Below are 72,089 nucleotides of genomic sequence, written 5' to 3' on the forward strand. Positions count from 1 at the left end.
CTGAGAACAGAATGTCCCAGTTATTACTACAGCACTAAGTCAAAGGTCTTACCACCTTATCTGTACGACATATAGCCTTTTAGTCTTCAGTGGAAAACTAGTTCAAGTTTATGGAAGAAGATTAGGGCCACGTGTGAGTTCTGAGTTTAACAATTCTAAGAAAAAAGTCAGAATTCAGACTTTTTTTAAAGTCATAGTAATTTATAAAGTCTAAAAATGTTAAAGTTTTTAGAAAGTAGTCATAATTCTGAGAATAAAATCTGAATTCTGAGTTTTTTTTAAAAAACTTTAAAAGACAATGTAGACTTAAAAAAAAATCTGAATTCTGATTTTGAAGTCAGAACTCAAATAAATCTTTCCACATGCAGCCCTAATCCTCTTCCGTACAAGTTAAAGACAAGTGAAATATTGAAATGATTATCTCTTTATTTGTCACTCACAGTGACCTCCACAACTTTTCACACAACTACCACAACGATTCTTCTCTTGGATATTTCAAGGCTGTCTATGGAGGAACATGGTTGACATATTTCAACCAAATTGTAGGAAGCCAATGTGTTTATTAATAGAGAATAAGATGAATCTCAAACTACTGGGAGCTGTTAGCTGAGCTCAGGAGCCCAATAAATGCTTGACTACACTGTAAAATATGCTACTTTATCAATTTTAATTTCTTAATTCCTTCTTAATACATGATGTAAATCTGGACATTTCCTAGAATATCATTTTGGTGAAAGAAAACCTAATCCTTCACTTTTAATTTCGTTTTTTTTCTTTCGTTCTTAATAATTTGTGTTCATTTGAAGAACATCCTCAGATCTTTAAAGGCAAAGACATTTTTGGGAAATATCTTATTGGCTTTCTTGCCGAGAGTTAGTAGAGAAGATTGATACCGCTGTCACGTCTGTGCGTTAAATATGAAGCTGCAGTCAACCTAGTCTTAGCTTAGCATAAAGACTGGAAACCGAGGGAAACGGGTAGCCTGGCTAGCCGTTTCCCCCTGCTTCCAGTCTTTATGCTAAGCTAAGCTAACTAGCTGCAGCTTCGTGTGTACCAAACCGACGTGATAGTGACAGTGCTGCAGGGGGAGCTTGGAACCCTCAGAGGAGCTGTGATGCCGGCCGGGTCTTCAAAACCATCACACACTTCTTGAGCCAGTCTGGTCTCAACACACACACACACACACAAAATTGAAGAAAAAAAAGAAATGAAAGGAGAAAAAACAATGGACCTTTTTTATTTTTCTATAATGGCAGCGTGTACTGTCAAAATCAAAAGAATGGCTTTCTGAGCCCAGTTGTTTTTAACTTGTGTTCCTTTTCGGTGGTGCTTTAGATGCTTTCATTGATTTATTTATTTTTTGCGATATTTGATTCTTTTCTTTGTCTGTGTTCACCTGACTTTGTACCGGACTCTTGATTGTCTTGATTTCCCTCCGCCGGGGGCTTTGTACCTACAGTAATACCAATGTGAAACCTGTATTCTCCTCATGATTTGACTCAGTGAAAGTGTGATGTTTACATGTACAGATTTTTGCGATTCTTTCTGGTTTGTTTTTTTTGTTTCCTCTCATCTCTCTATCCTTCTTTCCCCCCCCCATCATCCCTGTTTTCAGTTAATCTGACTCCTTCCTTACACACTGAAGGGAAATGGGACTGCGTCTAAACATAATTTTAACCACTTCACACATAAGCCTATGTCGCTCGAGGGGACACGTTGACGTCGATCACTTTTCTTCACCAGACTCCTGCTTACATTTTTCCTTTTTAGCTTTTAGAAATGCCTTGTTAGCAGTCAGTTAGCATCTGGGCTAAAGGTGTGCCTCTGTTTGGGCTGAGGAACACAAGGTCACTGTGTGCCAACGGTGCAGGATTTCATTTCGGTGCTCTGGTGAAGGAACGTCACGCGGCTGAAATTTTAAAGCGCTGCACCTCGGACGAAACCGATTGTTTGTCGTTGTTGTTTTTTTTTGAGGAAGGGGGGGGGAGTCGAGCTGTGCGTTTGTTTGGCTCAGCGGGGGCCGACCTCTCGGCTAACTCCACAGCACACAAAAATCCCAGTGGGGCCACGGTGACCCCCCCCACTGGTGTGTCCTCAGTGAATGATAAGCCATGACAGACCCCGTGTGTCGGGTCTATTAGTATATTTAGCAAAACTTTAAACTGCAGAAGACAAAACTCAACCTCAGGAAAAAAAAGGACATCACTTTTGTAAAAACACATCTACTGAAGGCCCATTTCCCTCTCTTTGATACCATATAAATTATATCAAAAATTCTTTTTATATTTATTGTGTTTATAATTATAACAGTGGATACTTTTTTTTTTTTTTTTTTTCAGTAACTGTGGCTAAATATTTTGATTCTTTAGAAAAAAAGTGTTGATAATATATGTGAAGCAAGTGATCGAGGAAAAAAAAACTAGAGAAGAAAAGAAAATTTTTCTTCTGTCTGTTGGTTTGTTTAGCCCAACAATGAGAACATATCATTCTGGTCCATGACAAAGAAACCAATGATCGATAAAAACGGAGCTTTCTTTTGTGTGATGTCACTGCTAAGGCTGAAATGTTTCTGGACTTAAAAAAAAAAACAAAAAAAAACAATTGTGACCATTTTAGTTTAGTTTTTTTTGTTTTCTCCCGAGCTGTACGTCACAAAGCTAAATCTACTAATAAAACGGTGTGCTATCTATCAAACAGAGCAGCGTTTCTTCTTTATATTACACTCCCACTGATGAGGGAAAGGTACAAGTTACTCCTTACTGTTACTTTCTAGTTCCACTTACATTACTCCACTACATTTATATGACAGCTGTAGTTGATTTTACACTTTTTATTCACATATAGGCTTAAAGGTATTTTTTGGGGGGCATTTCAGCCTTTAATGGAAAGGACAGCTAGATATGAGGGGGGGGGACATGCAGGAAAATCATCAGAGGTCAAACTCAAACCCTGGACCTTCTTTGTCGAGGCATACACCCCTACATATGTGCGCCCACTCTACCAACTGAGCTAACCCAGCCACGCTGTGTAGTGTTTTAAGTATTTGATTAGCTAAAATCAACGTCTTCATTCATAAATATGTCAGTCCACCCCTGTGTTAAATCCCCATAGAGGCAGGCAGATGTTTATTTTTAAAGGCCAGTTATTTCATGGATCCAGGATACTATGCATCCTGATAAAGTTCTCTTGGTACCCCCATCACCACCTACCCTTCACCATACCTAGAGATTGGCATGGTTTTATTTCAGTTAGCCTAATAGCTGGTTTGATTTGCATTGAGAGATGATCTTATGGAAAGTACCCTATTACCACATTACAAGTTCAAGTAGGCTTCCACATGGTTCTGTCATCGCTGAGAGCCGATGAAAAAAATTAAATAAAAAATAAAGCTCTAGCCTACCGGTCTAGCTAATCCACAACAGGCGTGTTTGTTCAGAGCCAGCGTCACGTGAATGAAAGCAGCTGAAACAGAGAAGGAGATCAGTGAGAGGCGCTGGTCACTGCCCTTTAGTTCATAATGGAAGATCAGACTTATACGCCGAGCCACAGGAGAAGGAATCCTCGTCACCAAAAAAAAGCTAAAACTGGAAGACATGTTGTCATAGCTGCTTGGTACATAACGGCTACCGTAGCTGCAACACACATTAGAAAAAGCGAGACGCTAGAGGGAACTATTGGTTTGAATGCAAAATACAATTTCACCGCTAGACGGGAGACATTCCTACACAGTGGACCTTTATGGTATGCAAATTACAATGTTATGTTAAAGATTAAACCAAAGGCTTTGTAACTTTTTAGGCTTGTGTCATTTTTATAGCTATTTTATATTTTGTTATTTCTCTTTATATTTTCCACATGTATTTATTCTTTTATTTATTGCTCTGTATATTTCCACAATTATTTTCATATTCAGTTTATTGAATTCTTTTTAATGGCACTCCTATCTCATCCCGTTTTACACTCAACTTCTCCCATGCTTTCATTAAAATAGCAAACATTATAATCAGATATCAGTCGTAGACAGAGACTTCATTTACTGCAGAACGACTACTTTTACTTTACTACTTTTATATTTTGTTGATAATACTTTTGTACTTTTACTTAAGAGGGATTTTGAATTGGACCTGAACTTGTAACTGAGTATTTTAACATTGCTGTACTGGTACTTGTACTTAAAGGTCCCATGGCATGAAAATGTCACTGTATGAGGTTTTTTAACATTAATATGCGTTCCCCCAGCCTGCCTATGGTCCCACAGTGGCTAGAAATGGTGATAGGTGTAAACCGAGCCCTGGGTATCCTGCTCTGCCTTTGAGAAAATGAAAGCTCAGATTGGCCAATCAGAAATCTTCCCTTTTTATGACGTCATAAGGGGAAAGGTTACTTCCCCTTTCTCTGCTTTTCCCGCCCAGAGAATTTGGCCCGCTCATGAGAGAGAGACATCATGGCTTTCAAACGAGCAAAGTGGCAGTTGGTCGAGGCCACACCCCCACCCTCCACCTTGCCCCCCCTCTCTCCTCCTCAATAGCTTCAGACACAGAAATGGCACATCCTAAGGAAAGCTCATTGTAGGACTGGCTCTAGTGGCTGTAATTCTGCACCAAGGCTGAATTTGGGGAAAGAGACTTCAGATACAGTATTAGGGGACCACTAAGGCCTATATAAAAGAGACTTCAGATACAGTATTAGGGGACCACTAAGGCCTATATAAAAGAGACTTCAGATACAGTATTAGGGGACCACTAAGGCCTATATAAAAGAGACTTCAGATACAGTATTAGGGGACCACTAAGGTCTATATAAAAGAGACTTCAGATACAGTATTAGGGGACCACTAAGGTCTATATAAAAGAGACTTCAAAAACAGTATTAGGGGACCACTAAGGTCTGTATAAAAGAGACTTCAGATACAGTATTAGGGGACCACTAAGGCCTATATAAAAGAGACTTCAGATACAGTATTAGGGGACCACTAAGGTCTATATAAAAGAGACTTCAGATACAGTATTAGGGGACCACTAAGGCCTATATAAAAGCATACAAAAAGCAGCATGACATAGGACCTTTAAGTAAACTGTCCTTCCTCCTCTTTCTTGTCATTTTTTTATTGCAGGATCATATTCATTTAGCTGAAAAATCCTGGTTCTTTGAGCTTTTAACTTTGTGAAGTGAACCAGAACAGTCTGTCAGTCTGTAATATGGAGACTGTTCCTCACTTCTCTGATGTAACTGTAGCTTATAAAGGCAACGTGCACGCTGAGAAACTGAGCCTTTCACCCAGTTAAAGACGCCGTTCCAACTGAAAGATTAAGATTAGAGCTCAAGCTGAAAATCTTTCATGTTGGATTTGAATCAGTTTTAGGATTTAAACTTTCCTGCTGCTTTAAGATGGTAAAGGCCAACTGTCTAGTAGGGTACTATTTTCATAGCAGGCTTACTATATGAAGGACGGGAGATGCCAAAATCTAAATCTTTCTTAGTGGTGGATTTGTGAGGACTATGGTTAACTGCTCCTCAGATCTCTGCAGGGTAAATCCAGACAGCTAGCTAGACTATCTGTCCAATCTGAGTTTTCTCTCGCATGACAAAAACTACTTTTGAACGTACACATGTTCCACCAAAACAAGTTCCTTCCTGAGACTACTTAGCAGAGGCACCGTGGCTCCGTCCGGAGCTTAGCACCGCCCAAGAAGATTGTGATTGGTTTAAAGAAATGCCGATCAACCAGAGCACGTTTTTCTCCCATCCAGGAATGCTGTGTGGACTAGTCAGACCCTCCTCCACAGTGCTGTGAAAGAAGGTCTAGCAATGGGAGACTAAGGGAAGGATAAACTCAAGGGCAACTAGACTTGGTTAAAGGTGCTGTGAAGGGGGTCAGCCCTATGTTCCCACAGTCCAATGGTCCCACATTTCTAGGACATTTTCAAAATTAGGTCTTGTGTTCCTACATTCCCTTACATTTAAGCCCTATCCTTCCACAACATTTTTTAGGGTTCAGTTTTAGGGTTAGGGTGATAAAATCTGATACAAATTCATGAAAAAGGAAATGTGGGAACAAAGGCAGATGTTTTGTCTCTCATCTGAGAGGTAGGGAAACCCAGCTATCTAACCTCTGTGGGCTCATAGTTTGTTCGTTAGTGCTCCTGGCTGTTGTCATTATTGTTGTTGGAGACACACGAGGCCAAGTCTGAATGACCATCCAGCATCTCAAAATGGTCATTCATGTGACAATGCCCACAGAGGTTAAATAGCTGGGTTTCTCTACTGTTCACTCAGAAGTGAAGAAGTCTCTCGGATGAGAGACCAAAAGTCTTCGGTGCTCCCTTAACCAAGTCCAGTTGCCCTTGGGTTTACATTTAATGGCATATTAATTTATCTAATCATTTATTTATTAACTTATTTATTTTATTTTTGATTTAGGCAGCTTCTGTCCTCCATATTCTTGTGAGGATAAGGCTGGATTTCTTCTGAAAAGACCAAAATCATGAATGTGTTAAGGCCTTTTTATAGTTGTGCATCGAATTGACGGCGCATGGTCCGGCGTAGACGCAGAGGTGTCTGACATCAGGCCACTTATATAGGCTACGGCGAGAGCCTCCGCACAACTGTAAAACACCTTTAGTCCGTCTCTCAATACTTTTTGACTTCCGTCTCACAAATATATAGTTTGACTTAAAAAAAAAAGAAAAAAAAAAAAAAACTAAACAGCTGCTCACTGTAGTTTTAGTCAAACAAACAGGAGGAAACTGTGCATTTGTTGGGGACTATTTTTAGCCGCAGATTAATCCACATTTGGGGCTCTAGTAAATATTAGGCTACTGGCAGCAGGACGGTGTGTGTGGGATTGAGTCAGAATAGCACAGTTGTGTGTGTGTGTGTGTGTGTGTGTGTGTGTGTGTGTGTGTGTGTGTGTGTGTGTGTGTGTGTGTGTGTGTGTGTGTTCATGGTGATGCAGGAGCATGTCAGCCATGCAACAGTGTGGCTCACTGATGTGTTTCTAACAACAATGGCTCTCATAGAACATTGCAAGACGATCTATCACACAGGACTTGTTACATTTCCTGTTGGTTTAGCTCTCTTCATGAGCTCCTCTTGGACTACTGCTTTGTTTGTGTTGTGTGCTCATTTCGGAGCAACACAGCTAAAAGAGATCTACATCCTCTACTCTATCTCTTCTCATAACATCATTTAGGAGTATCCAACCGAGCACAAAGAGCTTCTAATAATAAGAGGCAACTGTATCCTAGAGTATTGATGCAGAACTGATGCAGGATTAAAGGCATAAGGGAGAGAGGCTACACAGGCTGCAGTCATTAGACTCCACAGTCTATAAATAAAAAGCCAGAGGAAGATGAGATTCAAATATTGCGACAGAGTAAAGAAAGAGTCTTCAGCACCTTCAGACTCTGGTATTACACTCATTTCGTTTTATTGCTCCCAGGGCAGAGCGCTTGTATTTAAATTGCTTGTTTTGTACAACCAACATTCTATAACCCAAATAATAATAATTGTTTTGCTGGTTGCCATTTAATTAATCAATCATATTATCTCTATTAGAGGCACACCTTTAATTCATAAACATCCTTCATGAAGCCAACATTATTTTAAGTTATATTAAGTTCAAGATCAAAACTTTTAAAGTGAATACAAATGTATTCTACATGTACAAAGTATTATGTATTAGATAAAGTACTAATAGGTCAATATGAAGATTTACAAAACGGAAGTGTTTTCATGATGTAGCCTAATAAAGAGAAATAATAAAAACCGTTTGATTTAGTACTTGACATTCACGAGGTTGGTGTTTGGTGTTTAGCAAACACAGACTCCATCGTTTCCTCAACCACAGCAACCTTCAGGGAAAACTGGCCCGCAGCCTAAAAGGCATGCGGACGCGCGCGCGCACACACACACACACCCCTCCCCTGACGTACGCAGTACGCAGGTGTGTGAGCAGCAGGAGGTGTGTGCGGAGCGCCAAACTGAAACTTTTTACGCACCGTGCCGCCGCTTCACATTCACATCTTTCTCTCTTCCTCTCGTGCGCAACAAGTGCTGCGGCCGTTTTCCCGTTTGCACCAGATTACAATGGATTAATATTTCCTCGAGAGCCATGCTCACGGTCTTGGTTGGTCTTGGCTCGCGCCGCCGAGTCCTCGCAGGGAACCGATCCGACTTGGATGCCCTCCATTCCCGTTTCCTTTCCGCATTCCCGCAGCCGCCGTGCGCAATGCAGGCGTGGAGCTCAGATCCGTGATCTCAACAGAAAAAAACCGGTTCCTCCGGCTAATCTAGCCAACTATTGTTGGCGGTGCATTATGTTTCCAGCCAGAGGAAGAGAGGAAGCCCGGAGGACTGAACGGCTATTCGCTGTAGGCGCTAAAAGGCCGTTTTCAACGCACTGAAAGCCTGAAACCGCGTTTTATTGATCGGTGTTACGGTAAAACCTGGAACAACCCCCCCGCCGCCGCGCTCCTTCATGTCCCGGGATGGAGGGCTGCTGTCGCGCCTGTATGCCGTGTTTGAGCGGGCTCTGGAACTGCCTATGGCCGGACTCCCGCGACCCGGACGTCCCCAACAACAACCATGTCATTGCCAACCCAGCCGCGGAGACGGCGGAGATCCGCACCGTGTCCGGGGACATCCGCGTCCCGTCGCCCAAGAAGCGGCCGGTGCAGCTTTACGCGGCGCTCTTTGACTTCGAGGCCCGCAGCGACGACGAGCTGACGGTGAAGGAGGGGGACAAGCTGTCGGTGATCGAGAAGCGGGGGGAGTACGTGCTGGCCAAGAAGCTGACGGGGTCTCTGGAGTCCGGACTGATCCCGGCCAACTACGTGGCTCTGCTGCAGGACGAGTTCGCCAAACACAAGTGAGTGTTGGAAATCCATCATCTGCTCTTCTCTTTTTCTTTATTCGCCAAATGCCACCTGATTCCACGGTGCTGACGGGAGGAGAACTGGTGCTGGATTTGCTGTAAGTCCTCGGGTCAAATTGGACCCGTTTTCCAAGTTTCTGAATAACAAATCTGGGTTTCCTTTAACCAAGTAGTATCACGGATGGTTCCACACACGGAACAGGCTGTGGTTATCCATCAACATACGTTTCTCTGATCTTAACTAGTCCAAATAATTCATCATTTCTGGGGGTTTTAACTCCAAAATTAGGTATAATTTAAAATGAATGACATTTATAGACCATGAAGTCCAAAATAAGTGTACAACTAGTAGTAATAAGTTGGAATGAAGCTGGCTTAGAAGATGTAACACAAAATTGTAATGCCAATGATAATTTATACTTTATGCTTTATGAACAGGCAAAACAGACTGGGCCAATTTTTACCTGGGAGGAGAACACAAGGGTTACCCCCTCCCCAAAGTTAGACCGAGAGACATGTAGAGGGACAGACCTGAAGAAACAGATCCAGAGAGACATGTAGAGGGACAGGTCTGAAGACACAGATCCAGAGAGACATGTAGAGGGACAGGTCTGAAGACACAGATCCAGAGAGACATGTAGAGGGACAGACCTGAAGAAACAGATCCAGAGAGACATGTAGAGGGACAGGTCTGAAGACACAGATCCAGAGAGACATGTAGAGGGAAAGGTCTGAAGACACAGATCCAGAGAGACATGTAGAGGGACAGACCTGAAGAAACAGATCCAGAGAGACATGTAGAGGGAAAGGTCTGAAGACACAGATCCAGAGAGACATGTAGAGGGACAGGTCTGAAGACACAGATCCAGAGAGACATGTAGAGGGACAGGTCTGAAGACATAGATCCAGAGAGACATGTAGAGGGACAGGTCTGAAGACACAGATCCAGAGAGACATGTAGAGGGAAAAGTCTGAAGACACAGATCCAGAGAGACATGTAGAGGGACAGGTCTGAAGACACAGATCCAGAGAGACATGTAGAGGGACAGGTCTGAAGACACAGATCCAGAGAGACATGTAGAGGGACAGGTCTGAAGACACAGATCCAGAGAGACATGTAGAGGGACAGGTCTGAAGACATAGATCCAGAGAGACATGTAGAGGGAAAGGTCTGAAGACACAGATCCAGAGAGACATGTAGAGGGACAGGTCTGAAGACACAGATCCAGAGAGACATGTAGAGGGAAAAGTCTGAAGACACAGATCCAGAGAGACATGTAGAGGGACAGGTCTGAAGACACAGATCCAGAGAGACATGTAGAGGGAAAGGTCTGAAGACACAGATCCAGAGAGACATGTAGAGGGACAGAAGGTTAAACTGTTCACAGTATAGGAACATGATCTAAATAAAAGCTGACAACTGACCAGTGTTGATATCAAAATATCATTATGAAGTGGTTCAGTCACCACTGTAAATACTAAATGTATCACCGTGTCTACTCTTGATGATGTCATTTAGCCTTCCTAACAGATTTCTACAGTTATGTCAAATCGTATCTAGAGCTGAAACGATTAGTTGATTAGTTGGTTAGTCAATCAACCGAAAATGGTTTTGATAGTTGATTTTTACTGATTTACTTAGGCTATTGACAGTTTTTATGTTATTTGAAATGTAATATTTTGAGGTCGTTGCTAAAAATGATCGCTTAAAAATTAAGCTGCAAGTATTTTGATAATTGATGAATAATTTAAGTAATGTGTGAAAGCAAACAAGGCAAAACCCCACTGGTTCCACCAGCTCAAATGTGAATATTTTATTTGGTTTTCTTAGTCTTTAATGAAATCAAATTAAATATCTTCAAGTTTCAGACCATTGGTTGGACAACCCAATCAACCTGATGTTAAAATAGTTAGGTCTGCTGCTAACGAGTAGGCTATTTTCATTCAATTAATCGGTTAATTGTTTTCTTGATTGATGGTTTGATTCATTATAAGTCTGAAAATGGTCCCAAAAAAAATCCCAAAGCCCAAGTTGAGATTGAAACCAAGAGGGAGTCTGAAATCCAAAGATATGCAATTTACTGTCACAGGTGACTTAAAAAAAAAAAAATTTGGAAATAAAATGACCAAAATGATTAATCAATTATCTTAACATCGATCTAAAAAACTTAACATGGAGCCTACCGGCATCCTCCTGGCATCCGTAGCAAAAAACAACTTAAACCAACCTGTGCTGCTGCTGCTGCTGCTGAACCAGACTGGAGCTAAAAGTAGCCGCGAGGCTGCAGCTGCACATCCTCTATTATTCATTCAGCCTGCAGGGAATCATCATGTTTCAGCCCAGCTCTCCCTCTAAGGTTGACTTGTCTGTCTGTGTTCATGCCTCTGGTCCAACACTGACCCCCACATGTCCCACTGTCAGACCATGACAGGAACTATGTTAAGCCCAAAAAAATAAAGACAAAGTTGTGTTACGTTTTTATTAGTCTACAACCTCGACATACCACATGCGGGTTTGCTCCGTTGCCGCCAGAAAATCCGCTGGATGTCTTTCATTTAGGCCGGATGTCCGTCCCCTTCCTCTGTCTCTGTGTTGGCGGAGTACTGGCAATCAATATCAGTTTAAGTGTGTCCTATATGTAGAATATTTTCACCCCTTTACCTTGGTGTCAGACAGCTCTTTAGGACGGGGACCTGAAGCTGTTATCTCTGCTCTCTTCAAAGCCACCAGACTCCTTTGACAGAATTTTAACATTTTAAGTCTGACAGCAAGGTAAAGCAGAAAATATTGTAAATTTAATGTCCACTTAAACCGATATAGATGTTTTTAGGTGTCTAAAATGGGTTTAGCTGCGGCCCCCGTCCACAGCAGGACATTGCTTAGCTTCTGTGTCAGTACTCCTGCCTGCTTCTCCAAACTGGGGGAGTGCTGACCCCCATCTACTGGAGCTAACACACGGACTATGGAGAAGTAGTCCATACAACCACACTTCAAAATATCTCAACTACCCCTTTAATAAGGAAAGATTAAATATTCGTATTATAACAGATTACAGATCAACAGCAGCACAAGCTGCAGCCTCCAAAATACCCATACAGTTGAATCAACACCTCTGTAAACTACAACATTACAACCTGCATTTCCTGCAGGACTGTTGTATCAGACTGCATTAGTTTTAGGTGTACATAATAATAATAATAATAATAATAATAATAATAATAATAATAGGTGTACATACTTTACTATTACATTTAGGGGGGCAACGGATTAGGGATGTCACCATACCAAAAATCTAGTATTAGATACCAACAAAAGTACACAATACTCAATACCAAAGTCGATACCACGGTGTGTGTCATGTCACGCTTCTTTGAGTGTTTTCTTTTAGTTTCATCTTTCTGTTATGGTGTGGAGTGGCCCCTCCACACCAGAGCGTGATTTTCAAAAACGAAAACACCAGTCTTCTGGCCCCCACAGCCCGTTGCTCTGAAGCCTGGCATCACCACACAGCCACCGTACGGTACCGTCTTTCACACAGCCAGCGTATGGTACCGGAACTCCCAGACAGCAAGCATGTTTAGTTATGTCTGTTTCTCTCTGCCCCAAAGAACCAGGCTGGTTAAAGTTAACTGATGTTATAGTCATGGTCCATTAAAACAAGCGCTATCAGAGCACACGTTGGGTTGTGATAGACAACGGCAGAGAGAAATAGACTCACTCACAGTTTGGGAGTTCCAGGTGAAAGCTGCCGCCGTAGATGTACGGTAAAGCCAGAAGCTGAATGCGGTCAAGCCGTACAGGGAGATGAGGGGCTATTAGCTGGTTTTCCGTGCTGGTCTGTGTTCTTCTTCAGCATTTAGCAGCAGTCTAGAACATTTTTAACGTTAGGCGTATATACTGCCCCCGTCAGGTCCGGAAGGATTGCATCCCCCGGTACCTACGGTACTGTGGAAGAATGAGTACCGGCACGTGTTCAGAATTTTGGTACAGAGTACCGAAGTACCGGTTCTCATGACATCCCTACAAAGGATTACAAAACTCACAGTTCAGATAGGATCACAGTTTTGAGTCACAGATCGGATCAATTTTCGGATCAGTACAACAAATTTGGGAATTTAAATGATTATTAAAAATGTAATAACAATAATTACTTCTTTCACCAGTAAATTGAAGTAATTGAGTAAAGATGAGAAAAGGGTATTTTACAATAACTTTGAATGCACCACAAGGTTTACCAGTTTACCAGTAAACACAACATTTAGTCCTGTCTGTGTTTCTCTGTCAACAGTAGTGAGCATAGTGCTAGTTTGTGTCTTTTAGCTCGTAGCTTTAGCGGCAGACCTTTTTACCTGTGTACTGGTGTTTGAATCATCTACAGTAATCGATCCGATACCAAGTAAATACAGGGCCAGTATCACGATACAGTACAGATAGTTTTAATAAGTAAGGTAGATGCTAGCCTGGGAAAACCCTGACAAACTTACGGTAAAATTGAGATTTCAGTCAGTCTGGCCAAGAGCCCATTCAAGCCCATTTCCAATTTTTCCAAATCGAGGCACCAATCACAACTGTTTAGGCGGGCTTTACACGATTATGATAGCGCAGCGACGGCGAGCAGCTTTTTGTTTACATTCAACATGACGGCTACCGAAGCGCAGCAACCCGTTGATGCCGCTGTCGCTGCTACGACACCCAGATCGTTGGTCTGATTGGTTGAAGGACTGTCCAATTGCGCCCAGAGGCATTTGAGCAGCGTCCGTTGGTTTGGGCTTGGAAATGGGCTTTTTTGGATTATTAATAAGTTAAAACCCAGGAAAGAATTTTCATATGCTTGTTGTATTATTTGTTGTGTTAACACTGTATCTTATAGCGTTTTAACAAATTATACAGCTTGCCGTATAATGTAGCCACACAGCGCTCCTCTTCTAGTCCTGCTATCAGCAGACCAAGCTCAATCTTTTAAGATTGAACATTAGTCTGGGGAGTCTGCTCTGTATTTTCTACTGCACAAGAGATCAACGGGCATAGTTCAAATGACAAATGTACGCAATTGGATAGTCCTGTGATTGGTCCCTGCAAATTTGTTACGGAAGCAGGATAGAAAAACGTACAGGTTTCCAGCCTGAGCTGCAGGGAGAAATCAAATCTCTTGCAGATCGGGCTGGGTTTACCCAGTCTACTCCTCTTCCTCTCTGCCGTTGTTCTGCTCCGTCTCTGTCCTGCTTGCGGGTGTGTGTGGTGCTGGCCGTCGCCGGGCCTGGCTGCTTACTTGCTTGTTTGCCTGGCGCCGCTGAGTCACGTGACGGTACAACATCAAATCACAAGAGGGGGGAGGAGGAGCAAAGTGTGGCTGCTCCACGCTGTGACACCGACACAGACAGCCAGGTCGCCTCTTTGATGAAATGGAGAGAAACTCAAACTAAAGTATCCATCTCATTACACTGATATATTGATCAATATCAATACCAACGTTGATATCCATATTATCCATATTTGGATCAATCCACCCACCACTACTCTACAGTGAAATACAGTCACACTTTTACACCGTTTAGCTGTCAGAATTTTAACCGTGTTGAATCCAGTTGCTACTGTAGCTAATGGCAGGCTAACGTTACCTTCTGCCAAGTGTAACATTAGTGTAACGTTAGTCTAACGTTAGTGTTAACTAGCGTGACACAAAGTGATACTTTTGTTGCCTCTAACGTCTGTTTCGGAACATCAGAGGGCAGCGCAGGCATTTAAGTGGCACCGAAATGAGGCACTGAAATCTGTGTTGCTGTTCCGTCCGGTAGATACCGGGCACCGGTGCCGGATTTTAACATGCGCTGTTGACGTGAACAGCAAATTGCGTTGCCTGTGTCTTTTCACGGAATCCCTCCGTAGAGATTTATCAGCCTACTTTAAGTAACAGTGACAGTAAACCAGTAACACCACTAGTTCCATTTGTCAGATAACTTCTTATTTTCCAGTATATACCTATGGTCTTTTTAAGGGAAAGTGAAGGTAAAATAAACGCCTTGGGTTTTGTCTGATATGTACAGGAAGGAGCAGACCATGTGAATTACATCCAGGGTCATTTTTCTTAAGAGTGAAAAAGTGTGGGGGGGGAAACAACATTTATCTTAAAGGCACAATGAGAAAGACTTTCCTAGATAACAATGTATAGACTGCTACAAAAATAATCTCTATCAATTATGCCCCTACTACAAGTGTGTGGCAGTGTCTATCTGCAGAGAACCTGCCCTCTGCCTGTACTTTCTTATCTAGTCTAGGACGTTTCTGGGCGTCAACCTCTATAAAAGCGTGTCTAGGATATGTCAGGTAATGGTGCCATAGTGAGTGTCTTTTAACGTACTTTTTACAGTTGTATCCATGCTCTTGACTGTAGAAGTACATTGCTTTATTATTTATTCTCTTTCTGTTGGTTGACTATTAAAAGACTAATTGCTTCAGCTCTAGTATTATCACTACTACTTGTATCTGTTTAATATTCCCATAGAAACCTCTAGTGCTGGTACTTGTTTAGTTTATCATGACTTTATCTTCACAGGATTTTTCATTTCAATCACTAGAGTACAACATTTCTGGAGTCTTTTATTGTGAGTTCTGTGCTGTGTCTTGCTGTTACTGTGAGTGAAACCTGAGGTCATGCGTGCCGATCAGACACGCCCTCCCTGATAACGTCAGGTAAACACCGGTCGGTTTCTGTATGGGAGCAACAGGCAGCACTCAAACTGCCTGTGATAAATTCATTTATGGTTTTATTTCCAAAACGTAGGGGTGACACCTTCAAATGTCTTTACGGTAGCTTACCGTCATCTAAGACAAAGAAAAGCAGCAAATCTTCACATATCAGAAGCTGAAATCATAAAATGATTCAGTCGTTTTTGCACAAAACCCCAATTGTATGCTGTTGGATAGTTTAATATTTAACAAAGCATCATGTCCTCAGTGTTCTTTGTATTTTTTGTACATACAATCTTAATCTGTAAAGTAACTAAAGCTGTCAGATACATGTAGTGGAGTAGAAGTATAAAGTAGCATGAATTGGAAATACTTGAAGATACCTCGCGTGCGTGTGTTTTTATGTGTATTCTGGTGTACTGTATGGATGACATCATGCACACAGTGGGCTCCAGGTTGGGCTGAACATGCTGCTGCTGTTCTAACTGACCGGACCAGTTGGTTAAACTGTGTGTTTCTGTAATGCTTACCTTCTTCTCTCTCATTGTCAGCTTGCAATGTGCAAAATGTGATTTGTGCGTGTGTGTGTTTACCTACACACATTGTTTTGCTATTGTGTGAGCGGGCTTCTGCATATTTGCTTTCACACGTAACACAGTATCCTTCTCTTTTATTCTCACTGCTTTCTTTCTTTCATTCATTCATGCATTCATTGATTTACCCCCGTGCTGCTCTGTTTTCATTCATTGGGTTTTTTCTTTGTGTTACGTGTCCGATCATCCATTCATCCCACGATCTTTCCTCCTCCCTCTCGCCCCGTGTGTCTCCTCTGTCCTCTGTGCAGGTGGTACTATGGGAATATAAACCGTGTGAAAGCTGAGAAGCTGCTGCTAGCTTCCCAAAACAAAGATGGCTCCTTCCTAGTTCGCATCAGTGAGAGTCACAGTGACGAGTACACAATCTCTGGTAAGTGGTACCACCACCCATCCACAACAGCTCTCCCTGTCTTCTAATTTCTAACTTAGAACACTTCCTTCTTCAAACCAGGCCTCACACTCCAAATTATATAAAGGGTAATTTTGGTATTTTTGGTAACAAAAACAGCACTTTTAGTGGGCGGAAACTGATGGTGAGCATTTGCCCCATATGACTACGTTGCAGCCCGGTTTCCAGCTGCTGGTTACAGCCTGCTGACTCAATACTGGGCCATTTTCAAAGATTTTCTTTACATACAGTACAGGCCAAAAGTTTGGACACACCTTCTCATTCAATGTGTTTCTTTAGTTTCATGACTATTTACATTGCAGATTCTCACTGAAGGCATCAAAACTATGAATGAACACATACGGAATTATGTACTTAACAAAAAAGTGTGAAATAACTGAAAACATGTCTTATATTTTAGATTCTTCAAAGTAACCACCCTTTGCTTTTTTTGTTAACTCTGCAAACCCTTGGTGTTCTCTCAATGAGCTTCATGAGGTAGTCACCTGAAATGTTTTACCTTCACAGGTGTGCTTTGTCAGGGTTCATTAGTGGAATTATTTCCTTATTAATAAAAAAGCAAAGGTTGGCTACTTTGAAGAATGTTGAATAGAAATAATTTCCCTCTGTTTTTTATTTATTTTTATTTTGAGCGTTATTTTTTACCAGTTTTGTGATTGGACGATGTAACGGTACATTAAAGGGTAATTATGTTTTTGTTTTTTTTCTCAACCTGGACTCAATATTCTATGTTTTTGTGTCTAAGTGACTGATGGGAACAACAATCTTTGAGCTTGGTCCAGTATTAAGCATGAGCGCTGTAACCGGCAGCTGCAGACCAGGCTGCAATGTAACCCTAAGAGGCAAATGTTCAGTGTCAGTTTGGTCCACTAAAAGGTTCCCCCGTTAAAAGTTCTGTTTTTGCCGCTGACCGACTCAGATTAATATTCTAAGACTATGGCAACATTATGGAAATGATTCCTACAGATATAGACCTTTAAAACCTCTTTGAGACCTGTTTAACCAGAAACAGTTCTGAAGTCACTAGCACTAAACCCACCAGACTCCATGTAAATAGTCAATACTTTTAGCATGTATAGAGCCAACATATTTTCACATGTAAATCTGTAAACTATGTGTTTATTTCAACCTAAACTAGAGTTGTGATGGTTGGAAAAGTGGAAAGACTAACCAAAATGGCTTTTCGTAGTTTTATTTTGTGTCTGTTGACTTAGAATGAAGTGTATTTTACGATGCTAAAATCACTGTTTATTTACATGGAGTCTGGTGGGTTTAGTGAACGCAATTCCAAGGTTGATTTTATGTTTAAAAAAAGGCTCTTACTCTTTAACAGAAAGGTCGACCTCCTTAGAAATCCTGGAAAAAGTGGTAAAACAAGAACTTTTCTGAAGGTAAATACAAGCTGGACAATTATCCTATTAACTTACATTGTAGCTTGTTTCTCTGACTGCAGCGATTTGTAACAACAATTTTGTTTGGTTTTCTGAAATTAAATGTAAGCTTTTTTTAAGTTTGGTAGACAGGAGAGTTTAGTGTCTTGTCTTGAGTTGTAGTGACCTACATTTGGAAGCCCGTTGCCGTCATCAAACTACCATTATGAATGAGCCCACGGCCAATCCTGTAACAGACCTCCTGAGATTTGGGACTTTAAAGCCATTGTTATCTCTCTCTCTCTCTCTCTCTCTCTCTCTCTCTCTCTCTCTCTCTCTCTCTCTCTCCTCAGCACCACCTCCAGCTCCTTTCTCTCTCTGCTCTGACTTTGTCCCATTTTTTTCCTTTCGCCCTCTGGCTACACCATCTTCTGCGTCTGCATCTTTCCCTCTCCATCCCTCCGTCCACTTCCTTCGTCTATCGCCCCCCCCATTCAAGGTCATTTAGGTCCCGGGGGGAAAAAGCTGCAGTTAGATGCTCAATTTTCCCTGTGCTAGTCCTCCTGAAATATACATCATCAGTAGTACTCTGTGTGCATGCAGAACGTGCCTGAGAGTGAAGGCAGATCAAACCACACCTTCAATTTCTGAGTCTTATGGCACAATTACACACATTCCTCACCGCCATCTTCTTGTTCTCTGAGCCTATGAAAATATAGTTTGTTTTCCTGTGAGGACCAAACTCCTGGTATTCTGTCTGCATGTTGCAGTCATTATGATTGTAACTTCTGCATTTAGCCAGAGTTCTTCAGATATTCTAATGCCAGAATGTGTAGAATTTGTACATGGCTTTTGTTTGTAGACTAAGGCCTGTGAGCTGTGTGCAGTTCCCTTCAGAGCATTCATCTCAGTGTCATCAGGTCAGGTTCGTACGGTGGCCGACAGGGGCAAACGCACAGCGACAAAAAAAAAAAAAACGCACACATGCAAATAGACAAAAAACAAGCAAATTTAAGAAAACATCTTCATTAATTTGACAACAAATGCGCAGCATTTAGCAAGCGTGCAAAAAGAAAGCTTGATTTTTGACCCCACAGAGAGAGAGAGAGGGAGAGAGAGAGAGAGAAGATGAGAGGTTTGTTTTAGAAATGGGGAAAAAAGTAAAGAAGTGACCTACTGTAAATAGGTGCATATTCCTACAGTATTATAAGAGAGCAACAGGGTTACATAGCTACCGTGTTAGAGACTTCTACAAGAGCTTGCTAGCTAACACTACTTATCCCATATATGTTACTGAGTAGAACACTTATTAAAAATCGAATAAAAAAAATTAGGAAAACGAAATATCCACTCTCTCTGACACAAGCTTGCCTTCCGTTGTATAAAATGGATGCAGCGTTTTGCTGTTGCATTTGTTTTAGGGGATTGTGTACTTTTCATTTTGCATCGTTTGTGCATTTGCAGCGCGTTTGCTAAATGCTGCGCATGTGTTGTCAAATAGATGAAGATGTTTTCTTAATTTGCTTGTGTTTTGTCTATTTGCGAGTGTTTTCTGAAGTTTCAGGGCGTTTGCCCCTGTTGGCCACAGTCGAGTCCGGGTGGATGGGTGCGGTACCTGTTTTGCTGCGACTACTAAGAACACCAAAGCTAGAAATGTTCATATTCTACACATAGTGGCAAAGTGGTCTACAAAGAGTATAAAATACAGCAAGTAGAAAAAGGACAGTTTGTCCCTCATTCATCGTGCAAGGGGGGAAAAAGTTGTAAAATCCCAGTGACAATCTGCAAGAAGCAGGTTCCTTATAAATCACTAAAATAGTAGTGACAGCACCGTTTGGCTTAGTTATCAATGCCGTTAGCATCGTGGCTAACACTGTTGTTACTTAGTTTATGACTAATGGTTTTGGCTGTGCTTTCTAACATGATGTCATTGTGCTAACTTAGCACCGTTAGCCTTTACAACAGAGCCGCTTCACTACACTTGTTAGATAATGTTTCGTTCCAGAGCTCTCCGTTGATTTGGGTTTGTCGCCGTGTGCTCGTGGTGGAATATAATGTAAACAGAGAGCGGCGTGCCAGAAATGCCCCGTGACGTAGGTCCCCTTCAAGGCCAGGCTGATGTTGGAAGTCCCTCTAGGGGACAAAACATGTAACAACAACCACATGCTTATAGTGGCATTGACTATGCATAAGCCTCAGTAGTGTAGGCTAGTACATATTAATAACAGGCTGCAATTGAGCATTAAATATTCAAATATTATTCAAATATAAAAAAAAAAATAACAAATGAAATTCGAATGGTATTATAGAGGAAGATTGACAGCCCTAGTGTGGACAAAGCGAGACTATGTTTGCAAGAACCTTAGCTTGCTAACACACGTGACCCCGATATGTTGCTCTTTGTCCTCTCACAGCCCGAAATGAGGGGAATGTGTACCACTTCAGGATCCAGCGCTCCACCATCGGGGCCTACTTCGTCTCAGATAAGATCTCCTTCTCTACGCTGGGAGAGCTGATCTCCTACTACCAGAAATACCCTCGCAGCCTAGGGGTGCTGCTGGAAGAGCCCTGCACCCAGCAGGTAGGACACACAAAGCACAATGTTTAGTTCTGGGGACACTTCTACCACCCAAAAGGTCCCTGATCGGAGGGTAGTACTTTCTGAAAGTACAGGAACCTTTGGGGTAGGGTTTGCAGGGATCGCCGTCGGTCATTGGTCAAACACACAGCGCATGTACTATACAATATGTTGAAATAAGGCATTTAGTATGTCTTGATATATTACTTTTTTGACTTTTTTGACATTCTATAGCCTACTATGACTTTTTATGACTTTATGACGTACTATACTGTGGCTTTTTATGACTTTTTTCAACATACTAGACTGACTTTTTATTACTTTTTATCAAATTCTAATATATATACTTTTGACTACTTTATGACTTTCTTTCAACATACTAAACTACTGTATGACTTTTATATGACAAATTCATGATAAGTCAAGATGACACATTTTTTATGGCACAAAGTCATAAATAAGTCATTATAATATGTCGGAAAAAGTCACATCATAGCACGTCAAAAAAGTCATGGTATAGTATGTTGAAAAAAGTTTTTGAAATAAAATTACGTTTTGCAAAATGGGGAACCTGGTATTAATATTAATATTTTCTCTGCACCTCACCAATACATGTGAAATGGTGCTCAACTAAACTGAGCTTTTGTCGTATTTCTCAATAAAAGCAGCAGGCCGCAGCCAATAAGGACTCCCAATGTTCCAGTATCTCTTTTATTTCTCTCTCTCTCTCTCTCTCTCTCTCTCTCTCTCTCTCTCTCTCTCTCTCTCTCTCTCTCTCTCTCTCTCTCTCTTTTTTCATTTGAGCAGCTTTTGTCTCTGCAGTGGTAATCTGAAACAGAGTGCAACAAAGACCCTGAATTCATCTTTCTATTGTTGCTCTGCAGCAGTGATTTAATGAGCGCCGTCTTCTGCTTTATATGCATAGATTAATACCAAGAGGCAAACATATATTTGGAGTGTAATTAACCAGAGGATAAAATATTTGTTTCAGAATATAATCACGTGGCAGTACTGTAATTGAACACACTATCTCTGCACTGCAGCTTACATCACCCCCCAGCGCGCTGTATTCTTTATTCATGGCTCATCAGTTTGAGCCCAGCGGGAGTGAAACCAAACTCAGGTCTCTCAGTATCTGGAAACTGAGAAACCACCTACTTAAAACAGCCATCTTCACATTGTTGAGAGCCACATTATACATACAGAATGATGTTTTAGGATAAAGGAATATTATGTACCGTTAACAGATATTAAAGACGAGCATTAAGTTGCAGTGTTTCTGATTTTTAAACGGTGTTTAAACTGGGACTTGTCATCCACCTTTCCTCTTCTCAGCACCATTGATCTTGACTTGGCTTGTTTGAAACGCATCCGCATCCATTAGCTTTTCGAGACCCTTTAGAATCCTCCGGTAGCCTGGGACTGACTCTGTGGTGACTGGGAGGTCATCCATAAATGCTCTTATCAGTGGCGTTGAGCTGACTTCATCTTGGGCCCTCTGCACTCTGGTTCAGCAGACTTTGTGAGCGTCATCATGGCCAAGGAGAACGGGATTACGGAGATGGTACAGCCCGTGATTATTCTGATCTCGATCTTGTGCCAGCTTGATGTCACTGCTCCTGAAGAGGTTCTCTTCTCTACAGTAGATGGGGGTCAGCACTCCCCCAGTTTGGAGCAGCAGGCAGGAGTACCGACACGGAAGCTAAGCAATGTCCTGCTGTGGACGGGGGCCGCAGGTAAACCCATTTTAGACACCTAAAAACATCTGTATCAGTTTAAGTACACCCTATATTTAGAAACAAATATAGCACTGTAGTGATAGACCAGTAACTCCTGTGTTCTGTGAGGTAAAATGACTGTTTCTGTCAAAGGAGTCTGGTGGCTTTGAAGAGAGCAGAGATAACAGCTTCAGGTCCCCGTCCTAAAGAGCTGTCTGACACCAAGGTAAAGGGGTGAAAATATTCTACATATAGGACACACCTAAACTGATATAGATGTTTTTAGGTGTCTAAAATGAGTTTAGCTGCTGCCCCCCGTCCACAGCAGGACATTGCTTAGCTTCTGTGTCAGTACTCCTGCCTGCTTCTCCAAACTGGGGGAGTGCTGACCCCCATCTACTGTAGCTAACACACTGACTATGGAGAAGTAGCTCACACAACCACACTTCAAAATATCTCAACTACCCCTTTAACATGTATAAAGTAATGAAGAGTTGTACTTCTCATGGCTGCCAAAATGTTTGCGTTTTCAGTTTGAATACTGAATACTGAATATTCTTTTTATGAAGCGAAGACCTAATTGAAGTGTTTTCTCTTATCATTTATACACAGCTCCTCCAGCCGCCCCTCGCAGCTTCACTGGGCTTAAACACAGTCTGACAGTTAATCCTTCACTCCCTCAAACACAAGAAGAAATCTGCTTTTAGAAAATGAAACACATTTCAATTTATTGCTATGCCAGTAAAAAGAGATCACTTTTTATTGACTTGGCACAACATCTTGTTTTACTGTAATGATGTAGCCAAGAGACCTGGTCAATCAAAACTGATAAAGCATGCTTTTGGAGGACACTATCTGATTCTTCTGTTAGCTTTTAGTTTCTAAAAGCAGATTAATCCTGCTGTTTAAATGCCTAATAATCTGCCAGCCAACGGACTGTGTGAAAGCCCGAGTGGTTACATTTGTCAAACTTAAAATTATTAGTGAGATTATGTCACGCATGATTATAAATCGAGGCAGGCCGCATTTGAATTAAATGGGAATAACAAAACCATCGGCCTGACCTTTTGGTTGAAACAATTAGGGATGATGATGATGGGGAAACGTGCCAAAAACTGAAAATGGAAGTATAAAATTGTCATGGTGTTTTCAGTATGAAGTAGACTGAGATGCGACAGACTTAAACTGATATTTTTTCAATTTCAATGTCCTCTATTATTTCAGTTTTTTCCGGACCACATAGAGCTTTTTGTTTGTGTTTTTACACACCAGGCAACTGATGTTGTGTTCTGTGTCCAAGCTCCAGCTGCAAAGGGAAACTAATATCACTAAACTACTACTTATGTATATGAATGTGTCTAGATGAAAAAGATTGTGTACATGACAGCAAACATGCAGAGGCAATGCAACAAGTGGCTTTGTCCATCACCTGATTTACACTATTATCTTTACTATTACTTTGTGGTGTAGATTTGTAGTGTCTTATTTATATATGAACGATGGCTAATTGTTATTTAATTTATTCATCAGGTTTCTTTTTAAACCAATCATTTCATTGATCTGTTCATTGAATTTCATGTTTATCAAAGCACTTGATCATTAGAACAAAATGTTCCATAGCAGCTGATTGTTACTGACAATACATTTGTCATATCATCTTTGCATTCATGTCATTCATTCATTCATTCGTCTACACTGTGCTGCTGATCTGTCATCAAAAGGGAAATCTCTATTCTGTGCATCAAACCTGAACATAGAGAAAGATCAGAATTTGGGATAATACAAATAATATTTTAATTTGACAAGGTGAAGACAAAATATTACAGACAAACACAACCTTTAAAGTGGTGCCTTTGCATGGTTCTTTGTGTAGAAACTGTTTTACAGATCCGTCGATTAAATCAACCAATCAATTAGTCGATCAAATTGTACGAGTGTTAGTCAACTAAGACTTTGTTTGGTCAGGGACAGTCCTAGATGATTTAAAATGCACAATGCATCCCTCAGTGCTGGAAGATGTGTAAATACAACCAAGTTGCCCATTTGGTCGTCTGCCCATTAGTTTGAAACCGTTTTAACTTTCATATGAAAGTCTTGGGTGGTCCTCTCTCCAAGAAAGACTCCTGCAACAAATGACAGCACTTTCTTAAAATCAACTCAACTGTGCTTCTTGGACAATTTAGAAATCTAGTTTTAAACCTGCAAAGCTCTACATGTAACTGCTTTACATAATTGTATTTTCTTTTGCATCCCTATTATTTTCCTGTTCTGAATGTTTTATTGCCTTTCTATATTTCTTATGATTGTACTTCCTGTGTTGTCGTTCTGTATTTGTCTGTGTAATCTGACCCGATGACAAAGAAAAAGAGGGTTGTCTCTCGAGGATGAATAAAGGTTGAATGAATGAACTTTGAAGTTGTCTGGACTCACCCTGTCGTCTCTGTGCAGCGGGAGCTGTTCGACATGGAGCCGTGGGAGAGACCTCGAGAGGAGTTCAGACTCCACAACAAACTGGGAGAGGGACACTTTGGAGAGGTGTGGGAGGCCATGTGGACCACAGAGAACAGGAAAGTGGCCATAAAGACGCTGAAACGAGGTATGAATGCAGGGAGATGCTGTCTCGTGTTAGAGACATCTCTGAGGATTAAAGGAAATGTTTTTTTGCGGTCCAATATTTATTTTCCAAATGCTAATAAACGGGCAAAAAGTGCAAGATACTTGTGTAGACGACAATTTACATAAAAGTATACAACGCATACTTGGGAAAGCAAAGTGTCACAGATATAAATGTGTATCAAAAATGAAAAAAAGGACAAGAAATAAAACAAAGTGAGGACAGCTAGGTAGATTGTTATCGGTTACAAGCACTCAAACAACAAAAATGATCATCCCCAGCATGTATACAAGCACAAGCGCTTATTCACAGGTACACACACACACACACACACACACCGAGGGGAAACCGAGCTTCTGAGAGTTTACTTAATGCACAAAATTAAGAGAATAGTTTTTTTAGAAGACCACATTAGATAGCATATCTTTTAGAGAATTAGCTCTCAGTGGCCCTGTTAATCCGAGTGGTTGACAGTTCCAGATATATTACATCCAAAAAGGTGAGGACCCAGTGTCTGATGGCAAGTGATTGGGGAGGCTTCCATCGTACCACGATCATCTTCTCAGCAGCGGTCAGGCCTGCCAGGGCTATGCATCTTTTGAGCTTGTTGATGTTGAGCATCGAGAAATCATTTAACAACAGGACAGACACAGTCACGGGCATCGCTACTGCCAGAAAGTTAGACATGATCGATGCCACTTGAGTCCAGAATCCTACATCATGTGAAGGAAAGTGCCAGGGTCTGTCATAGTGTATAAACTACAGCAGTGATATCTTTTATGGCCTTCATGCAGTGGAGTGTGCGTGGAGTTAGGTACGTTCTATGAGCATAATTGAAGTGGATCTGTTGGTGGTCGGGATTATGGGAAGCCATACCTCTTTCCAATCAAACTCTGGGTCCAGATCTGGGCAGTCCTGTCTCCACACTACTACTAAGTTAAAAGGGGAACTTTTAAATGCCTTTCCTTCCTCATAAAACAACTGTAAAACAGATTGTTTTAAACATTTTGAAACCAGCATTACATGTTACATCCACGTTTGCTCGCCTGCAGGCTTCTCTTTGCAAATTGTTGGTGCATTGCTTCTTTTTATTTACATTTAAGCCCCCTGTAGATCAGTGGAAAACTGTCATCACCGTCACAAGATACACTCAAGTTTACACACTTACTGACCGCAACCACCTCCAACCAGACAAGTGATACTTAAAGAAATGGATGAATGGTTTCTGTCCATTCTTTCACTCCTTAATACCCGCCTTAATTCATTCTCGTTCAAAGTTAAATTACTTGGGTTTTCTGCTCCTCCAGAGGACACGAAGCAGGACGAGTTTGTGAAGGAGGTTCAGGCGTTGAAGAGCCTCCATCACCCGAAGCTGATCCAGCTGCTGGCCATGTGCTCCAGGGGAGAGCCGGTCTACATCGTGACCGAACTCATGAGCAAAGGAAGCCTCAAGTCTTACCTCGCCTGTGAGTGGAACACACACACACACACACACACACACACACACACACACACACACACACACACAATATGCACCTCTTTAATATGCAAAGAGGTTTAGAACAGGAAGTTAATGTTGCTTTTCATGGGGTTTGAGAATTTCAGCCCCTACCTCTGAGTTTTTTTGGAAATCCCTCTGAAATAGTATTTAGGCCAGGTGACGGTTAAATCTCTCGCCCTTAAATCTAGTCCAAATGGAAGTATAATCAGCATTCTTGCAGCGCCGCTCTGCAGAGAAATATTGTTCTGACATTTTACAAAAAGGCTTCAATCCCAGGGAGTCTTAGTGAGCACAGTGTGAAGGGTTTGACTCAGATATGTCGCATTCCAGTTGGTTTTTTCATACCTCATGTTGTGTGTGTGTGTGTGTCTGCATGTCTGCATGTCATGACTGTACTTATCTGCAAGAAAATCTTACACATGATTTGTCTTCTGAGTAATCCAGTGTTTAGTGTTGGTCCAGGCTGCTGCTGACTGATGATATACTGTATAAGCCTGCACGCCTTCACTTCAGTCTGTACAATAGGCAACAAAGTAGACAATGTAAAAAGTGTGTGGCTCCATCTGAGTCTGAAGGGGCCATAAAGTACATGACAGACAAGGAATGCAGCCCCCAGCGAGAGACCCTGAGGAGCTGAAACCCCCACACACACATTCATGTTCATACCCTTTGGGGAGTGAACAATCCCCTCTTGCAATGCGGTCCCTAATCTCTTGCCACCAGACACAACTTTGATATTTTTCACTGAAAGCCCTCATGCATTACAACAAAGCGAGAAGAGAGAATAGAAATTACCTCATCCAAAATCTGGTTGGGAAATTGGACAATATGGTTTCCATGCTGCATTAAAGTTGTTCCAGTAAAACCTCTGTTTCCACACAGGTTGCCAGTGATATTTTCTTCTTTTCTTGCAAAAGAGGATCTAGCATCATTTTGAGTATGTGTGTAAACAACAATGTAAATCACATCCAAATGTTAGCAAACTGTTGAGTACTTCAGCTGATTATTGCCAATGGAAGTGGAACAATAAAATATGTTCCTGAAATAGCATTGCTTTTCTAATGTAACATCTATCATAATAAACATTAAGCTTTAGGAGTCATTTAGAGTCACTCACTCTTGAAGCATAACCTGCTTAAGTGTGTACTTATGCAATAAGCTCTTTTACTTATCAAGACTGATGTGAAATGTAATCTAATATCAAAAAACAAAATAATGCAAATGAAATTGGCACTTGACTCTAGAATATTTTTGCTCACCGGGCTGGTTATCGTACCTTAATTCAAAATTCAAGATTAACTAAATAATGTGGATCAGTGTTTCCCAAAGCCCAAGATGACGTCCTGAAATGTCTCGTTTTGTCCACAACTCAAAGATATTCAGTTTCCTGTCACAGAGGGGAGAAGAAACTAGAACATATTCACATTTAACACGCTGGAATCAGAGAAATTTGACATTTTTTTTCATAATAAAATGACTCAAACCGAATCGATTATCAAAAATGTTAATAAATTCATTTTTAAATGTATTAAATGTGCTACAAGGGTCTCTGAACCTCCTACCAGAGGGCAGCTGCTGGTACTGGGAGTCTAGAACATGGGATGGCTCAGTAACTGTTTTATTGGCTTGTGAAGACTGTTCGTAAATACACTGCAAGAACCTATGCTGTTTGACCTCTATAATCTTCAATGCGGTCTGCATCAGTCGGACCAGTTTGGACTTTAGCTGCACTGAGAGGCTACCAAACCGAGCTGTGATGTGTTCCAGCCAATAACCGACAAGAAGGAGCTGGTTGAGTCATGAATATGCATTGTGGAAGTAGCCTACGTGTTAACGCTACTGGAGTGATGGCTCAACCAGCTCCTTTTTGTCTTTTTAAATAGTTTAGCCAGCGGGGTGTTTTTTTTTTTTTTTTGCTGCCTCCAGCCTCTTTAGAAACTAAATGTGTCTTCTGGCAAACAGCCACATGCTGAGAATCAACAACAACACACCTTCCACGTTCTGTGTGTGTGTCGCGTTAGGTCGCGGCAGTTTCCTGCGGCGTCGCTATGACGACCAGCCATGCTCACCTCACGCCTGAGGCGGTACTACCACTGCAATGGAAAAAGGAGGACGGGGCACCGTGGTCCGAGTCTAGTAGAGCTGGTACTAGCAGTGGGTAAACGCCATTAGACACAAAAACATAGGGAAATAAGGTCCAGGTTGAAGAAAAAAACAGTAGTTACCCTTTGACCTCTCATAGGACCTCTCTTTCTGACCAGGAATTCATTCAGTAGTTCTTCTCTGAACCTTCTCAATTTATTCTATGTATTTTAACTTGTAAGTATTATTATTATTTTTTTATTTTTTTTTGTTAACTTTCTTTATTGGGAGCAAATTCACAGGCAACAGCATTACAGTTCTATGTAACAGAGAAGGCTTCCATTCTTTCATATCCCCCCCCCCCTTAATCTTTTTATCCCTCCCTCAATCCCACCCATCCCGAGAGAGAACAATTCTCAAGGTAAAACCCAAATTGACATGTCAACAGTATAATATACATAAAACAAAACAGATATAAAGAACATAAATAAATAAGGAAAATACTGAAATAGATGAAATAAAAATATTTCAAAAATAAATAAATAAATAAGGAAAATAAACTAAAAAGGGGTGGGGGGGTGGGGCTCAGTCGTCACTGTCAGGCAGAGATGCTAAAGATTCCATATGATTTAAGAGAGGTCTCCAAGTTATTTCAAATGCATTTAAGGAGCCATTGAGGGAAAATCTGAGCTTTTCAAGTCTAACGGACAGGAACATCTCTTTCACCTATCTACTATCAGATGGAGGTTGAGGGTGTTTCCAGTTAAGGAGTATGAGACGCCTGGCCAGCAGGGTGGCAAAGGCAAGAACGGTCTGCATGACTTTGGAAGAAAAAGGCTGCAAAGGGGCACCAAACAAAGCCAAGAGAGGTTCAGGAGAGATAACAGTGTTATATACTGTGCTGAAGATTTCTGACCAGAATGTGGCGAGCCTGGTACAGAACCAGAACATATGGGAATGGTCAGCTGGGGAATGCTTGCACCTATTACAGGAGTGAGATACATTGGGGTAAATCCAAGACAGCCTTAAATTAGTATAATGAACTTTATGTACCACCTTACACTGTAAGAGGCTGTGTCTTGCACAGATTGAAGAGGAATGAACTAGCAGTAAGACTAAATTCAATTCAATTTTATTTATAGTATCAAATCATAACATAAGTTATCTCGAGACACTTTACAGATAGAGTAGGTCTAGACCACACTCTATAATTTACAAAGCCCCAACAATTCCAACAGTTCCAGTAATTCCCTCAAGAGCAAGCAGTGCGACAGTGGCGAGGAAAAACTCCCTCTTGGGAAGAAACCTCGGACAGACCCAGGCTCTTGGTAGGCGGTGTCTGACGAGCCGGTTGGGGGTGTGATGAACAGTGGAGATAGTAGTCACATTAATAATGGAACAGTGACTGGATGTAGCGGGAAGCTGCAGGGTTCAGCAGGACGCAGCATGACATTGCAGGGCATCGCTGAGCTCAGCAGGGAGTGTAGCAGGACCACGGCGACAGCTGCGACCAGGATCTTGGTGCCAACGTTCTCCAAGGAAATACGCTGGGGGAAAAAAGCATAAGGACTCCGGGGAGTAAACTCCCCAGAAGCTAGGATTAGTAACTTTAGTAACTTAGTAATTTCTGGGACGGGCTGCACACAAATAGTAATAGTAATAGTAATAGTACCAGTAATAGAAAGGGAGAGGAGAGAGCAGCTCAGTGTGTCAAAGGAAGGAAGTCCCCCGGCAGTCTAGAACTATAACAGCGTAACTATAACAGGTAACTAAGAGAGACAGGTCATAAGGAGAGGTAGCTTTTTCGGGCTTAGAACTCTCCCCCTGCCGGATCTGGCTTTGCTGGCTTGCCTCCCTCTACTTTGTTATGTATTATTAATCTAACAATTATGAAGAGAAGCAGTTGGGCCAGTTAGGTGAACACTGCAACTCCTCACTCCCTAACTATAAGCTTTATCAAATAGGAGAGTTTTAAGTTCATTCTTGAATGAGGTGACAGTTTCTGCCCCCCGAACCCAGATCGGGAGCTGGTTCCATAGGAGAGGAGCCTGATAACTGAAGGCTCTAGCTCCCATTCTACTTTTAGAGACTCTAGGTACCACCAGTAACTCTGCATTCTGGGGCGCGCAGTGTTCTAATGGGACAATAGGGTATTAGGAGCTCTTCTAGATATGATGGTGCTAGACCATTTAGAGCTTTGTAGGTCAAGAGAAGGACTTTAAACTCAATCCTGGATTCAACAGGAAGCCAATGCAGAGAAGCTAATACAGGAGAAATATGATCTCTTTTCTTAGTTCTTGTGAGAACACGCGCTGCAGCATTCTGGATCAGCTGGAGAGTCTTAAGAGACTTATTTGAGCAACCTGACAGTAGGGAATTACAATAGTCCAGCCTGGAAGTAACAAATGCATGGACTAGTTTTTCAGCGTCGTTTTGAGACAGGATATTCCTAATTTTGGCAATGTTACGAAGATGAAAAAAGGCTGTTCTTGAGGTTTGTTTTAGATTGGCATTAAAGGATATATCCTGATCAAAGATAACTCCTAAATTTCTAACAGTGGTGCTGGAGGCCAGGGCAACACCATCCAGAGTAGCTATATCTTTAGATAATGAAGTTCGGAGGTGTTTAGGGCCCAGCACAATAACTTCAGTTTTGTTAGGGTTTAACATCAGAAAATTATAGGTCATCCAGGATTTTATATCTTTAATGCACGCTTGAAATTTAGCTAGCTGACTGGTTTCGTCTGGTTTGATTGACAAGTATAATTGGGTGTCATCCGCATAACAGTGAAAGTTAATTGAGTGTTTTCTAATAATATTGCCTAGAGGAAGCATATATAAGGAGAATAGAATTGGTCCAAGCACTGAGCATAATCACATAACTGATTAGCAACCACCTTCTCAAGGATCTTGGATAGAAAAGGAAGGTTAGATATAGGTCTGTAGTTTGCTAAGACCTCAGGATCCAGGGTGGGTTTTTTCAGAAGACGTTTTATCACAGCTACTTTAAATGACTGTGGTACATAACCTGTTAATAGAGACATATTGATCATATCTAGTAATGAGGTGTTAACCATAGGTAATGCTTCTTTGAGTAGTCTCGTTGGGATGGGGTCCAAGAGACAGGTAGATGGCTTAGCTGAGGATATCTTTAACATTAATTGTTGAAGGTCTATAGGATAAAAGCAGTCTAAGTATATGTCGAGACTAGTCTTTATTTCTAACGACTCTGCGTTTAAAGGTGAACCGTTAGAAGTTGAGTGTAAAAGGTGATGAATTTTATCTCTAATTGTTGTAATTTTATCATTGAAGAAGCTCATGAAGTCATCACTACTCAGAGCTAGAGGAATAGATGGCTCAGTAGAGCTGTGGCTATCTGTCAGCCTGGCGACAGTGCTGAAAAGAAACCTTGGGTTGTTCTTGTTTTCTTCTATTAGTGATGAGTAATAGTCTGATCTGGCCTTTCTTAGGGCCTTCCTATAGGTTTTGAGACTTTCTTGCCAATCCAAACGAGATTCTTCCACCTTGGTGGAACGCCACTTACATTCGAGGTTTTCGAAAATTTGTTTTTTAAATTGCGAGTTTGAGAGTTATACCAAGGTGCTAGTTTCCTTTGCTTCATCATCTTCTTTTCAGGGAGACACGAGGTCTAAGGTCGTCCGTAGGCATGTCGTAACACCGTCTACAAATGCATCAATTTGAGAGGGACTGAGGTTAACATACAGGTCCTCTGTTATGTTAAGGCATGACATAGAGTCGAATGCTGTTGGAATATCTTCCTTAAATTTAGCTATAGCACTGTCAGATAATCATCTGGTGTAGGAGCTTTTATCTAATTTAATATAATCAGGTAGTAATAATTTGAAAGTGATTAAAGAATGATCTGATAATACCGAATTCTGCGAAAATATTATTAAATCCTCAATTTCAATACCGTATGCCAGCACAAGGTCGAGGGTGTGGTTAAAACAGTGCGTCGCCTTGTGCACACTCTGACTGAAACCAATTGAATCCAGTAATGAGTTGAAAGCAGTACTAAGGCTGTCATTGTCAACGTCCACATGGATATTAAAATCACCTACAAGAAGTACTTGTCTGATTTAAGGACTAAACATGATAAAAACTCTGAGAATTCAGATAAAAATTCAGAATACGGACCTGGAGCCCTGTAAATAACAACGAATATAGTTGGCTGTAATGTTTTCCATTTTGGATGTTGAAGATTAAGAACAAGACTTTCAAATGAGTTATAATGTAATTTAGGTTTAGGAGTAATTAACAGGCTTGCATCAAAGATGGCTGCAACTCCCCCTCCTCGGCCTGAGCCTCTAGGAATTTGAGTATTAATATGGCTGGGAGGAGTGGCTTCATTTAGACTAACATAGTCTTCATGGCCCAGCCAGGTTTCAGTAAGACAAAATAAATCAATGTTATTATCTGATATCAACTCGTTTACCAATACTGCTTTAGAAGACAGAGATCTAATATTTAATAGTCCACATCTAATTTTCCTATTTTGTTCTATTGCAGTCGTTTTAATTCCAATTATGTTGTTAAGTATAGCGCATCTTTCGTTTACCTTTGATTTAACCGATCTGAGCCGGGGGACAGACACCGTGCTTATTAGACTATGAGTGGGCGACTGCTCCAACGGAAGCACAGAGGGGCGCATTGCACTGCACCTCTGATTACTAATATCAAACTTGGGTTGTCATGGTTTATGTCTGATAAACTCGGTCAGATTTTTTGATATGAGAGCGGCACCGTCCCAGGTGGGATGAATGCCGTCTCTCTCAATCAGACCAGGCTTTCCCCAGAACGCCCTCCAGTTATTCACATAGCCCACATCATTAGCTGGGCACCACCCCGACAACCAGCGGTGGAAGGATGACGTACGGCTGTACATTTCATCATTGGTCAGGTTTGGCAGGGGTCCAGAGAAAACTACTGAGTCCAACATTGTCTTTGCGTATGCACAAAGTGACTCAACATTCATTTTAGTGATCTCCGATTTACGACCATTACCACCTACGTGAAGTATGATCTTACTGTATTTACGGTTCTTTTTTGCCAGCAGCTTTAGATGGGTTTCTATATCGCCCGCTCCAGCCCCGGGGCACATATGACCGTAGGTAGGCCTACTGTAGCCGCCGGGCCCGCTGGCTTCACATATCGCGCATAGAGCGCTCCCAATAACCAGAACTGGCTTCTCAGCGGGTGTATCGCTGAGTAGGGAGAAATTGTTAGAGAGAGGCGGGACGGCTCCGGTTTAGAGCGACCGTCATCATGTGCACTCCCTGGTCTAGATCTAACGCTTCGCTTCCCTCGGACAGTCACCCACTCGCCCGGCTGCTCGGGGTCTGCCGGGGACAGCTAGCAGAAGCTACAGTATGTTGGCCCGCATTAACTACATGGTGCTGGCTAGCTACGGAAGCTTACGATTCTGATTCCATGGTGCGGAGCCGTGACTCAAATTCACTAAGCCTTGCCTCCAAAACAGCGAATATATTACATTTATTACATGTATCGTTATCACTAAAGGAGGCAGAGGAATAGCTAAACATTTGACACACAGAGCAAGAAAGAGCAGGAGAGGGAGAGGAATTAGCCATTGCTAATGGCTAAGCTAAAGTAGCTAACAGTGTTTTAACAATTGTAAATTCAGCGAGTCAGTCACTGTAAGTGAGGCTAAGTATAAGTGCTTGAGTAAAACAATTGTAATTCAAATGCAATCCAGGCAAATAGCCGCTAATTTAAACAGTGAAGCAGAGTTCAGTAAGTTTTTGCCGGAGCAGCAAACTAGCGTTTGTAACACGGGAACACCGGAAGTGACACAATACGCTCACCTTACACGTCGGCACGTCCGTGATTGCGTGATGAATGATGACAACAAATTGCATTCCCACAAAATGTCAGTCTCTGTCAGTCTCTCTCGTTTCCAATAATCATGAGGTAGAATGGTTCCAAGTTCTTGCTCCCAAGAGTCCTTGGGACCGGACGCTGGGGTGTCAATAGTTGAATTGCTAAGGCTGTAAATGGTGGAAATTAGCCGCTTTTGTTCCGGAACAAGAGCCAATAATGAATCAACCAGAGATTCCGGGGGTCGACTAGGGAATTTTGGGTTCTGACTTCGAACAAAATGCCTAATCTGAAAAAAACGAAATAGGTGGGATTTAGGCAAGTCAAATTTCTTTGAGAGCTCAGAAAAGAACATAAAAGTTCCCTGGCTGTAAAGGTCCCTAAATTTCGTTATCCCTTTGTCAGACCAAGTCCGAAAAGTCAAATCAGTGCAAGAGGGCAGGAATAGATGATTGTTTACAATGGGGGAGAGGTCTGAGGATCTATGGAGGCCTAGGCTTTTCCTAATTTGAATCCAGATTTTAAAAGAGTGAGCCACCACCGGGTTCAAAGTAAAGTTGGAGGCAGCCAAAGGGATTTGGGAGCAAACCAGGGAATGAAGAGAGAGTGTAGAGGATCCAAATTCCATATCCACCCATGCAGGCCGCTCTTCATCTGCTGAGTTGTTAATCCAGTATAGAAGTTTTATGAACATTACAGGACCAGTAATACTGTAAGAAATTGGGCAATGCCAAGCCACCAAGAACCCTTGGGAGCTGTAGCACTGATTTTCTGATGCGTGGATTTTTATTGCCCCAGAGGAAGGAGCATATTAATTGATCAAGTGATCTAAAAAATGACTTTTTAATAAGGATGGGGATATGTGAAAAAAAAGTATAGAAACTTGGGTAAAACAACCATTTTTACTAAATTAACACAACCTACTAGGGACAGTGGGAGACCAGACCATCTGTCGAAGTCTAATTTACACCTCTCGAGGAGAGAAATGTTTGGAGAAAAGTCGATTAATTGGATTAGTCACATACACCCCCAAGTATTTAAATCCGTCTGTAGCATATTTGAAAGGGAAAAAAGACAGGGGTATATTTTTGGCCAGAGAGTTGATGGGAAGAAGTTTGCTCTTGTGGAGGTTAAGTTTATAGCCTGAATAAGATCCAAATTTGTCAAAGATACTTACAACCACGGGGAGAGAGGCAGCTGGCTTAGACATGTATAAAAGGAGGTCGTCGGCATATAACGATAATTTATGAATCCTCCCAGCTCTAGTGATTCCCTCAAACCCACCCTCCTGACCCAGCCAGATGGCTAGGGGCCAGAGAGTTGATGGGAAGAAGTTCACTCTTGTGGAGGTTAAGTTTATAGCCTGAATAAGATCCAAATTTGTCAAAGATACTTACAACCACGGGGAGAGAGGCAGCTGGATTAGACATGTATAAAAGGAGGTCGTCGGCATATAACGATAATTTATGAATCTTCCCAGCTCTAGTATTCCCTCAAACCCACCCTCCTGACGCAGCCAGATGGCTAGGGGTTAGATAGCTATGGCAAACAAGAGGGGGGAAGGAGGGCAGCCCTGTCTAGTTCCACGATGAAGGGGAAATGGGGCAGATTGGAGTACATTTGTATGGACTGAGGCAACTGGGCTGGTATAAAGCAATTTTATTCAGGATATAAATTCTGGATTGAAACCAAATTTCTGTAGAACAAAAAAAAGGAAGCTCCATTCGACCCTGTCGAAGGCCTTCTCTGCATCTAATGAGATTATCACTTCCAGAATGTTCGAACTAGGAGAGCTAATAATATTTAAGAGCCTCCTTGTGTTATGAAATGAGTGCCTTCCAAGCATGAAACCCGTTTGATCAGTTGTTACTATACTTGGTAGGACCCGTTGTAGGCTTTGGGCTAGGATCTTTGACAGGATCTTTAGGTCGACATTTAAAAGGGAAATGGGCCTAAAGCTACCACACAAGAGAGGGTCTTTGTCACTCTTAAGCAGGAGAGAAATGGAGGCCTCCGACTCTGTAGGGCTGGAGCAATAGTGTCGGAGAATAGCTTAAAAAACTCAACAGTAAACCCATCAGGGCCTGGACTTTTACCATTATGAAGCGACATAACCGCCTCCTGTACTTCCTTAACAGAGATTGGGTTTCCCAGCTCCCTAAACAAATCCACATTTATTTTAGGGAAGACAATCTTGAGGGTTATCACCATCCCAAACATCTGGAGGACATTGTGACGAGTAGAGGTTTGAGTAGAAAGAACTAAATATCTCAGTAATCTCGACAGGATCTGAGGTAACTACACCTGTCGCGGATTTGATTTTAGGCATCAATCTGGATAGAGGCTGCGCGCGCCTGATGTGCTAATAACCTTCCCGCTTTATCCCCAGACTCAAAGAAACACTGTTTAGCTAGGAATAACTGCTTCTGTGTTTTACTAGTGGAGAACAAGTCAAATTTGGATTGAAACTGAAGACGTTCTTTATAAAGAGCAGGGGTGGGAGCCAAGGCATATAAATTGTCGATTCTAGATATCTCTTTGGTGACTGCCTCTGACTCCTCCCTTTCTGCCTTCTTTAAGTTTGAGACATATGATATAATTTTCCCACGCATAAACGCCTTAAACGTTTCCCATAGAGTGCGTCTAGAGATCTCTGGAGAATCATTAGTGTCAAAGAACAGGGTGATCTGCAAATGGAGGAATTCTTTGAAAGAAGCTTGGGCTAGCAAAGAGGAGTTAAGTCTCCACTGTCTGGAGGGGGGGACACGGCTAGAAGAGCCAATCTCAATAGATATGGGGGCGTGGTCTGAAATAACAATGCTATGGTACTCACAAGAGTGAACTTCTGATAAAAAATAATTATCCAAGAGAAAAAAAATCAATCCGAGAGAATGAATGATGGACATGTGAGAAAAAGGAAAAAACTTTGCTTGAATGGGATTTAGCTCTCCATGGGTCAAATAAACCTAAACTGATCTTATATGTATCAAGGACTTTGGATGACTTGGATAGTACCTGAGGATTAGAGGAAGACCTATCAAGGGAGGGGTCTTGAACTAAATTAAAGTCGCCACCAATAATTAAGTAGTGGTCATCAACTTTAGGTAAGTATTATTTTTAAGGCTGTATGAAAATCATTGTTTGGGTAATCGTTAAACAAATCCAGTGTGTGTGTGTGTGTGTGTGTGTGTGTGTGTGTGTGTGTGTGTGTGTGTGTGTGTGTGTGTGTGTGTGTGTGTGTGTGTGTGTGTTTTCAGCTGCTGAAGGCCAGGTGCTGACATCAGCTCATCTGATCTACATGGGCAGTCAGATCGCCGAGGGCATGGCCTACCTGGAGGACCGAAACATCGTCCACAGGGACCTGGCTGCCAGGAACATCCTGGTGGGAGAAGATCTCATCTGCAAGGTGGCCGACTTCGGACTGGCTCGGATTATAAGGGTAAGCAGGGTGTGTGTGTGTGTGTGTGTGTGTATTTTTCTAAAATGTTCCTATTTTAGAATAACGCTAATAATAATTCTTTGCCCATGTTCTTTTGAAAATGTATAGTGTGCTCTGTTTTTCCTGTGTAACCTCATGTATACTTTATGCATAACATCTGTCCGGTATAATGGAGCAGCACTCAAATCTGCATAATTCACAGTTTGTGTGCAATAATAATAATGTTTTATTCATACAGACATGGAAAGACTTTATATCCGCTAAGAAAGAGACAGCTGAAAGGTTCTGTTCTGTAAAACGTTACCAACGTTCCCATCTCTCTCTACAGGACAGTGTGTATACAGCCAGTCGAAACACAAAGATCCCGGTGAGGTGGACAGCTCCCGAAGCAGCAATTTACCAGCGCTTCTCTGTAAAATCAGATGTCTGGTCGTTTGGGGTCCTGCTGTATGAGATGATGTCACGGGGCAAGATGCCTTATGATGGTATGGTGTTGACTTCTTTCTACTTTTTTGATGGAGCTATATAAACTACAAAGCTTTCCAGCAGATTGATGGGAGCGTGTTACCTGTTTATTAAGCAGTGGAAAAGAATTGGATGTATGCACAACTCTCTGTTACACAATGGACTTGTACACTCATGGGTGTAAAAATACAATGGACGTACTAGGTGTGCAAATGATTGTTTCAATTGTGTGGTTACACCCTTCTCTGCTTATTGTGTGCTTTAAAGGCATAATGTATAGGAGTACCAGCTTACTCTTTGTCAAAGTTGGCAAGAGAGAGAGAACACAACGGTGGTCGAGCGAGCTAGAGAGTGAATGAAGAAAGGGAGCGCCGAATAAAGCAGTAATCAGACAACAGGTTCCACACCTTTTGTGATTCATCGAATCACGAGACAGTCCATTCAACTGTGCATGCGTTGACATGCGTTGACAATTTGTTTGTACGCTGCTTACCCGTCTCTAAAAACTTGCTCTTCTTCAGTTCACACTCTATTCTTCAGAACACACTTTTTTTTTATAAGTCCACCTTTAATCCGGTTCACCTATTTTAATAATTGGACGCCTGAATCACTGCCAAAAGGCTACTGGCGGTCTATTTGTTGCACTGCAAGTTAACAACCATAGCTAGGAGGCTACCGGCGGTTGGTTTTTAGCACTGGAAGCTAACAACCATAGCTAGTTGGATCCACTGGAAACCAAGCAAAGCCTAGCCTGAAACCTGAAGCACCATCTCCGCAGTGGGTCCACTAGATCCCACTACAACAATGCCTGCGATGACAGCGAGCTGCTCAGAAAGGCAAATAAAGAGATCTCCGACCTTAAAGAATCCATCCGTTGGCTCTCGGACAAGCTCCAGACGAAGGACTCCCTGCTGAGCAGTTTCTCGACCCGTCTCCCAGTCCTGATCAGCTTCATAGTGGCCGAGCACTCCATAAAGCAGCCAAAATCAACCCTCCAAGACACCGTCGCATGGGACCCCTCCGCCTGCCATCGACCCTCCTGCTCCCAAACACGGGTCTTCATGGAGGTGGTGACCAGGGGCCGCAGGACAGGCTTGGATGGGTCCGTCTCCCCACCTTGCGTAAGTCTCTCCAACCACTACACCGACCTAGCTGACTCCAACCCAGTCCATCCAGCTGATTCCCCCTGCGCCTCCTCCTCTCATAGACCGGGACCCATCAACAGTGTCTGTCGGCCCCGCGGCCCCCTCACAGCCGGCAGCTGAGGGTGCCGGTGGTTTGTGATCCCACCGGAGAACCAACTCACCAGCCTTCTTCCTGCACCTCGATCTCTTCGGCCACCCGCAGGATTTTAAAGGACCTTTCTATATCACCACAGCTCCATCCTCCACCCTGACCAACTGCTTCACTGATATTCAAACCTGGATGCAAACTAGGGCTGAAAAGATTCCTCGAATAATTCGATTACAAAAAATCCTCGATGCAAAATGACTTGCCTCGAAGCTTTGTTAAATCAGTGTTGCACAACGTTCTATCGATGATGGCCGCGGTGTTTCATTACGAGCTGTCTATCTACAGACGCGGCTCAGTCTGCTGCTGGCGACACATGCTAGAGCGTAAATAGCGAGGGGCTAAGAGAAGAGACAGGCTGGAGAAAACGACAGAAAGGGTCCAAAGTTTGGAATCAGTTCAAACGTAATTAAAACTAAAACTCTGTACAGTGTGTCTACTGCAAAATCAAACTAGCTTAGCACGATAATAGCACGACGTCAGTGCTTTAGCATCTCTACAGAAAACATGGAGTCTAACTTAATCATCCATTCCACGAAGAGGACCCGACAAAAGTAAATCACAGAGTCATATGGACGATGGAACACAACTACCAAAAACAAAGACAAGAAAATACGTAGTGGTGACCACGATCTGATCTGAAGAGCTGACGCTTCTCTCTCTCTCTCTCTCTCTCTCTCTCTCTCTCTCTCTCTCTCTCTCTCTCTCTCTCTCTCTCTCTCGCTCTCTCTCTCCACGGAGAAACAGCTGATCAACGATCTAATAGCATGAGTGTAACAGAGCTGTGTGACATTATAATCAAATATATAAATGAAAATAGGTTGAGTATAACTAATATTTACATATAGGCCTACTGTATATCAGTCTCAGGTTGAAACTTGAAAGTTCTGAAAGTTAAGTTGCACAACGTAATGTAATGTTTGTGTATTTTAATGTATGCCTTAGTTTGAGGTTGATATCATTTGAAAAAAAACAACTTTAAAAACAATGTAATATGGCACTTAAATGCACTTAATGTTTAGTTTTTTGAGAGACGATATTGTAAGAAATGTAGGCAATACAAATGTTGCTTTTTTTCCCTAGTTTTGGTTGTTTAAAAACGCAAAAAAAAAATATCCGATTAATCGATCGATAAAGTGCTAGATTAATCGATTACAAAAAGAATCGATAGCTGCAGCCCTAATGCAAACCAACTTCCTCCAACTCAACTACAATAAATCTGACTTGATGCTCATCGGCCCGAAATCCCTCACAAAGAACACCCATAACTTCGGTCTCTCTGTCAACAACTCCACCCTGTCTCCATCCCCACACATCCGTAACCTGGGAGTCATCTTCAGCAGCAACCTCACTTTTGAAAACCACATCAACCACATAACTAGAACTCCCTTCTTTCACCTCAAAAACATTGCCCGTCTCCGCCCATCACTCACCTTCTTTGATTCACGCCTTCAACACTTCCAGGATTGACTACTGCAACAGCATCCTTTATGGTTCACCTGCAGCCTTAAATAAACTCCAATACATCCAACACTCTGCTGGCCGTCTCCTCACACACACCTGTTCCCGTGATCACATCCTTCCCGTTCTTCAGAACCTCCACCGGCTCCCTGTTCCCCAACGCATCCGGTTTAAAAGTCCTCCTCCTCACCCACAAAGCCCTCCATAACCAGGCTCCTTCCTACCTCACAGACCTGCTCCACTGCCACAATCCCCGTAACCTCAGCTCCTCTGACGCAAACCTCCCTCCCACCACTCAGGACCAGTGATGGGAGTAACGCTTTACAAAAGTAACGCAATTACAGCAATGTATTCATTTTTGCTGTAACGCAGTGATATAACACATTGCTAATAAAATGTTGGTAATATTATACCCATTACAATCTCAGTAACACGAGTTACAATCAGAGAGACGGTGGGCTAGGGACATCTGTGTCCTGTCAGTGTTCCCGTGACCAGAACCAGAACCAGAGACGGTGGGCTAGGGACATCTGTGTCCTGTCAGTGTTCCCGTGACCAGAACCAGAACCAGAGACGGTGGGCTAGGGACATCTGTTTTGCGACTTGAGGGGAAAGTGCAGTGGCATCGATACAATCACTTATATAGCAAATAATGCACAGGAATAATTTAGAGGCTATTAATATGCTTTAGGGCCCAATATACACAATAAAAGAGCAACAGAACAAATTAACACTACACACTTTAAAACATTAATTTCATGCAAGGAATAATAGAGGACAACACCTCAAACCACACTAACAGGCAATAAGGGGTCTCTAAAGCTATATCTGAGCCTATAACCAGCCGTAGAATTGCACAGCGCCCGTCAGCGATATTGGACTTTACCCTTTAATAATAATAATAATAATATTTAAAATGAAAGAAACCGAACAAACTCAACTTAAAAAAAGAAAACAAACTGTACAAATAAATGCCCGTTACTATAAATGAATGTGGGAAAAAATAATGACAGACAATGTTGCACTTGAAAACAGACCTATGACAAATCAAGACAACATTAGTCCACTTTTCAACATATTTTAAGACACAATGTATTTCATAAAATCGTCGGACAGTCTGCCGTACCTTTAAGTCATTTACGTTTCATTCAGACCAGCAGCATGTTTTAAGGTCGTTATGACCGATACTAGAAAGGAAAAACAAAAACAACACGCTGAACATCTCAGTTATATTCTACTATATTTGATTGATTTCACGGTTCATAACTTAATAATACAAAATAATATGAATAAATTATGATGTATTTAGTGGATAAAGAGGAGACTTTATTGATCCCATGGTGAAATTCACAAGCTACCTGCCAAGTCATACTTCCGCTTAGCCTAGAAATCTAGACCACCCTAGTGGCAGCAAATTTATTTTTCAGCCAGGGGGGTCTAAGCACTCTCCATTGACTTGCAAGCTGGAAAAACCAAATTTTGGTTAGGCCAATCACATCGTGTATAGAGTCGGTGGGCGGGACTTATGGCTGCTGCTGCTGGTGAACAGCGGTCTTCTGGAAGACTTGGAGTTCAGCTTTTCTTTGAGAAAAGAACAAAGAACGGCACTGAAGTCATTCTTAAAAAAGGAAGATGTGTTCGGAGTTTTGCTGACCTGATACGGCAAAAGTGTAATCTATGAACTAGCTTCGCTACCTTCTTCGTTGCTCTGGTTGGTTGTAGCGCTATCCTGTTACGTGCAGAGGGAATTTGAAAGACAACTGTTTATCCCGCCCCTCGGATTGAGCCCTGTCAATGGTGACATCCCAGACCCAACATCTGGATGTGGGTCTGGCTGGTCAGGCTAACTTCCGCTGTGATTTTGGTGAAAGTAACGCAAAAGTAGTGTAAAGCATTACAATTCAGAGACAGTAATATTGAAATATGACTAATTACTCTCAAATGACAGTAACTAGTAAACTATAGTGTATTACATTTTGGAAGTAACTAGTAATCCATTGTGTGTGTGTGTGTGTGTGTGTGTGTGTGTGTGTGTGTGTGTGTGTGTGTGTGTGTGTGTGTGTGTGTGTGTGTGTGTGTGTGTGTGTGTGTGTGTGTGTGTGTGTGTGTGTGTGTTAGACTTGTAGTGCATCGGTATGAGACGCTGAGGGGCAAAGTGGGGTTGGGTATATGACTGGGGGTTAGACATCCACCTGGGGTCTAAATGCCTATATTTTAAAAATGAAATACAGGCAGAGGGCAGTAGTGTTTCCCCTATAATTGTACAGGGTTGTTACTTGGCACTTATTAATCATCAACTAATTATTATAAGCATTGGTTGCAAGTTTATAATAGCCATCCAGATAATATTTATAGATGATTTACAAAACAGTTATTAACCATTGACAAAGTATTATGTATCTATCAATGTATAAACTAATTATTTTATATTACACTAAACTATAATAATTTCATTCATAATTTCATTGTTAAATTAATCAAATTACCAAATCCCACATACAGTATACCGTCCTGCTGCCACAAATACTCCCTGGAGCACCAAATGTGGATTCATCCGCCGCTGAAAATAGTCCCCAACAAATGCACCTACAATTTCCTCCTGTTTGTTTGATACAAACTACAGTGAGCAGCTGTTTAAGTAAAATTACTCGTGAAACTATAAACAGTATTCAGACTAATGTCGTGAAGTGGCGTATGGATGACACGGCAATTTGCTATTGCCATTATTGGCGTGTTATCAAGACGCATAGTCGTTTTTTGGCGTGTTTATCAACGCCGTTTGGCCTCCATTGACTAACATTACCTTGCGATTGCGTGTGAATTCACGCCGTAGCGAGTAGTATGAAAGGGCGAAAATCCACGTAGGGAGGTTGGTCGGGGGGGAGAATGGGTCAAACATCACAGGACTTTCACCCAGGAGACCGGGGATCGTGTCCCGTATGTGACGTTTCCTAAACCCAACCGTAGCCTCGCCATAACACGCCACGTGGCTTTAGAAAGTTTGCGCTGTGACGTTGCAGACTAGCTCAAAATACGTACAGATAACACGCAAAGTGGAAAGTGGCGTGTATGTTTACGCAAAGTTATGATATCACGTTGCAATATTTGTGTTTTTAAAGCTTTACCCCTGGGCTTGGGGCTGAGAGCCAGGCAGGAAGTCTGAAGTACTGAGAGACCGACTAACGTTGTTGGTTTTGGTATATTCATGGGGGGAAAACATTTGAGAAACCACAGCCTTTATCATTTAGGTGTTTTTTTTTAATCCATGAGCAATCTTTCAAGGTAACTGAATATCTTGATTTAATAGGAGTCATGTTGACTTTACCTTTCAAAGTTGAGCTGTTGCAGTAAATCTTGATGTTATCACAGTAGTGGTTGCTGGCTATTTGCAGAGTGGAATATCCCTTCCTGCAAAAGAAAAGGTTAAGAAATGAGTACACTCCTTTTTATGCTTTTATGGTATCTCTCTCTTTTAGGAAAAAGCAACAAGGAAGTGTTGGATCTGCTGTCATCGGGGTTTCGGCTGCCCTGTCCAACGCGCTGTCCTCCGAATATTTACCGCATCATGATGGACTGCTGGGCTGCTGAGCCCTCCAAGAGACCCTCCTTCCACGCCCTACACAGCCAATTGGATTCAATATATGCCAGGATCTATTTTAAGACTATAGAAGTATAGAAAGAAGGAGATATGGATGAAGAAGAGGACAGTGAGAGCCAATTGTGATAACTGGTCACCGACAGCAGCATGGACTGCAAATATGAAAGGGATAGGTAGGGAAGGAATATTCTCCTCCCGCATGAAATCCACTTCCACAACAGGGTATATGTACTTTAAAAAACACCAAGGTGTGACAGGACAAAGAGAGGAGAGCAGCAGACCGAACAAACACGGGTGAAATGTTCAAGACGGAGAAGATGCTCACCAAGTCAAAGAGGAAATATAAGGAATACTTCATTTCTTAAGCTAAAAGAAAGCAAGATGGACAGATACAATTTGTCTAAAAAAATAGTCTAAGAAAGGTGTGTAAATACACTCCTACATAAAAAAACACTGAACAATAAAACCCTCTGCACATTCACAGAACCAACTGTTTTTATTTTTATACCCTTTTGTGTTTTATAAATAATATTTTATTACTGCGCCATGTCTGAATATATGCACACTTTGAAATGTTATAATATCCTATGTCAATTGTCTGTCTTTTGACTGTGCTAAAATCGAGGTTATGTGCAATAATGAAGTGCTTGCTGAGTTTTCAGCCATGCTAGCGGCACAGTGCTCCAGATGCTGATGTGGCTCGCTCTGTTGCTTCACCACTTTGGGTTACATTGAAATATCTCAACACAGGTTGAACTGATTGTCATGATATTTAGTACAGACCATCACACTCCACAAAGGACGACTCTGGTGATCACATCACTTTTCATATAGCGCCACCATCAAGCCTTCTATCTTGTTATGAACTAATGAACAAACTATTATCAGATTCAGCTGATGATTAAATGATAGGATAATTTAAAGGTATCACTGAATGAATGCAGAGACCAATAACTCTTTCATTCAACATGTGGCATGCAAGTATCCAAATCTATCACTCAAAGGAATAGTTTGACATTTTGGAATATGTGCTTCTGGTGGTTTTGTGCATTCTCGTAACAGTGTGGAAGTGTTATTGCTTTTACATAAATAATTTATTTGAACAAGTTCTGAAAAAATCTATCTACTCCTAGCTCTTGATGTAGATGCTGCGATGGTTGACAGTGTTTCCTTTAGAATTGTTTTCTGCAGCGGGGGTGGGGGTGTTGAACGTCAAAAAAAGTAACATTACCTTAAAACAGCGTACGTAGATTCTTCTTAGCATCTCACATCACACTTTGAGTCACTATGACCACTACTGCTACGGTCAGAAACATTGACTGTGCCAAAATATGAACAATAACGTCGCTGTCAACGGGCATATCTGCTAATGTTAGCTACCGACCGTTGGCTTAAAACCATCCAGCAAATAGACGGTGCCGTTACTTGAAACAGGTGATTAACGTCCAGTTACAACTAGAGTGCCTATGTTTACACCACAGACGGTCCACAGACTACTTCAAACCATGGACTGTAAAGAACTACAAAAATTAAAAAATGAAGGCAAGAAGGCTCTTTGGGGGTGGGGGGGTGTTAAACAATGTTGCAATGCAATGCAATTTTGAGAACAATGCAACTTTTGTCTATTATGCATGAGAATATACAGCAGACAAAGCCAAGTTCAGGAAACTTTAGCCATAATCACCAAATCACGAGATTGAGGTGTATGTGTTAGGCTGAGTACCATCATGTACCAAACACCAGTAGTGCAAAGAATAAAATATTTTAAGTATTGTTTTGAAATGTGTCTGTGCTTTTTCATATCATCTGCTGTCTTTGTCATGTGCATTCAAATAAATCCATGTATTATCCCTAAATACAAATGGAAAGAATGTGGGATGAAACTAGAACTTCATGCAGACTGTAAACTTGCCTCACAGTAACACACGTTGGAAGTGTAAGTGTGTACATTAAACCCTTAAAGGTGGTTATAACAATGCCAGAATGTCTATCTGCTGAATGACAAAGATATATTTAAGTGCAGCTTAAGTGCTTTTGAGGAAAAAAGGTTTTATTTAAAGTTAGCTTTGCTACCAGATACTCAGGGTGCGAACTAGGGGGGAGCTCGGCTCCCCTTAATAAGACATGGGCTCCCCTGAAAACGTGATTTGTGAAATTTGGGGGGGCGGTCTCTAAAAATATTAAGTGTGTCATTTTGACGTGCAATTTCAGTTTTGTAAAATGTGATCATCGTGGATTATTATGTGTAAAATTGCAAAAATATAATTCATTCATGCATTACGGCGATTTAAACCTAATTCACTATAATAACTATACTATACTATACATGCTATATACTATACTATATACTCTACATGCTATTCTTGGCATGAGCATCAAGGCATGGCAGCGCTGCGGTGCAAATTCAACAATGTTTAGTTCATGTTAACTCAAAGACTCGTAGAAAAAATATAAACGTTGGAGGCCATTAATTGGCACGCAAAGTCCTTGAAATCCATTCTGCAGTCAATTCAATTCAATTTTATTTATAGTATCAAATCATAACATAAGTTATCTCGAGACACTTTACAGATAGAGTAGGTCTAGACCACACTCTATAGTTAGCATCATATAGCCATGGCAAAAAGAAAACAAGGCAGTTTAATTCATTTTGGTTTTACTAAGACATTGTGTAGTGATGACAGCACGACCGATTCACCTCCCACCGGGGTGGCAACGCAAGAAGAAGCTGAAGAAATAATGTCCTCTCTGGTTGAAGACGGAGGTGGTAACAGCTCGTCAGAGGCCGGGCACCATCCTAGCCCCTCTCGCTCCTCTCTCCCGTTAAACTGGAGCAGCCAGCAGTGGAGAGGCTGAAGAGCCCATATACATGGCTGTTTGGTTACCCTTGTGGCGTCTTTAACCCTTGAGACAGATTATCTTTGGTTGATGGACAATTATCAATATAACAAAGTATAATGCCAAAGTCACACTTGGCCATTGGCCGCATCCTTTGGTTTTATTCAGAATAGAATCAAGTAACAGCTGCATGTTTTCACTTCACCTTTTCACATTTTAATAGCAAAGTTCTTGTTTATTTTCAGGCTGGAGGCAATTCCAGTTTCAACTCTCCAATACACTTTTGTTTGCAGAGTAAAGTTGAAGCTCAAACAGAACATGTTAGAGACCGTTTCCCCTGCAGGGAGATCACAAACTAAAACCTTAGTGTGGCTCCTCCAAAAGGCCTCAGGCAAAACTGTAACTACAGTCTGCACACACTGTGGACACACATCACTCTGTTCAAATGCTAACACGCTGCTGGCACAACAGTTAAGGATGGAAGCTTGGGGTGCATCTCTTAGCCTGAGTAACCTTAACCGTTGTTCATGTGAAATCTCAAAGACAGCCTGATGCTTTGTTTATAGACTGTAGGTGGGTAGGTGGGTGGCTGTTTGCTGTTGGTCAATAAAGTATGATAGGGTAAATCCTGTATAGTGCATGTTATGTATCTTTGTAAGTCATTGTAAGTCGCAAGCGCGTTATACTTCACCTTACTTCTTGCTTTACTCCCGTTATTATAACTAGGGCCACTAGAGGGCGCCAACACTAGTACATTTCTAGGATAATTGAAGGATAAAAGAAGTCCCTCACCTCCCGCTCTCTGTGTGTTCTCAAACTTCGCTTTCTTCGGGAAACAACAACAAACTTCGAGCTACAACACACTGAAAATGACAAGTCTTGGAGAAAATTTGGATGGTGCATCAAGGCAGGCTTGCTTGGTTCTTTAAGGGAATGGTTGACAAAGAATATATTTACATAATTTCCTCTCTAACTGGGACGTTTTTGGGAATGATTGGTGGGATTGCTGTGGACCAAGTACACACAGAGATACACTGGTAAGAGCCAATGAGGTTTAACTATGTATCAGCTCATTTAAATACCTCATGTTACTGTATTGTGTGAACAGTTGACTTAATTTAATATTGTATGGGGCATTTTCTTTTACAGGGTGCAAATGTTCCACAAGTTCCTTCCTGAGACTATTTAGCAGAGCCACCGTCGCTGCGTCTGGAGCTTACCACCGCCCAAGACCATTGGGATTGGTTTAAAGAAATACAAACAACAACAACCCAGAGCATTTTTTCTCCCATCCCAGAATGTATGCGTGGTGTAGCCAGAACTTACTCCACAGTGCTGTGGAGATCTGGCAATGCGAGAGATCAACTCATTTCTACAACATTTAGACCAGGGGTCACTAACACGGTGCCCGCGGGCACCAGGTAGCCCCCAAGGACCACATGAGTAGCCCTCAGGCCTGTTCTAAAAATGAAAATTGAATATTGATGTTATCTGTTTCCCACCTTGTTATGTCATTGTTGATAATTATTGTGAGAAATCATTAACATGATCAGTGTCTTCACATAGATAGAGTATCATTAATCATTAATAATCATATATAACTAAAGGCAAACTGAGCAAATTTGTTATTTCAGAAGAGTGTATCAAACTGGTAGCCCTTCATATGACTCAATACCCATGAAGTAGCTCTCAGTTTCCTACCCAATGAATGTGGTTCTTTTCGGCAGAAATGACAGACTTTTACTACTATGTTTGTCTCTTAATGCAGTCTACGAGTACCACACTATTCCTCTAAAATAATTTATCTTAATCAGTACAGTGTAACACCTGATCTGTTCCATATAAGATAGATGCTTGTCTCACTTTTAACGATCACTATATATTATAAGTATTACATTATATTGGCATTGGTCATTTTACAATCTTAGAAAATAACAAGATCCAACATGAAGTTAGTTTAATAAGACTATCCTCCAACGGGAGCAAACAGTAGAAGAGTGATGAAGGTTGTTTCCAGAGATAACTTCCAGTAAGTGGACCAAAATCTTGGCTGCAGCTGTTGCCGTGGTCCTGCTGCACTCCCTGCTATGCCCGGCTACGCTCTGCGGTGCCCTGCAGTGTCCTGCTGCGTCCTGCTACGTCCTGCTATGGTCTGCTACATCCTGTAACGCCCTGCAGTGTCCTGCTATGACATGAACTACTACAACTACCATTTCTAGTCACTGATCCATTATCTTTATTGTGACTATTATTGCCACTATTCATCCCACCCGCAACAGGCATCGTCAGACACCGCCTACCAAGAGCCTGGGTCTGTCCCGTCAGACACCGCCTACCAAGAGCCTGGGTCTGTCCCGTCAGACACCGCCTACCAAGAGCCTGGGTCTGTCCCGTCAGACACCGCCTACCAAGAGCCTGGGTCTGTCCCGTCAGACACCGCCTACCAAGAGCCTGGGTCTGTCCCAGGTTTCTTCCTAATACGGAGTTTTTCCTCGCCACTGTCCCACTAAATGCTTGCTCTTGGTGGAATTACTGGAATTGTTGGGTCTTAGTAAATTATAGAGTGTGGTCTAGACCTACTCTATCTGTAAAGTGTCTTGAGATAACTCTTGTTATGATTTGATAGTATAAATAAAATTGAGTTGAATTGGACCTCGTGCTAAGAATTTAGATAGAATAGTAGAACCTTCTACAGTGTAGAAATATTCTGTTACAAGTAAAACTCCTGCATTCAAAATGTTATTACATTATTGTGCTCATCACTTTAATGTTGCATCTGGTAAAGGTGGAGCTCATTTAAATGACTTTAGATACTGTTGGGTAGCTTGTAAACTGAATGATCAACCAAGTTTTTTAAAACCCATAATAATCACATCATTACCCACGTGGGATTTATAACTAGACCATTTCTGAGATTTATGACGTGTCTGTCAGATAATAGGCGTGGCTCTCGTGCATTTTATCATAGGCTGGAATCAGGAAGTTTGTGACAGACCTTAGAGTACTAGTCTCTCTCTCAGCAGCGCAGCCCGGAAGCTTCGCTGCAAAGGCATTCCGAGGATTCCTCCCCCCCGTCCGACAGGTGTAGCCGGCTGCGCTCAGTTGGAGGCACACGGGGGCGCGGAGGCTGAGAGAGCGTCATTCATGCTCATCTATGGGTGAGTGTCTGCGGAAAGCTTGCCCATGTCTGGACGCACTATGGCAGAGGATTTTCGGCGAAAAGCCTCCAGAAGGAGAAGGAGAAGGAGGAGGAAGCGGCGGCGGGGAGGAGGAGAGACCGAGACCAGCCAGTCCGCCGCCGCCGCCGCCGCTGGAGAGCGGCTCCATGTACACGGCGCTGTGGCCCTTTCAGTCCCGGCACGTGGACGAGCTGTCCTTCAATGAGGGGGACCTGTTCAGTGTTGTCAGCCGCAGCGGGGACTGGTGGACCGCACGGAAAATCGACAAGAACGGGTGCGTCCTGGACACCGGGATCGTTCCCAAAAACTACCTGGACCGGGCCGAGTCCCTACGAATCCAGCCGTGAGTGGTGACGCCTACTTTTTCTAAATAGCCTATTTCAAAAACAGACTGAGGTTGATTCTAAGTAGTCTTTTTCTCTTGCTCATGTCCAACCATTGGTAACTTAAACAGTTCTAAATGCAGCAGACCTTGATGTAGGCTACCATTGTGCCTGTACAATTTAACTTGTTATGCAATAGAAATAATTTTTTAATTCTAACAAAATTATGGTGAAAAGTCATGAAACGAGCACACTGTTGAAAAGTTAATTACAAGCTTCCCAGCATAAAAATATAGGAAATTCTTGTCGCCTGGAGACATTGTGGGAAGTATTTACATAAACATACATACCCTGCTTCCAATACCCATAGGCTACTTCAAGACTAATATGCCAGAAAAAAAATGTAGTGGGCTATGTCCCAATACATAGTATGTCAAATGCAGAATGTAAAAAAAAAACAAAAAACAGGATGTCCTACTGCATCTGGTCAGATTTTGCAGTATGCAAGCCAGCATGCTTTATTGGCTATTCTGACCCACAATCCTTTCGCACAGCATATGAGCAACAGGGTCAAAGATCAAGGCGCAATTCTTTGGAGAAGTAGTAGCCTATGTCCCAAACAGTATGTACTTTGTAAGGACAGCTGCAGTACATACTCTGTGGCGACCGGTCATTAGGGGTAGGTGGGGCACAGATTATTATCATCTATAATTTATTATCTTCTATGAATATAACCTCTTCCTAAATTCCATATAATTCGTGGTAGGATTTTTATTTCACATTCTGCCCCTGCCTTGCTACTTCAGACTGCGTTCTCCCGTGTTCCCGGTAGACTACGGCAGCCTGAATGGGTCAGAGTGGGGCTAGCCCCTCTCACACAATGCAATGTGCGTTGTACGTGGGAAATTATTAATACTAATACCTTTCTCTTAGAGAGCCCTCAACCTTGGGTCAGTGAAAACCCATTTTATCATCCTGCCTTTGTGGTGCTGGTCCGTATGGTGATCATGTTGAGTTGGATTGATTGATATTAGCTAGGTTAGATGATGAAGAGTGTGTACATGCTCGGTTGTTGTCATAGAATGCATCTGTACGCATCGCCGCATGACGTTAACTTTTTCTGGCTGAACTCTAACGTTACGTCTACCACGGCCCCTAAAAGCACCGTGATCTGGCGGGGCCTTTAGCCGGGCTCGCGGTGACCTTTGACGGCTAAACAACTGGCGCTGGTAGCAGCATCGCACTATGTGTTCACGTTACAACGCTGTCTGTTTTGTGGAGCCATGCGGTTTGTTGACATGTTAACAGAGTGAGATACAGAGTATTCTAGTGTTACTGGTATGTAGCCCATCTTTTGAAATTGTACCAATTTTCTTTAGATATAAACACATCACTGTAGCCTACATACTAAAGGTAAAAATAGTCTTCCTACCCCTGTCAAACTTTAAAACAAGGCTGCTTGAGGCTGTAGAGATTTGTGCAATAGTTTCATGGTGTCTAGCTGGGAGGTGAGGGAAATACATGTGTAACGTGCAATATGTTTTTACCACGGGATGTGTGCAATACTGTGATTGTGACAGCTTTGGAGTCCAAAACTAATTTCCCTAAGGGGACAATAAAGTATGTCGTATTGTATTGTATTGTAGAACAAGTAGGCTATGAAGTTTAGAACTCAGCCACTAGACTGCATTATAAACTTAAAAAAATTTATCTAATTTTAATTTTCGAATTTTTGGATTGCATTACATGAGTTAAGCTTGAAGCTCTGTTCAGCTCAGTTTGGGGTATGCCTGTTTACTGGTTGTAAAACACATGCACATCTTTCTTGTCCACATACTCACAGCGCTGTGGAGCATTGCCTTTTGAATTTCTATTTCATTATATTAGACTAGTAGACCCAAATAAGAGTCAATTTGGGATCAAAATAGTATTTTCCTATGTAATAAAATAGAAATGTGCGAGTTCTTGGAAGGCATGAAAGCTGATCTAATTTAGTGCCAGTGTTAAGGTTAAAGCTTTAGGGTTAGGGTGTTGTATAAAAAGCAGAACTTGGCTTGAGTTTCCTTGTTAAAACTCAAGTCTTTTACATTTCTCTGAAAACTTGTAAACACATGCTGTTAAACACACTTTATGGAGCGGCTGAACTGCATTATCAGAACCAGAAACATTATCAAGTCAAACAAGAGGAAATGCACTATTTTTATGTACTTCCACACATTATTACAAAATTGTAAAAGTATAAACATTGTTGCGGTGCTACTCGTTGGACTTGTATGTGTGCATTTGTCGCATGTTTCAATGTTGTGACACACTGAGTAGGTTGGTTTCATAGTTGCCAGAGAAGCTGACAGGAATGTCCTTTGTATGCATCTCATTAAGATACAGAGACACCGTAGTTTAAAATAAGATAATTATACTCTATACTTAGCAATAAGATACATTTGGATGCTAATATGAAAAAAAAGCTGCAAAATAAATCTGTCCATCATCTCTCGGCCGCATTTATATTTTAATATTGTGTGTTTGGGGCTTTCTCATAACATGTCAGCTTCTATTAATGTCCCTTTGTCTCTTAACAGCAAGTGAGCATTTATACAGCATTAACTTCATGACAAACAGGACATGCTTTCCTGCATCACATCCACCCCTCAAGCCTCTGCTGTAAGCAACCCTGTGAGAAATGTCGATTACATCTTTCATAGATGTCAAACCCGTTGACAGCCAGCGTCACCACTTCTTGTTTTGTCTCTCTCTCTCTCGGTTTATTGCTTCGACAGAATGGGAAGTGTGTAATGTGAGGTTAATCTCACATGTCAACAGCTGCTGGAAGGCTGGAATTTATTCAAGTGTTGTTGGTTTTTATTTCATTACAATAAATGTTATTTATTAGGTGATTTTATATGTATATTGTTCATCATTATTAAGTGTCCACTTTAAAACACTTCAGCCACATTCATACAATGTAAGATTAGCAGTAAGAACAGGCATTTTAGGGCTGCAACTGATTATTGTCATGAACGACTGATCTGATAATAAAAATTCAATATGTCCATTACAGTTTTCAAGGCTCATATTGAAAGCAACTAACTGTCCACAACCAAAACATATTCAATTAAAAATCATATCAATATGACAAAGAAAATCTGTAAAATGTCACATTTGAGATGCTGGAGCCAGTGAATGTTTGGCACATTTGCTTGCAAAATAATAAACTATTAACTGATTATCAAAACAGCTGGTGATACATTTTAAAGGTGACCTATTGTGCTTATTTTGTGGGTGTTCTACTAGAACATGTATACATGCTTTAATGTTCAAAAACTACTTTATGTTTCTCACACTGCCCATGGCTGCTGCACCTGTATTCACCGTCTGTCTGAGATGCTCTGTAGGGGCGCCTGTCTCCGAAAAAGCCCAGACTGCTCTGATTGGTCAGTGTTTCCGGATGCGCATCTGTTCACTTGCTGTCTCTGTACTGTCTGTCATTGCAGCCGGGGATTGACTGTAACGACACAACCGACATGTTCCAGCAGCCATGTTCCGAAATTGGGGGGAAATTAACATGTGCAACCAATATTCCAGGTTTCCCCGAGCAGGTTTAGTGAAAACTCAGAGTTAGTTAACCCTGAGATGAGGGAAACAGAAAGGGAGGTTAATCAAACCTGAGAGAGAGGGGGAACTCCAGACCGTCTCAGAAAGAGAGGGAACTTAACCTCAGAGTCTGTGAACCTAACCTGGTCGGGAGCAGGTTTTCTTCTCTCAGTCTCCTCCCTCTGTCTCGGCACTCTTTCTTTTCCTCATTCATTCATTCAGTCTGTATCAGGCGCATTTTAGCACAGTTTGATATCTGCATGAATAAAAAAAACATTTTTTTTGCAAAAAACATAATGCGACACATAGAATGTGCAAGGATGTAGAGCATGTCCGCGATGGGTGACGTTAGTGATATGAGGACGGGTAAGGTTATGTAGGCTACATAACTGATAGACTGGGAATAAAAACGATAGCTCTCAAATAGGTAGTTATCTGGAAATGAAAATGCATTTACAGTCGGGACCTCAATATCATCTCCAGACGTATGTTTAACTCCCTGAGAAGTAATACAGCTTCTTCATCAATGGGATCCTTGACAAAAGGAAATGCCATTTTATAGTCTGCCTTACTGAGGCGGATCATATCAGTAAAGCCACTGTAGCAAAGCACCATCAGAAGAGTGTGACCCTCTCTGAAACATTTTTTTTTTTTAAAGATTATATTTTGGGGCTTTTCCCTTTAGTGACAAGAAAGGGGGAGAGAGATGGGGGATGACACGCAGCAAAGGGCAGGGGGTCGCATTCAAACCCACGCCGCTGCAGGACTCAGCCAACATGGGGTGAACGCGCTTACTGGGTGAGCTAGAGGCTGCCCCTTCTGAAACGTTTTTTAAACGTTTTTGTAGTGTTCCCTGGACACAAACCTGTAAGAGCCATTAGTTCCAGAGGATTGCAGGTGAATGATGTAAACCCTTTGAAATAAAAGATTATGAATTATAATTCTGTTAATGATGGTGCTGCAGCCTCAGAATGGGATTAGTAGGCATAGTACTTTTATAGATTATAGGTATACCTATACCATTTCACCAGCAATGTTATACTTATGATTAAAAAAGACATTAATGCACTATATTGGAACTTACGCATTGACTCTAGCAGCAATTTTCGCAAATTCTCTCTCTTGCAGCAACCGCTGTGTTGCTTTTTTTAATGAAATACATACACCGAGAAAACAAAATCACAACAAACAAATTCCACTTCCAATCTCTCGGATTAAGAACCAGGAGGACTTTGTGCATTCGCTGCTGTTCCAGCCCTACCTTTAGCCTCAGGCCACCATCAGAGCCCAGATAATAACCTGAGGCAGAAAGCTCGGTGTGGGAACAGCATCGAATGCTTTCTTCATTTTGCGTACTGTACTCTTGTCTTTGCACCTACAGTACGCAAAATGAAGAAAGCATTCGACATGTTTAGATACTCTGACTTCTGGTAACTCAACGTTATACCTTGAGAAATGAAACCAGATCCCAGGATGTTCACAGGTACACATTGTTGTCCGATCCAATGCTGTTTTTATGAGCAGCAGAGTAAATTGCCAGATCTTGTATACAAAGATTATTTTAAAAGATGATTTCAGAATATACCATTTGTAAGATATCTCAGAGGATTATTTTCAGTGTCACACCGTTAAAGTGTGAAGCCATGCAACCACTTCCTAATAATTACTTTTGTCTATGGCTTTCTGTCTTAAACCAGGTGGTATTTTGGGACAATGACCCGCCATGAGGCCCAAAGCCACCTGCTGGGATCAGGAAACGATCACGGAGCTTTCCTCATCCGACGCAGCGCGAAAGATGACATTGGATACGTTCTTTCACGTAAGATAAGAGAGAGGAGAGAGGGGAGATGGAGAAGCCCAAATCGACAACAAGAGGCGTGTGGTGTTTGAGGGTTTAAATAAAAAGGGATTGAGGGAGTTTCACTTCAGTTCAAAAACTATGCAGTATGTGTATTATTTATAGTGTCCAATCATAACAGGACTTATCTCAGGACACTTTACACTTTAGAGTAGGTCTAGACCACATTCTATAATTTACAGAGACCCAACAATTCACCCTAAGAGCAAGCATTTCTTGCAAGCAAACCTTTTTTTTGTTGGCTTATCCTGGCAATGTATTTACATTAATCCAGACTACAGCAATAGTACATGAACGAATCACACCATAAAAAGTGAAAAAAATGTTAAACACAACAAACAATATGCCTTTTTAAGCATGTGCATCTATACAAGTAGGCAACATTAATGTAATTATAAGTTATAAGTTAATAAAAAGATGTAGTACACGGTGCCTGATGGAAAACGGAGATCCAGTTTTTGATTAGTGAGTCCAGAGCATCATCATCAACACATTACCTGACCTTATTTTGTGATGGTAACCTAATTTCGCCAGTGTGGGTTCTGTTTTAACTAGTCTCGCTTTGCCAGACCTTCCTCCACGGCACTGCGGAGGAGGGTCTGGCTAGTCCACACAGCATTCCTGGATGGGAGAAAAACATGCTCTGGTTTATTGGCATTTCTTTAAACCAATCACAATCGTCAGTGGCGGTGCTAAACTTTGCACGGTGCCTCTGCTAAATAGTCTCTGGAAGGAACTTGTTTTGGTGGAACATGTGGACGTTCAAAAGTAGTTTTAGTCGTGTGACAGAAAACTCCAATTGGACAGATAGTCTAGCTAGCTGTCTGGATTTACCCTGCAGAGATCTGAGGAGCAGTTAACCATAGTCCTCACAAATCCACCGGAGGTTAGAACGCCAACACAGAGACAGAGGAAGGGGACAGACATCTGCGAAAAGAAAGCATCCGGCGGAATTTCCTGTGAAATTTTTCCTTAAAAAAAACAAAACCTGATCAAGAGATTATTTGAGTTCAGCTGGTGGCTTGTGTCTTTGTTAACGAAATAGTTTGACATGCTGGGAAATACACTACGGTTCGTTTTAGGCAGAAAGTCAGAATAGACTATCGATACCACTCTCATATCTGTGGGGTAAATATGAAGCTACAGCCAGCTTAATCTTATCTTAGCTTAGCTTAGCACAAAGACAGAGGGATACAGCAAGCCTGGGTATTGGACATAATCCACCTACCTGCATCACTAAAACTCACTTTTTGATATTAATGAACGTCCGTTACGTTCAAGCCATTGCCAAATGAGATGAGATCCAAGTTGCAATAAACTAAAAAATAAAACACTTGGAAGAAAAGTTTTAGGAGACAAACCATTTGAAATGTAAATGTAACCGCATTAAAATAAAAGCTTTGCATTCCTGTTTGACTGTTGAAAGTCCCTCAGTATTCAACCTTTCATTGGACTCTATTGGGGATGGATTTGTAGCAGCTTAAACTACAACCTAAGACTTGTTTGTGAATCTTCCTGCAGTGAGGTCCAGCAGTCGGGTGAAGCATTTCAAGGTCCTCAAAGCAGATGAGAGGAATTTTTACGTGGAGCACGGCCGCCATTTCAGCTCTCTGATCGACTTGGTGGAGTACTACCGCGCAAACAGCCTGAACAACACCGGCACGCTGGGAGTCTCCTGCAAGAGGGTAGGACGGGCTCTGTTGGTTGGTTGGATCTTCTTGCTTCTTTAGTTCCTAAACGGTGGACCGAGAATCCACTTAAACACAGTTGTTGCTAGAGAGATGTACATAAATGTGCTTCCTTGTGTTTGTAGATGTGGTTTTATTTACGGGGGGAAATCGGTGGGTTACAACCCCCCCGCCCCAATAATCAAAACTGGGCTTTTTAGGACATTTTAGACAATTTTGCTCAGTGTTTTTGTCGCATTTTTCAACGTTTTTGACAATTTTTCAGCCCCCCCCCCCTCCAATGTTGAACCCAAAGTTACGCCCTTGAATATTTGTATGTACTACATTTGTGTCCCTTTATGTGTGTGCATGTGTGTTCCCTCCATCAGAAAAAGCCCAGCACTCGGGACTTGAATCATTTTACGGTGGATGAGTGGGAGCTCCCCAAAGAGGAGTTCACCTTGGAGGAGGAGCTGGGCAGCGGCTACTTTGCTGACGTCTACAGGGGGCGCTGGAAAAACCACATTAATGTCGCCATCAAGATCATCAAAAGTGGTATTTCATCATCTCTGTTGATCTAATGAAGCGTGCTTTCATCGATGGGTTTCTGATCATGTGGACTTGTTGGGCTCCACAAATAACTAAAGAGATGGATGAAAAGTGTTCAGTACACAAAAAGGGAAACCTCTCTTTCAGCTCAGAGTACATACAGTAATCTGTTTATTTCATCTAGTAATCCAGTCAGAACCACTGGTTTTAACAAGGTGGTGGATGGATTTATCTCGAAACTAGTAAACAAGGTGGAAGACGAATTATGATTCTTTATTTAAATCAAAGTACTAATAAAACTATTTAAATACTTAATTACAAATGCAAGTGCTGCATTTAAAAGGTTACTTACAAGTATTATCAGCAAAATGTACTTGAAGAATAAAAGAGTAAAAGTATTATTTGATTGATAATATTGATGTACCAATGTGTTAGCAGAATTGTACAGTTCTGCTCGAGGTTTTGACTATTATATATTAAATAAAGTACGATACTTTAATCCAGTGGTTCCCAATTTGGGGTTGACTCCTCTAAACGCTCACTAGATAAATCTGGACTTTTTCTCCAATCATACACATGTAAAACATGACAAGGTGCCTAAATAGGCAATGCTTTTGGGGAGGGGGTCACAAGCCAACAAGATGGGTATATGGATTGGTGTAATCTTTAACAATGTGTTTAGATCCTGCTGCAGTGTAATCCAAGTTGAGGGGGCAGAAAAAGAGAAAGGGTCCTAATTTGCACCCAGTACGGCGCAAAGCCCGACGCAAGTGTCTTTGCTAGTTTAAGGCCGACGCAGTTGTCACTTTCCCATCCAGCGCCCGCGTCATGCACCTGCACCCATCTGTGGCCCATGGGCGTGCTGGTCTTACAGGGAGGTGTGTTAAGGTGCATTCTGGGCGTGCTGGTCTTACAGGGAGGTGTGTTAAGGTGCATTCTGGGTGTGCTGGTCTTACAGGGAGGTGTGTTCAGGTGCATTCTGGGCGTGCTGGTCTTACAGGGAGGTGTGTTAAGGTGCATTCTGGGCGTGCTGGTCTTACAGGGAGGTGTGTTAAGGTGCATTCTGGGTGTGCTGGTCTTACAGGGAGGTGTGTTCAGGTGCATTCTGGGTGTATTGCTATCTTGAGGCAGAGGGAAGTGATCGCACCATTGACCAACAAAAACCTGGTCTAAAGTCAATAACGCAGCATTTCATTGTTATTTTAACAGAGCATTAGTAAAATGCTCCTAGGTTTATGCACAGCACGCGCACACTATGCTTGTTACACACACAGGGACGCACAGCAGCACACACACATGCAAAATATTATAAATAAAAATATTACGGTGCAAATCCGCCATCATAATAGCAATGCTCCAAGGTGCCTGGCTTTTAAAGGGAATGGGAGATGATCTCTGATTGGTTGATTGCATGTTACGCCCAAAACACACCTCTGATTAATGAAGACACTAAGTACAACCCTTTAGAACCAGGCGCCCGGCACACAGAACCTTTTTTCCGCCGTTAAACTAGTAAAAGTGGATTTGGATACGCCCTAAACACAGCTGCGCCAGGCGCTTCACGCTGTGCAATAAGATCGTTAAAATAGGGCCCTAAGCCTTTTTGCCAAGCTCTGTACAAACAATGGGACGTTGAAGGTGATGAAGGCCTGGGAGCGCGGGCCGTGACTAGTGCCAACATTTGTTGGCTTTCTCATCGATGATTTGCTGATTGATAGTGAAGTGCTTGGTTGGTGTTAAGAATTTCAATTTCAGGCTAAATCGAGATGAAAGACTGGAGGCTTTGAAACATCATTACAGTCAAGATTAAAGGAAGTAAAATGTATCTGTTAAACCAGGCTGGTTACCCGTGAATCCCTGTCTGTTTGGTCTGAGGGTTGTATGAGGTACTCAGTGGATTACCTGCAGCAGATGGCGGCCGGCACATAAGCAATTAGCGCTGGGACGATATGCTTTTTGTCCCGATACGATTCTTTCCCGATACATTGGATTTGTATTGCGATATTAATACATACGATTTTTTATAGTTTTTTTTTCCCAACCACTATACGCTATTAGCCTTGCTCCGCCCTCCTAAGTACTTCCACTCAATTTTCATTTTCCTTCAGTACTCCGTCTGGGTTAACGGTATATTCTTGGGTTTTCTCCGGCCAAATATTTGGCAGTCCAATCAGCGAACAGAGGGAGGGGCTGAGAACAATGACGTTGAGGTCGTGCGCTAGAAAGATGCGATCAAAGCCATTCGGTCCGTTGTGGCAACGCTGGCGAATATCCCGAATTTAAAGCCTGAGCAAGAACAATCTTTGCTGAGTTGTGTTGGTGGCCATGATGTTGTGGTCCTCCTCCCCACGGGGTTCGGGAACAATTTGATTTTCCAGCTCAGTCTGTTAGTGGCGAAGGAGTTGGCTAAGGCTAACGCTAGCGATGCTAACCCGACGTCACGAACAAACGTTAGCGATTTGTTCTGGCAGATCCAGAGTAGCTCTGGGCAGATCCAATAGTTTTAAACTTCAACAGAGTACCTGCCTTCATGGAAGTTAACACAGACTCTCTGGACAAATGAAATGGACCAGAGTCTGGGAGGACCAGCCTACTCTGGACCAGAGTCTGGTAGGACCAAGCTAGTGTACCAGAGTCTGGGAGGACCAGGCTAATAAGCTATGTCCTGCTATGCAGCTAAACAGTTTTTAGACACCTAAAAAAATCTAAATCAGTTTAAGTGTACGGTATATTTAGAATATTTTCACCCCTTTACCTTGCTGTCAGACAGCTCTTTACGACGGGGAACTGAAGCCGTTATCTCTGCTCTCTGTTGTCTTTCCTTCATTGTTGAAGAATGCCAACATGCATAGTCAATAACATGTTAGACCACATTTGAGTGAAACTAATGAGAGACAGAATAAGAATGTAGAGAGATGCATCATGGTAATCCCTATTGAGACACCTCTTTCTTAAGTGTGGAATTCAATTGGCACCCAATTGTATTGTTCATTTAAAACTGCTGCTGCTGTCTTGTCAGTAAAACCCTTTTCTGGTTGGGTAGAAACCCATCATCTTTTTGGCATAGTGTTAGTGCTTATGCTAAGTTCAGTTTCAGTGTAACAAACACCTTTAGAAAGTAAAGTGGGAGTAGTTGGCTGAGCCATTTTAGAAGCATGAAGCAACTTGCAGTGTGTAGCCCTGATTAACCTGATGACTCATTGTACAGCAATAATTTAAGGAAGTAAATGGTTTATGCGTCTTGTTATTTCCAGGTATCACTATAAAGTGAAACTCAGGCCAGTTTACTGTGAATGATTCATAATATCATGTATGATCAATAGTTTATGACACAGATCAACACTGACTATACTGTTTGAATCTAATAAAGCACAGCATATCCCTGTAGTCAGTTTCCTTTGGTTAGTTTGTAAATCATGCTTGGGACATCATTTAAGTGATGAGATTTGAAGTCGTTGACACAAACATGATGGAAAAGGTACTCTGATGAGATCAGTGGAGGAATGGAACTAAGTACATTTACCCAAGCAGTGTTTTCCCTGGCTTTGTGGAAGATTTAGGTGCGGGTATCTGGCGATGGGTTTAGGCGTCCTTTCTCAAGAAAATGTTGTCTCTTTGTAGTCGTGTCGTTTCTCTTTTGGGTCATTTTGGTTTCCTTTGGGGTTGTTTTGGCTCTCTGTGCTCATTTAAAAGAGATCTTTTCTAGTTGGTTCGCGTCCCTTTGTGGTAGTTTTGCGTCTCTTTTTTCACATCTTTTCAGGCCGATATTATCTCCGTATCTGTGTCTAAAACTTTGGAAAAGATAGAGCAGATAATAAATAACTTGCACTTTAAAAGCTTAAAGACAAAACTTGCTAAAGCTCCAATCATCAGATCTGTGAAAAGCCTTTCAGTTATATTCATTCTTAGGGCTTAGGTGCTGCCCGAAACGTCTCGGCTGCTGCACCTAAACCTTTTCATGGCCTGCCAAGTAGTACCGTACAGTACAATTTTGAGGTACTTTTGAACACTGACTTTAAAAAAAATGTCACACGATTGTTTTGTCCAACCTCAATCTAAAATCCAGAAATATTCAATTTCTTTTGATATGAAACAAAACTTCAGCAGCAAATCTTCACATTTTAGAAGCTTTGTCTCATTCTTTCAGCATAGTTGAGGACACAGTCATGTCAGTGTTCCGTACTTCCGTTCAGTATGATCATGGTCATTTGATCTGTACAGTGAGAGCATAAAAGTCCTTCGGCCAGAAAGTCTGATTTCAACTTACTGTATATATCCATAAGTTACCACATACAAGATGAATACAAATGCACAGTGTCTGCTCAGCTTTAGACCACAAGAACAAATCCCTTTTATTGCTCTTTAACTGATCTCCCAAGCAGCATGCAAGATATTTTCCATAATAAAAGGCTGCTTACTTTGCACAATATATTGTATAATTACCACAGTTAGCATGATTTTAATTATAAACAAATGTACTCAAAGAGCAGTTGCAATGTCACTGTGCCACAAAATCCTTTAAAATTAGCTTACCATCTTATGTTTACGAAACACAGAGAGTCCAGTTGCATATCATATTTTTGTCATATTTGTTAAAAGTGTGGTTTCCTTGGTTTTCTTCTCTTTCCTCTCTCTTCTCCTGTTGTCTCCCTTCACCTTTTTTTTTTTTTTTTAAATCTGTGTCTTTCTCTCTCCCTTCAGATTCAGAGTTGAACCACCGTGAATTTCAGAGCGAAGTTCAGATCCTAAAGCGTCTCCGCCATCGTCACCTCATCTCTCTGTTTGCCGTGTGCACAGCCTCGGCACCGTACTACATCATCACCGAGCTGATGGAGAAAGGCAGCCTGCTCAGCTTCCTCAGAGGTAAAAAAACAACAACCTCAGTCTACTTCAACTTCTCTCTTTTGTACCAGTCAAATATCACAATATTTTTGACCAAGTACCTCAATATCGATACTTAAGATAGAAGTATGTTAAACTAAGTAAAGCGCTGAAACGTGGACACATAGGGCCAGATGTACGTACGTATGTAGCAGCGCCGGCCCGAGCCTTTTGGGGGCCCTAAGCAGAATTTGATTTGGGGGCCCCCCTCCCACCACGCGGAGTCACCTGTGCTTGACGATTATTGACACAAATGTCACGCTATAATGTTACATTATAAATGAATACAGTGAGGTTATGTATTAATACAGTGACAGAGTATGAACTACTGTCCCCCTGGGCACAGATGCATAAGGACCCTCCCCCCCTACTCTATTTGTGCAAAAGTGGGTGCAAACCGTGAGGGGGGGGGTGTCTGGGGGTGCTCCCCCAGAAAATTTTGAATGTGATAGATGTGATTTCCTGTATTCTGGTGCATTTTTGGGATGGTCAGCTTGAGAAGGGCAATACCTAAATGTGTTCAGATTCATAGCCTTTTGCTTTTTGACTTAATAAGGTAGTGACTTCACACAACTACTTAGACTTCAGGGCCAAACAACACGTTCAATCCCACAGGACTTCATGTTCTCTATTTATCCTGATAGGGATGCATATTTAGATTTTTTGTCCTGACCGATAGTCCGCCCGTGTTAACCGCTTATTAACCGTTAACAATCAGCCGACTAAGTCCAAGTCCACCCTTCTGGGAGAGTTAGCAACCACATCAATTAGTTTAGCTGCATGGTTGTCAGCTGTGGGTTTGCCGGACATACTCTGTGTTAGTAGGAAGTAGGGCTGGGGATATGCCCTCAAAAAAAATCCCTGATTTTTTTCACAAAAAATCTGATTCATGATTTAAATCGATTCTTCCCCCCTACTTAAAATCAATCTGCAGATGACAAATAAATGACAAGATCACACACACACACACACACACACACACACACACACACGGGACATGTATACCATTATGATTATTCATGCCAATTTTATGCAAATTAATTTGGGTGTTTTACCTACCATTGTATTGGGGGGGCGCCCTCCGTAAAAGAATGACAAAATTATATTATGCTATATATTCAACAAATTATATAATTATGCTATCAACATCAACTAAACGGATGCGTGAGATAAAGCTGTTTTCACACATACAGGTAATTCACTTCTTGTTCCTCACTAAAAGTTCAATTCATTTTAACTTTAGTCGCGCAACCTTGCCCCTATTTTCACCTGTTGCTGAGTAACGTACATTAACATCACATGGTCTCATGAGTGTAGCATACCTGTAGCAAGCTCCTTCGTAGTAACTAGCGGTAAAAAAAAAAAAAAACATTGAAGAGGAGCTCCGTGCTATAAAGCGGCGATTGCTAGTTGTTTAAGCCGCTACAGACCTCCGTCTCAGCTCGGTCGTATCAGCGGCTTAATGGTGCGTTCTAGTAGATGTGTTGAGCTGCAACCGAGTTCCTCAACACCGGGTCTCAACAGCTGACGGTGCTCCGTCCAATACTCGCTCCGTCAGGTCAGCGGTAGTTCGTGGTCCAGTTATTCGAGAATAGGTGACTTTGAGCCGGGTACAGAGCACCATGTGCTGCCGGTCATTTCGGCGGAGATTACGGTTAAGTAAGTAATGAAACGACTAGTTAAGAAAATAACTAATATTAGCCGCTGTCGCTGCCATGTTGTTTGTGTATCTCCATGGCAAACGCGCGGGGGGAGGGCTGGGCCCATTCTGAACTACGGGAGCCCAGATGGGACCGTCGGTGAACGTTAAGGAGAAAAAACAACACTCGATTGGGGGCCCCCTAGTGGCCTGGGGGCCCCAAGCAGCCGCTTAGTTCGCTTATGCCTCGGGCCGGCGCTGGAATGTAGCGTTATCAGCGCCATGGCCAACCCACAGAATGCGCACGCTGTGATACTTCAGCTTATGTCGTATTTACCAAACCTGCAGTTCATCGGGTAATCAGCGCCTTTCTCTGCCCACTATACTGTAAATTGCGTGCATCTTTCCATCATGGAGCAGCCACCAAGTCAGTCAAAACACTTCGGTAAAGTTAGACAGAAATTGGCAGAATCGCAAGATTCGCGGGTTCGCGGTTCAATAAATCATAAACGTGTTACTTACACAATAGGCAGCTCTATCTAACCGTAGGAAGGTAGACAACAAGCTACAACCCGGTTTTTATCCGAAAGAACCGTCTACATATGTGGATGAATGCAATGCACCCCTGTGAGCGTTATGCTTTCATCCAAGCGTCTAGGGACCGTCTACAAAGTGCAAAACCGAAAGTGGATACGAAGAGAAAATTCAACAGCTGCACTGTTATTGAGCCTAGCTCTTCCAAAATCACTCCACACATCTAGGGCCTCCCTCTGAACATCCTACACCAACAAATTTTTGGAAATATGGCTCAGGCTATTTTTAATGAATTTTTATTGGAAATAATTCAATACCGTCAAGGTTATGTTGGGAAAGCAGGCACAGCTTATTTTTAAAGAATTTTTATTGGTGATAACATCCAATAGCTTCACTGTTATTGAGCCTAGTGCTTCCACATTCACTCCACACATCTGGGGGCTCCTTACCAACATACTACACCATCGTATGTTGGTATAGCAGGCTCTGTCTATTTTTAAAGAATTTTTATTGTAGAAAAATGCAATAGCTTCAGTTTTATTGATCCTAGTGCTTCCAAATTTTGTCCACACATCTGGGGGCTCCTTACCAACATACTACACCATCTTATGTTGGTATAGCAGGCTCTGTCTATTTCTAAAGAATTTTTATTGTAGGAAAATGTAATAGCTTCACTGTTATTGAGCCTAGATGTGTGGACTAAATTTGGAAGCACTAGGCTCACTAACAGTGAAGCTATTGAATGTTATCCCCAATAACAATTCTTTAAAAATAGACAGAGCCTGCTTTCCCAACATAAGAAGGTGTAGTATGTTGGTAGGGAGGCCCTAGGTATGTGGAGTGATTTTGGAAGATAGCATTGACGGTACTGAATTTCTTCCAATAAAAATTCATTAAAAATAGGCTAAGCCATATTTTCACTCAGTGTAGTATGTTCAGAGGGAGGCCATAGATGTGTGGAGTGATTTTGGAAGAGATAGGCTCAATAACAGTGAAGCTATTGCATTTTTCCACAATATAAATTCTTTAAAAATAGACAGAGCCTGCTATACCAACATAAGATGGTGTAGTATGTTGGTAAGGACCCCCCAGATGTGTGGAGTGAATGTGGAAGCACTAGGCTCAATAACAGTGAAGCTATTGGATGTTATCCCCAATAAGAATTAATTAAAAATAGACCGAGCCAGCTATACCAACATAAGAAGGTGTAGTATGTTGGTAGGGAGCCCCCAGATGTGTGGAGTAAATTTGGAAGCACTAGGCTCACTAACGGTGACGCTATTGGATGTTATCCCATATAAAAATTCATAAAAAATAGGCTGAGCCTATTTTTCCAACATATATATATATATATATATATATATATATATATATATATATATATATATATATATATATATATAAGACAATGTCGAGCCTCATATCACAATATTGATATAATATTGATAAATAATATTGCCCAAATAATGTTCAATAAAAAGGGATACGAGGAGACATTAACAAGCAAAGTGAATTTATTTATTTGAATACCATACAAGAGTTTTCGCAAATCTAAGGTTACCATCTAGACCTGGTTGGGGTCTGATTCTCTGTGCTGATCGTTTTCTCTGTTATTTTCTTGTCCTGTTTCAGGTCCAGAGGGGCCGGCCCAAGATTTTGTGTCTCTCATTGACATGGCGGCCCAAGTGGCTGATGGGATGGCATACCTGGAGGAGCAGAACAGCATCCACAGAGATCTGGCGGCTCGAAACGTTCTGGTGGGAGAGGACAACATCTGTAAGGTGGCCGACTTTGGATTGGCCAGAGTGATCAAGGTACGGGCAGGGGCGTAGCACGAACTTCTGGGCCCTGTAGAAAGGCATTCTCTATGGGCCCCTCCCCACATCCACAGCTATTCATTCTAGCATATTTTTGGGTCCCCCTCACTAGGGCTGGGTGTTGTGACTTTGATACCTGTTCCTAAACAAAACTTTTTTCGATACAAATTTTATAAAACAAAAATAAATTATCAAATGATACATTACGGCACAAATCTTTTTATTTATTTTTCAGCTCCTACTACGTGAGCCCCTACTCTGTGTGTAACGTAGAGTTTTTCCTGCGAGTAAGGTTAGGCAGCCAATCACAGACATTATTAGACACATCACTGATGCTGATGAGATTTACTCCTTAGGTATTGAAATTGGGTATTGAATGAGGAGGCATTTTGTTAATACTCAATACTTTAGAAGGAATTCGGTCGGTACCTAAAAAGTATTGAATTTGGTACCCAGCCCTACTCCTCACATGAGGGCCCTGGGTACTCAGTCCCCTTTCCACTCCCAGTCCGACAACCCTGGGAACAGGGGAGGAAGGGATATGGAGTGTCTTATCTGAAATCAAGTCAAACCTGCCGTTTTTAAGACCAATATTTCTCATCCAGGAGCCGTTCTACATCACAGAAGATAAAAAGATTCCCTTCAAGTGGACCGCTCCTGAGGCCATCAGCCATGGGAAGTTCTCCAACAAGTCAGACGTCTGGTCTTTTGGTGTGTTGCTCTATGAGATTGTCTCCTGTGGCGGTGCTCCATACCCAGGTTGGTGGAACTAAATGTTTTTTTGGATTGGATGTTTTAAATATTTAATTTATAGCACTTTCAATCATGATGAAATGTAACTATATGAAATCATGAAATAACAAGTCGAAGTCCTGCATGAGAGATCAAAGTTTGTAACAATTCTCCATCATTTAAATTGGCCATATTATGAAAAAAACACTTTTTCTGGGATTTGAGGTGTACTTTTGTGTCTCTGGTGCTTCCACACACATACAAACTTTGAAAAAAATCCATCCATGCTGTTTTGAGTGAGATACGGTTTCTGAATGTGTCCTGCCTTCAGTCTCCTGGTGAGCTGTTCAAAATCGGCTCGGACTGTGACGTCACAGTCCGAAATGAGCTGGCTAACCACAACCGTTAGCATGCTAACGCTAACGCTACGAGCTAACGCTAGCGTTAGCATGCTAACGCTAATGCTAACGTTAGCATGCTACGTCGTTCTCAATAGCAAAGCACTGCTACAACACACACAACTTCACCATAATCTACAAAAGAACTACTTCCATGTGCGCCCTCATTTATTAAGTCTCCCAGCTAATCCTGCCTTGTAACTGACCAAAGTTGGAGAAACAGGCTTTCTTTTACTGTCTCTAGAGTTAGCTAGCTGACATGATCTACATCTGAGCTACTGAGCATGTGCGAGTGCAATCAAAGATAGTACAGAAGAAGAAGATGAAAAGAGGTCTCACTCTGTAGCTAAAACAGAAACCAGGTGAAAAGAGGATCTGCAGCAGTGAGAGAGAGCTGTGCAGTACAACAACAATATGGTGTTTTTTGAAAATTAAACCATGTAAACCTATTCTGGTACAACCTTAAAATACAGTTATGAACCTGAAAATGAGCATAATATGGGCGCTTTAAGATAAGTCAGTGCCACACAGTAGTCTATAGTGCTGCTTGGAGGTGTGTCCTCAGTTGGGATGAGATCTTTCAGGATCTTTATTTGTCCACTGTTCTTTGGACACCTTTAGGCTGTAGGCAGACAGAACAAACAATATCATTATTTATAGTATATTTTTTTTTTTTAGGTACAAGCACAGCTTTTTCAGGGGTTGAAAATATGTTTGTTCTTCTTCACCATCCCTGGGTTTCCTCAATTCTGATACAAACAGGTTTTGCTGACTATTTAAAGATCTTGTAAACAGGTCTATTTAATAAAAAAATTCCTGTTAACTCATCCATTCCAGCTGAATAAGGAAACACAAAGAGAAAATGTTATTCTAAAAAGACTGTACGCACCTTTTGAAAGATACCCACTAGATTTGCTTTGGGAAGGGATCTCTTAAATATGAGGAATGTTTCAGTTGACATACTATTGTTTTAGGACCAGGCTTTTTCGAAAGGTTGTGAAGCTATCCTTTTAAGTAAATGCCCCTGTGTTTGTCACAAGAAATAACACACACTTGTCATTTGTTAATGCATCTTAGGGAGAAATTAGAAGCGCAAACACAGCAGTAATCATTGTCCCATAGAAATGAAATTGCACAGAGGCCTGATTGAATCAAGATTGTGATCTTAATGGAGTAATCATGCAGCCCTAATACCACTGCTATCCGTAAAGTAGATATAAGTTGACATCCGCAGCCCTCTTAACTAGAGATGCTCCAATACCATTTTTTCCTTCCCAATGCCGATTCTGATACCTGAACTTGCGTATCGGCCGATACCGGTTTCTGATCAGATTCCAGCGTGTCATATATTTTACTATGTTTTAACAGCTGTATACTACTATCCCTGTATGGATGTGATATGATTTCTATCATTGTTGTTATACTCTTTGTGAAACAAGAACAAATACAAACAACGAACGCCGTAATACTTTCTTTTATTATCCAGTTTGACCGGGAGTCGTAACGGAAAAAGAACATAAATAAACTATTTTTCAGATGATTTTCTTCGGGGTTAGGGTTAAATTACGTGGTATCAGATCGGTGCATCAACCCCAGTACTTCCGATACCGATTCCAGCATTTTAGGCAGTATCGGAGGCTTTTCGGATACTGGTATCTGTATCGGAACCTCTTTACTTTCTTCTCTTCTAATCATTTACTTACAGTACAGTAGGCCCATATATTGTTTTGGTTAAATTTATAATAAAACATCAGATTTTATAAACTAAATGTGTTTTGTGTGCAGAAATCTTTATGTGTAAAGTAACTAGTAACTAAAGCTGTAACAGATGAATGTAGTGGAGTAAAAACTACACTATTTCTCTCTGAAATGTAGCAGAGTAGAAGTAGAAAGTGGCATTAAAAGAAAAAGACTCAAGTAAAGTACAAGTACCTCAACCTTTGGACTTAAGTACTGTAATTGAGTAAATGGACGTAGTTACGTTTCACCATCTTGGATAACATTCATGAGCAGTCAAATCACGAACGATGTGTTTGAGCTGTGTTACTGGTTAATGGTTGCACGGCGTTCGTCGTTCGACTGATCATGACTGTTATCCAAGATGGCGGCCGCATGTAAACATGAACGCTACTGTCTTTATAATCTATCTTTGTAATAAACTCTCTGTACACTTACAAAGTTCTCAATGCTTGTGTTTACATGTAGGGACCCTTATTATGCTACCGTGGAAGTGTGGTGATATTTTGAGTCTTGTTAGTGGTGTAGAAACAGAGATTTACCTTCTGCCCCGAAGGCTAGCGTTAGCAGCTAACCACTGGTTTGCGCTAGCTTGTTTCAAACTAGAGACACATTCGATTAGCATGAAAACAGATCCCAGAGAACAGTCGACTCGGTACACATATGTTGTTAACCCCTAGGGTCATTTAGCGCCGGAATTGTCCTTTAACATTAGTTGTCGAAGGTCTTGATATGTCAGGTCTTGTCGTTCTTTCTAGCGCTCCTTCATTTAAAGGTGAACCCTTAGAAGTTGAGGGCAAGAGGTGATGAATTTGATCTCTAATTGTTATAATTTTATCATTAAAGAAGCTTATCTAGTCATCACTACTCAGAGCTACAGGAATAGAAGGCTCAGTAGAGCTGTGGCTATCTGTCAGCCTGGCTACAGTGCTGAAAAAATACCTTGGGTTGTTCTTATTTTCTTCTATTAGTGATGAGTAATAGTCTGATCTGGCATTTCTGAGGGCCTTCCTGAGGGTTTTGAGACTGTCTTGCCAATCCAAACGAGATTCTTCCACTTTGGTGGAATGCCATTTACTTTCAAGTTTTCATGAGGTTTGTTTAATTTGGGAGTTTGGGAGTTATACCAAGGTGCTAGTTTCCTTTGCTTCATCATCTACTTTTTGAGGGGAGCAACAGAGTCTAAAGTCGTCCGTAGCGAGGCCGCAGCACAGTGTACACAATTATCAATTTAGGAGGGGCTAAAGTTAACATAAGAGTCCTCTGTTATATTAAGGCACACCATTGAGTTAAATGCTGTTGGAATATTTTCCTTACATTTATCTATAACACTGTCAGATAGGGATCTAGTGTAGAAGCTTTTATCTAATTTCGTATAGTCTGGGAGTGAGAATTAAAAAGTTATTAGAGAATGGTCTGATTATAAAGGATTCTGCGGAAATACTATTAAATCTTCAATTGCGATGCCATATGCCAGCACAAGGTGGAGGGTGTGGTTAAAACAGTGAGTGGCCTCATGCACACTCTGACTAAAACCAATTGAATCTAGTATTGAGTTGAAAGCATAAAGCATGTTAGTAGTTAAAGTAGTGTTAGATACATTTTCAAGATCACCCCCATCTCAACTAAAGCTTGTACAGGAATACATTGAAAACAAAGCCTCCATGTGTATCTACAGGTATTTTAGTGGGAAAAAATGTTAACCTCTCCTCACTATTTCTGTTCTCCCTCAGCCTTTAGCAACCAGGAAGTGTACCAGCAGGTTACCAACGGGTACAGGATGCCAGCCCCGGCCAAATGTTC

General features: G+C 41.6%; 2 protein-coding genes across 3 annotated transcripts in view; both read left to right on the forward strand.

Moving 5' to 3' along the window:
- The first annotated feature begins 7,925 nt into the window (after positions 1-7,925).
- On the forward strand, positions 7,926-46,315 carry zgc:194282 (tyrosine-protein kinase Srms). The gene is made up of 8 exons (XM_039799261.1): positions 7,926-8,869; positions 16,408-16,529; positions 20,353-20,519; positions 24,683-24,830; positions 26,156-26,314; positions 37,548-37,729; positions 38,058-38,214; positions 44,422-46,315. Exons 1-8 carry the CDS (start codon positions 8,490-8,492, stop codon positions 44,619-44,621), a joined length of 1,515 nt encoding a protein of 504 aa, XP_039655195.1. The 5' UTR covers positions 7,926-8,489; the 3' UTR covers positions 44,622-46,315.
- Positions 46,316-50,389: 4,074 nt separating this feature from the next.
- ptk6b (PTK6 protein tyrosine kinase 6b) overlaps positions 50,390-72,089 on the forward strand; it is a 22,368-nt gene continuing 668 nt past the window's right edge. The window contains exons 1-8 of one of the 2 annotated variants that reach the window (XM_039801953.1): positions 50,390-50,903; positions 56,172-56,293; positions 57,854-58,035; positions 58,389-58,554; positions 63,250-63,411; positions 67,235-67,416; positions 68,025-68,178; positions 72,020-72,089. The exon at positions 72,020-72,089 is cut by the window's right edge and continues 668 nt beyond it. In XM_039801953.1, coding sequence (XP_039657887.1) covers positions 50,536-50,903; positions 56,172-56,293; positions 57,854-58,035; positions 58,389-58,554; positions 63,250-63,411; positions 67,235-67,416; positions 68,025-68,178; positions 72,020-72,089 — 1,406 coding nt within the window. In that variant the 5' untranslated portion in view covers positions 50,390-50,535. The remainder of the gene's footprint in view (positions 50,904-56,171; positions 56,294-57,853; positions 58,036-58,388; positions 58,555-63,249; positions 63,412-67,234; positions 67,417-68,024; positions 68,179-72,019) is intronic. The other variant, XM_039801954.1, reaches the window with a different exon arrangement.

This window comes from Perca fluviatilis, chromosome 5, assembly GCF_010015445.1.
Source record: "Perca fluviatilis chromosome 5, GENO_Pfluv_1.0, whole genome shotgun sequence".
Classification (NCBI taxonomy): Eukaryota; Metazoa; Chordata; class Actinopteri; order Perciformes; family Percidae; genus Perca; species Perca fluviatilis.

Coding starts and splice junctions, on each gene's coding strand:
- zgc:194282 (XM_039799261.1), top strand. CDS start 8,490: ATGGAGGGCTGCTGTCGCGCCTGTATGCCGTGTTTGAGCGGGCTCTGG. Junction 16,530..20,352: donor TGACGAGTACACAATCTCTG/GTAAGTGGTACC, acceptor GTCCTCTCACAG/CCCGAAATGAGGGGAATGTG. Junction 26,315..37,547: donor CCTCAAGTCTTACCTCGCCT/GTGAGTGGAACA, acceptor GTGTGTTTTCAG/CTGCTGAAGGCCAGGTGCTG.